The 72089-nt window shown below is 40.3% G+C and overlaps 3 pseudogenes; all 3 read left to right on the plus strand.

Annotated features, from left to right (window-relative positions):
* Positions 1 to 6106: 6106 nt before the first annotated feature.
* LOC101028971 (beclin-1 pseudogene) lies at positions 6107 to 8505 on the plus strand (annotated as a pseudogene).
* A 13448-nt stretch (positions 8506 to 21953) lies between these two features.
* Positions 21954 to 32498, plus strand: LOC101040398 (E3 ubiquitin-protein ligase UHRF2 pseudogene; annotated as a pseudogene).
* A 23262-nt stretch (positions 32499 to 55760) lies between these two features.
* On the plus strand, positions 55761 to 57474 carry LOC104652758 (ATP-dependent RNA helicase DDX3X-like; annotated as a pseudogene).
* The last annotated feature ends 14615 nt before the right edge of the window (positions 57475 to 72089 follow it).

Below are 72089 nucleotides of genomic sequence, written 5' to 3' on the forward strand. Positions count from 1 at the left end.
AGATTGGGTCAGAGGATTCCTTCTTGTTCTTAACCGTGGGTGATGAGAAAGGTGCTGGGCTCTTTTTACTGGCAGGGCTACCTGAGACGATGGAGATCCTGGAGCCCAGGATGGATAAGGTCCTAGAAGGCAAAGGAGCAGGGTAGAAGGGCTGCTTTCAGGGCAAGGTCACCAAGATAAGCCAGCGGGTAGAGGTGCCAGTGCTTCTCCAGAACTACATCAGCACAAAGAGTGCTAAGGAGTGAGGGCTCAGGGTACTTACCTCCTGTTACCACAGAAGGAGTATTTTGGAAAATTAAATAGCTTGACTCAAAAAAAAAAAAAAATAAATAAATGCTACTGATTTTTCATGTTGATTTTCTGTCCTGTAATTTTACCGAATTTGTTTATCAGTTCTAATAGTTTTTAGTGAAGTCTTCAGGTTTTCCAACTACAAGATCATATCATCTGCAAACAAGGGTAATTTGACTCCTTCCTTTGCAATTTGGAAGCCATTTACATCTTTGTCTTGACTGACTGCTCTAACTAGGACTTCTGGTAGTATGTTGAATAACAGTGGTGACAGTGGGTATCCTGGTTGTGTTCCAGATCTTAGAGGAAAGGCTTTCAGTACTTTCTTATTCAGTATGATACAAGCTGTGGGTCTGTTGCATATGTCTTTTATTATGCTGAGGTATCTTCCTCCTATCCCTAGTTTTTTGAGGGTTTTTAAACATGAAATTGTGTTGAATTTTACCAAATGCTTTTTCAGCATCCATTGAAATGATCATAAAGTTTTCATCCTTCATTGTGTGATACTGATGTATTGCATTGATTGATTTGTGTATGTTGAACCACTTTGCATCTCAGGAATAAATCTTACTTGGTCATGATGAATGACCTTTCTAATGTATTGTTGAATTCAGTTTGCTAGTATTTTGTTGAGGATTTTTTTATTAATGTTCATCAGAGACATTGACCTGTATTTTTCTTGCTTGCCTTTTTAAATTTTTTAATGTGTCTTTGCCTGGTTTTGGTATCAGGTAATTCTGGCCTCATAGAGTAGATTTTGAAGTATTCCCTCCTTTATTTTCCAGAATAGTTTGAGTAGGATTGGTATTAGTTCTCTAAACATTTGGTGGAATTCAGAAATGAAGCCATAGGGTCCCAGGCTTTTTATTTTCTTTCTTTCTTTTTTTTTTTTTTTACTGAAAAACGTTTTATTATGACTTCAATCTTGTTACTTGTTATTGGTCTGTTGAGGTTTTGGATTTCTTCCTGGTTCAATCTTGGTAGGTTGTATGTGTCTAGGAATTTGTTCATTTCTTCCAGATTTTCCAAATTATTGGTATATAGTTGTTCTCCTTGTATTTGATATGAAAATAAATTCTAGGCCTGATATCAGCAATTTGATTAACAGGCCCTCATTCCTTTGGGGAGAAGAGATACTTAGGGATCCCAATCTGGGTCTCTAAGGGTGCTCATTCTTACTGGATTGATAATTATTTCAAGAAATTCTTTAGGGAATATATTTTTTATTTTACTTTAAGCTCTGGGATACATGTGCTGAACATGCAGGTTTGTTACATTGGCATATACATGCCATGGTGGTTTTCTGCACCTATCAACCCATCATCTAGGTTTTAAGCCCCACATGCATTAGGTAGTTGTCCTAATGGTCTCCCTTCCCTTTTCCCCCACCCACCAACAGGCCCTGATGTGTGATGTTCCCCTCCCTGTGTCCATGTGGTCTCACTGTTCAACTCCCACTTTTGAATGAAAATATGTGGTGTTTGGTTTTCTGTTCCTGTGTTGGTCTGCTGAGAATGATGGTTTCCAAATTCATCCATGTCCCAAGAAAGGACATAAAATTATCCATTTTTATGACTGCATAGCATTCCATGGTGTATATTACCATATTTCCTTATCCAGTCTATCACTGATGGGCATGTGCATTGGTTCCAAGTCTTTGCTATTGTAAATAGTACTGCAATAAACTTACGTGTGCATGTGTCTTTATAGTGGAATGATTTGTAATCCTTTGGGTATATATCCAGCAAAGGGATTGCTGGGTCAAATGGTATTTCTGGTTCTAGGTCCTTGAGGAATAGCCACACTGTCTTCCACAATGGTTGATTAATTTACAATCCCACCAGCAGTGTAAAAGCAGTCCTATTTCTCTGCATCCCTGCCAGCATCTGTTGTTCCTAACTTTTTAATGACCTCATTTCTAATGGGCATGAGATGGTATCACATTGTAGTTTTGATTTCCATTTCTCTAATAACCAGTGATGATGAGCTTTTTTTACCCCATATGTTTGTTGGTCACATAAATGTCTTCTGAGAAGTGTCTGTTCATATCCTTCACCCACTATTTCATGGGGCTGTTTTTTTTTTTTTTTTTTCTGTAAATTTGTTTGTTTTTTGTAGATTCTGGATATTAGACTTTTTTAGATGAATAGATTTCAAAAATTTCCTCCCATTCTATATATTGCCTATTCATGCTGATATTTTCTTTTGCTGTGCAGAAGCTCTTTAATTAGATCCCATTTGTCAATTTTGGCTTTTATTGCAATTGCTTTTGGTGTTTTAGTCATGAAGTCTTTGTTCATCCCTATGTCCTACTAGGTTTTCTTCTAAGGTTTTTATAGTTTTAGGTCTTACATTTAAGTGTTTAATACATCTTGAGTTAATTTTTGTATAAGGTGTAAGGCAGGAGTACAGTTTCTGTTTTCTGCATATGGCTAGCCAGTTTTCCCAGCACAAGTTATTAAATAGGGAATCCTTTTCCCATTGCTTGTTTTTGTCAGGTTTGTCAAAGATCAGATGGTTGTAGATGTGTGGCATTATTTCTGAGGACTCTGTTCTGTTCCATTAGTCTATATGTCTGTTTTGGTATTAGTACCATGCTGTTTTGGTTACTGTAGCCTTGTAGTGTAGTTTGAAGTCAGGTTGTATGATGTCTCCAACTTTGTTCTTCTTGCTTAGGATTATCTTGGCTCTGCAGGTTCTTTTTTGGTTCCATATGAAATTTAAAGTAGTTTTTTCTAGTTCTGTGAAGAAAGTCAGTGTTATCTTGATGGGAAGAGTATTACATCAATAAATTACTTTTGGGCAGTATGGCCATTTTCATGATATTGATTCTTCCTATCCATGACCACGGAATTTTTAAATTTGTGTCTTCTCTTATTTCCTTAATAGTTTGTAGTTTTCCTTGAGGAGGTCCTTCATGTTCCTTGTAAGTTGTATTCCTAAGTATTTTGTTTTCTTTGTAGCAATTGTGAATGAGAGTTCACTCATGATTTGACTCTCTGCTGGTCTATTATTGGTGTATAGGAATGTTTGTGATTTTTTGCACATTGATTTTGTATCCTGAGAGTTTGCTGAAGTTGCTTATCAGCTTAAGGAGATTTTGGGCTGAGCTGATGAAGTTTTCTAAATGTACAATCATGTTGTCTGCAAACACAGACAGTTTGACTTCTTCTCTTCCTATCTGAACACTCTTTATTTCTTTGTCTTGTCTGATTGCCCTGGCCAGAACTCCCAACACTGTGTTGAATAGGAGTGATGAGAGAGGGCATCCTTGTCTTGTGCTGGTTTTCAAAGGGAATGCTTCCAGCTTTTGCCCATTCATTATGATATTGGCTATGGGTTTGTCATAAATAGCTCTTATTATTTTGAATTATGCTCCATCAATACCTAGTTTATTGAGAGTTTTTAACATGAAGGAGTGATGAAGGCCTTTTCTTCATCTATTGAGATAATCATGTGGTTTTTGTCTTTGGTTCTACTTATGTGATGAATTACATTTATTGATTTGTGTATGTTGAACCAGTCTTGCATCTTATGGATGAAGCTGACTTGATTGTGGTGGATAAGCATTTTGATGTGCTGCTGGATTTGGTTTGCCTGTATTTTCAGGATTTTTGGATCGATGTTCATCAGTGATGTTGGCCTGAAACTTTGTTTTCGTTGCGTCTCTGCCAGGTTTTGGTATCAGGATGATGCTGGCCTTATAAAATGAGTTAAAAAGGAGTCTCTCTTTTTCTATTGTTTGGAATAGTTTCAGAGATAATGGAACCAGCTCCTCTTTGTACCTCAGGTAGAATTCGGCTGTAAATACACCCGGCCCTGGGCTTTTTTTGGTTTGTAGGCTATCAATCACTGCCGCAATTTCAGAGATAGTTACTGGTCTATTCAGGGATTTGACTTCTTTCTGATTTAGTCTTGGGAGGGTGTTTGTGTCCAGGAATTTATTCATTCCTTCCAGATTTTCTAGTTTATTTGCATAGAGATGTTTCTAATATTATCTGATAATAGTTTGTATTTCTGTGGGATCGTGGTGATATCCCTTTTACCATTTTTTATTGTGTTTATTTGATTCTTCTCTCTTTCTTCCTTATTAGTCTAGCTAATGGCCTATCTATTTTGTTAATCTTTTCAAAAATCCACCTCCTGGATTCATTGATTTTTTGAAGAGTTGCTTTTCATGTCTCTATCTTCATCATTTCTGCTTTAATCTTAGTTATTTCTTGTTTTCTGTCAGCTTTTGAATTTGCTCTTGCTTTTCTAGTTATTTTATTTGTGATGTTAGGGTGTCAATTTTAGATCTTTCTGGTTTTCTGATGTGGGCATTTAGTGCTGTAAATTTCCCTCTACATACTGCTTTAGCTGTGTCCCAGAGATTCTGGTATGTTTTCCCTTTGTTCTCACTGGTTTTGAAGAACTTTATTATTTCTGCCTTAATTTTGTTATTTACCCAGTAGTCATTCAGAAATAGGTTGCTCAGTTTCCATGTAGTTGTGCAGTTTTGAGTGAGTTTCTTAATCCTGAGTTCTAATTTGATTGCACTGTGGTCTGAGAGACTGTTATGATTTCCATTCTTTTGCATTTGCTGAGGAGTGTTTTATTTCCAATTATGTGGTTGATTTTGGAACAAGTACTATGTGTTGCTGAGAAGAATGCATATTCTGTTGATTTGGGGTGGAGAGTTCGGTAGATATCTATTAGGTCCATTTGGTCCAGAGCTGAGTTCAAGTCCTTAATATCCTTGTTAACTTTCGGTCTTGTCGATCTTTCTAATATTGACAGTGGGGTGCTAAAGTCTCCCACTATTATTGTATAGGAGTCTAAGTCTCTTTGTAGGTCTCTAAGAGCTTGTTTTATGAATCTGGGTGCTCCTGTATTGGGTGTCTATGTAGCTAGGATAGTTAACTTCCTGTTGCATTGATCCCTTTACCATTATGTAATGTTCTTTGTCATTTTTGATTTTGTTGGTTGAAAGTCCTTTTTATCAGAGAGTAGGATTGCAACATCTGCTTTTTTTTTTTTCTTTCAATTTGCCAGGTATATATTCCTCTATCCCTTTATTTTGAGCCTATGTGTGTCTTTGCATGTGAGATGGGTGTTCTGAATACAGCACACAAATTGACTCTTTATCCAACTTGCTAGTCAGTGTCTTTAATTGGGGCATTTAACTCATTTACATTCAAGGTTAATATTGTTATGTGTGAATTTGATCATGTCACCCTGATGCTAGCTGATTATTTTGCAGATTAGTTGATGCAGTTTCTTCATAATGTCATTGGCATTTATATCTTGGTGTGTTTTTGCAGTGGCTGGTACCAGTTTTTCCTTTCCATATTTAGTGCTTACTTCAGAAGCTTTTGTAAGGCAGGCCTAGTGGTGACAAAATCCCTCAGCATTTGCTTGTCTGGAAAGGATTTTATTTCTCCTTCACTTATGAAACTTAGTTTGGCTGGATATGAAATTCTGGGGTGAAAATATTTTTCTTTAAGAATGTTGAATATTGGCACCCATTCTCTTCTGGCTTGTAGGGTTTCTGCAAGCCAGAAAGGCTCAGAGAAGAACCTAGGGTGACACTGTTTTGAATATTAATAATCTCAGGTAATTGGGAGGAAAGAGCACACATGCAGAAGGCCAGACAGAATTCATACCCACAAAAGACCAGGGAAGCCCTTAAGCCTTGACTCCTGACTCATCTCAAAGCTCAACAACCCCCTAGTTAGTAAAGGCCATCATGGCAGTCTTCAAAGACTGGGAGAGATGTTTTTTTTCTTTTTTTTTTTTTTCTTTTTTTTTTTTTAAGAGACCCTCAAAGCTACTGCAAATCAAAATGCTATTTTTAACGTTCAGTTTTCAATAAAAGATCACAAAGAATATAAAGAAATAAGGGAAGGTGGCTATTCAAATGAATCAATTAAATTTCTACACAGTCGCTGATGCAACACATTCACCAGACTTATTAGACAGAAACTTTAAAACATCTATCTTACATATGTTCAAAAAGCCAAAGGAAAATGGAAACAAAAAACTAAAGGAAGCCTGGAAAACATTTTATGAACAAAATGAGAATATAAACAAAAAGGTAGAAACAAGGGGAAGTAGCTGAAGATAGAGCCATGGCAGTTCTGGGGCCCTCCCTCTGGGGCTGACCCGAGGCCACAGTGCCACCGCGGTAGACTAAACTTCAGTGACGGTCTCTGGGTTCCCAAAGGATGGAAGGGTCTAAGACGTCCAACAACAGCACCATGCAGGTGAGCTTCGTGTGCCAGTGCTGCAGTCAGCCCCTGAAACTGGACACGAGTTTCAAGATCCTGGATCGTGTCACCATCCAGGAACTCACAGCTCCATTACTTACTACAGCCCAGATGAAACCAGGAGAGACCCAGGAGGAAGAGACTAACTCAGGAGAGGAGCCATTTATTGAAACTCCTCGCCAGGATGATGTCTATTACTGATTCATCCCCCCAGCAAGGATGATGTCCACAGAAAGCACCAACAGCTTCACTCTAATTGGGGAAGCATCTGATGGCAGCACCATGGAGAACCTCAGCCGAAGACTGAAGGTCACTGGGGACCTTTTTGACATCATGTCAGGCCAGACAGATGTGGATCACCCACTGTGTGAGGCATGCACAGATACTATTTTAGACCAGCTGAACACTCAGCTCAATGTCACTGAAAATGAATGTCAGAACTACAAACGCTGTTTGGAGATCTTAGAGCAAATGAATGAAGATGACAGTGAACAGCTATAGATGGAGCTAAAAGAGCTGGCATTAGAGGAGCAGAAGCTGATCCAGGAGCTGGAAGATGTGGAAAAGAACCGCAAGATGGTGGCAGAAAATCTCGAGAAGGTCCAGGCTGAGGCTGAGAGACTTGATCAGGAGGAAGTTCAGTATCAGAGAGAATACAGTGAATTTAAACGACAACAACTGGAGCTGGATGATGAGCTGAAGAGTGTTGAAAACCAGATGCATTATGCCCAGATGCAGCTGGACAAGCTGAAGAAAACCAACGTCTTTAATGCAACCTTCCACATCTGGCACAGTGGACTGTTTGGCACAATCAAAAACTTCAGGCTGGGTCGCCTGCCCAGTGTTCCCGTGGAATGGAATGAGATTAATGCTGCTTGGGGCCAAACTGTGTTGCTGCTCCATGCTCTGGCCAATAAGATGGGTCTGAAATTTCAGAGGTATCAACTTGTTCCTTATGGAAACCATTCATATCTGGAGTCTCTGACAGACAAATCTAAGGAGCTGCCGTTATACTGTTCTGGAGGGTTGTGGTTTTTCTGGGACAACAAGTTTGATCATGCAATGGTGGCTTTCCTGGACTGTGTGCAACAGTTCAAAGAAGAGGTTGAGAAAGGCGAGACACATTTTTGTCTTCCCTACAGGATGGATGTGGAGAAAGGCAAGATTGAAGACACAGGAGGCAGCCGCAGCTCCTATTCCATCAAAACCCAGTTTAACTCTGAGGAGCAGTGGACAAAAGCTCTCAAGTTCATGCTGATGAATCTTAGGTGGGGTCTTGCTTGGGTATCCTCACAATTTTATAACAAATGACTTTTTTCCTTAGGGAGAGGTTTGCCTTAAAGGCTTTAAATTTTGTTTGCAAACGTGTTTTAAATTAAATTTGGGTAGTATTAAACAGCATGTGTTTACAATACTTAAAAAGAAAAAATCCACAAAAGCCACTTTATTTTAAAATATCATGTGACAGATAGTTTCCAGACCTACAACATGCCATGTATAGCTGTCAGCCCTTTCATAGTTTTGACTCTTAACGCCATGGACTCCTTTCCTGTTCTTCCCTGAAAACAACTAATTTAAATTTGCTTTTTTAAAAAAAACAGAGTTGAGTTGAGATTGATGTGTTTTCACTGGATTTTATTTCTCTCAGCTTCCTGCACTTAACAATATGAAACAGAAACTTTTGTCTCTACTGAAATGAGGATATGTTTGAGATGCACAGTTGGATAATGTGGGAAAATGACATCCAAGCTTTAGCTGGTCACCATGTGATGTGATCAGACGCTTGAAATTTAACACTTCTCACTCAGTTCTCATACTGAATGCCAACTCTGCTCTGTATTAGAGATATGAAATAGTGTTTGGTACTGTTTGAGACATTATGGAGAGATTTAATTATCTGTAATAAAAGATTTGCTACAGTCTGAAAACTGCCAAAAAAAAAAAAAAAAAAAAAAAGAGATAGAAACTGAATTTAAAAATTCTGGAGCTGAAAAATACAATAAAATTGAAAAATTCACTAGAGGTATTTATCAGCAGACTTAAACAGGTAGAAGAAAGAACCAGGGAGTTTCAACATAGGTCATTTATAGTCTCTGAGTCAGAAAAAGAAAAAAGAAAAAAAATGGAGAAAAGTGAACAGTGCCTAAAGGGATTCACAGGACATAATTGAGTGGACTAATATACACATTGTATGAGTTCCAGGAGAAGAGAGACAGTAAGGAGAAAGAAAATTATTTGAAGAAATAATGGCTGAAAGTTTACCAAATCTGAGGAAAGATATGAATGTACAAATTCAAGAAGCTCAATGAACTCCAAGTAGGATAAAACCAGAAATACACCTAGACACTTTATAGTCAAGCTGTTAAAAGCAAAAGACAATGAGAGAATCCTGAAAGCACCAAGAGAAATGTGACTCATCACATTCAAGGGACTCTCCAATATCAGCACAGATTACTCAGCAGAAACCTTACAGTCCAGAAGACAGTGGGATGACATTCTTACAGTATCAAAAGAAAAAAATCTGTCTAGTGAGAATTCTACAACCATCAATACTATAATTTAAAAATGAAAATGAAGTAGAAATTAAGATATTCCCAGAAAAATAAAAGCTGAGGGAATTCACTATCATTAGACCTGTTCTATAAGAAATGCAAATGGAAGTCCTTCAAGTTACAATAAAAGGATACTTCACAGTACACAAAGCTATATGAGAGTAAAAAGTTCTCTAGTAAAAATGTCCATATAGATATAAAAACAAATATTATTGTAATACTGTAATTTGTAATTTTGTAATTAATATTGTAATTTTGGTTTTTAACTCCACTTTTAATTTTTGCAGGATTTACAAGATGTTTGAAGTTTTTCCTCTTTGTTGATGTAGGCACTTAAGGTATAAACTTCCTTCTTAGTACTGTTTTTGCTGTATCCCATGGGTTTTGGTACATTGGGTTTTCATTATTGTTTATTTCAAGAAATTTTTCAATTTCCTTCTTAATTTCTTCCTTGACCTGCTGGTCATTTGGGAGCATATTTTTAAATTTCTATGTATTTGTATAGTCTCTAAAATCTCTCATTACAGATTTTCAGTTTTATTTCCTTTCTACTCTAACAGTATAGTACTGAGTTCAATGCCTCACAACTGTGTTCTCCCTCCCCCAGTGTCCAGAGATGCACTCTATACAATGCCTCACTGCCTCAGGGTGAGCAAGGGGTGGAGTTGGTGACTCCACTCAGGTCTGTTTTTTTTTGTTTTTCATCTTTTCAGTGCCTCTTTCAGCAATATGAAATTAAAAACATGAAGGGTTTTTTTTCTTATGTAGATAGTTGTTAAATTAGTGTCCTTGTAGGTGAAATGATCAGTGGAGCCTTTATTCTGCCATCTTGCTCCACCTTACAAAAAATAAAAATAAAAATAAAATTTTTAAAGAAGGAAAATCTACAATCAATAGTCTAATCTTTCAAGAATATGAAAACAGGCCGGGTGCAGTGGCTTATGCCTGCAATACTAGCAATTTGGAAGGATGAGGTGGGTGGATCACCTGAGGTCAAGAATTCGAGACCAGCCTGGTCAACATAGTGTTTACTAAAAACACAAAAATTAGCCAGGCATGGTGGTGTATGCCTGTAATCCCAGCTACCTGGGAGGCTGAGGCAGGAGAATTGCTGGAAACTGGGAGGCAGAGGCTGCAGTGAGCCAAGATTGCACCACTGCACTCTAGCCTAGGCAACAGTGAGACTCATTGTCCAAAAAAAAAAGAATATAAAATCATTGGATCACACCAACCACAATATAAGTAGGAGGAAGAAAATAATAAAGAACACAAAAGAAATGAGTAAAATTGAAAACAGAAATATGTAGAAAAAATACTTAAACTAATCTTGATTATTGGAGATCAACAAAATTGATAAAAGTTTATGATTAATAAGAAAAAAGAAACAAATTATCAAAATCAGGAATGAAAATGGGAACAATATCACAGAATCCATAGATACTAGAAGATTTATAAAAGAATATTATGAAAATTTTTATACAAACAAATAATAAAAGTCAGATAAAATGTGCAAATTCTAACAAAGACATAAATTACCAATTGCTTCTAAAAAAAAATAGACAATATAAATAGGCCCCAGTAAAACAAAAAATTGAATTCAGAACTTGAAAGCTTCTCACAATGAAATTCCAGGCCTAGGTGGCATCTCTGGTAGAGTCTATTATTTAAAAGAAATATAGTGTACTCATCACCCAAATAGGGTACACTGTACCCAGTAGGTAGTATTTCATCCCTCACCTCACTCCCAACCCTCTCACCTTTTGTACTCTCCAATGTCTGTTATTCCACTCTGTATGTCCATATGTACACATTGTCTAGCTCCCACTTTTAAGTGAGGACATGTGAATTTTGACTTGCTGTTTTTGAGTCATTTCACTTAGGATAATGCCTCAAGTTCTACCTGTGTTGCTGTAAAACACATGATTTTATTCTTTTTATATGGCTGAGTAGTAGTCCATGAGGTGTGTGTGTGTGTGTGTAATATATATTGCATTTTAAATCCAATCATCCAGTCAGACTGGCCATTATTTGAAAGTCAAAAAACAACAGATATTATTGATGCTCAAATTGTACCATATTTGTCTAATGGAAGCCTCTTGAAGTTGGCTCTTGAGTGCCCTTGAAACCCAGACTTTATCACCACATAATACATACATGTAACACAACTGCCCTTGTACCCCTAAATCTGGAAAAATAAAATAAATAATGAAGGCAACAGATAAAAACATAGTAACTATGTTTGAATCTATGAGTTCATAATAACATTTTTTAAACAAATAATCCCATTTAAAAGTGAGCAAAGACATGAGGAGACGTTTCTCAAAAGAAGATATACAGATGGCCAAAAAACATATGAAAAAATGCTCAACATCACTAATCATTGAAAAAATTCAAATTAAAACCACAATAAGATACCACCTTACTCCTACAAGAATGACCATTATGAATAAGTAAAAAAACTATAGCTGTCAACATGAATGTGGGGAAAAGAGAACACTTATATACTGCTGGTGGGAATGTAAATTAGTACAACTTTTATGGAAAACAGTATGGAGATTCTTTAAAGAGCTAAAAGTAGATCTACCATCTATTCAGTCATTCCACTACTGAGTATCTACCCAAATGAAAATAAGTCATTATATGAAAAAGACACTTGTGTATGTATGTTTATAGCAGCACAATTTACAACTGCAAAGATGTGGATCCAACCTAACTGCCCATTGACTAATGAGTGGATCAAGAAAGTAAGATATACATACACCATGAAATACTACTCATCCATGAAAATGAACAAAATAATGTCTTTTGCAGCAACTTGGATGGAGCTGGAGGGCCCTATCTGAGTAAAGTAACACAGAAGTAGAAAACAAAAAATTTTATGTTGTCACTTATAAGTGGGAGCTAGCTATGAGTATGCAAAGGCATACAGAGTAATATAATGGACTTCAGAGGTTCAGAAGGGGGAGGTTGGGAGGGACACTAGAGATAAAAACTACACATTAAGTACAATGTACACTACTCACACAGGTGTACTACGATCTCAGAATTCACCCCTATGTAATTGATCCATGTAACAAAAACCACTTGAACCCCACAAGGTGTTGAAATAAATAATAAATAACATTTTTTAAAACTCAAAAAAAGAAATATAGTAATAATCTTATTGAAATCATAAAATAAGAAATATTTGACACCTCATTTTATTTATTTTTTATTTTATAATTTCAATTCTTATTTTAGATTTAAGGGGTACGTGTACAGATTTGTTACATGTGTATATTATGTGATGCTGAGATTTGGAGTGTAAATGATCCCATCACCCATGTAGTGAACATAGTATCCAGTAGGTTGTTTTTTAGCCTTTGTCCTTCTCATTTTCTTCCACCAAGTAGTCCCCAGTGTCTATTGCTCCTATCTTTATGTTTATGTGTACCTAATGCTTAGCTGTCACATATAAGTAAGAACACATGGTATTTGGTTTTCTTGTCCTGAATTAATTGGCTTAGGATAATGGCCTCTAGCTGCATTCATTTTCCTGCAAAGGACATGATTTCATTCATTTTATGACTGCATAGTATTCTGGTTTATATGTACCACATTTTCTTTATCCAATCCACTACTGATGGGCACCTGTATTGATTCCATGTCTGCTATTGGGAATAGTGCTGCAATGAGTATTCAAGTACATGTGCCTTTCTGGTACAATAATTTATTTTTCTTTCTGTATGTACCCTGTAATGGGATTGCTGGGTTAAATTGTGGTTCAAATTTAAGTTCTTTGTGTCATCTCATTTTATAAGCTGTATATTACTCTGTTAATACTATCAGACAGAGATATAACAAAAAGATAAAACTATGAAACAATGTTTCTAATACATTTTAATTTAAGAAATCTTAATATCAGCAAATAAAATTTAGAAGTGTATAAAATATTTCTATATTATAAAAAAGGGGTCTTTTTCAGGAATGCAAAGTTGATTTAACAAACAAAAACTCATATAATGTACTACAATAGGAAACAATGGAAAACCACATGAACTTCTTTATAGATGAAGAAAAATTATTTGACAAAAATCTAATTCTAAGTCATGATGAAAATTCTCAAAAACACGGAATAGAAAAAAAGCATTCTTATACAGATAAAAACATCTATTAAACACACACCACTGAAATTATACTTAGTGGTGGAAGTCTAAGAAATTTCTCCATAAGATTAGTAAAAGAAAAGATGTTCATTCTTGCCATTTATGGTCAACTGGAAGTTTCAGCTAAGACAGTCATGCCAAAAAAGGGAAATTAAAGGCATACACACTGGGGGAAAAAAAGTAAAATTGTATTTATTCTCATGTGGCAGAATCTCATGTTTAAAAATAATCCCAAGATTCTGTTTGACAAGTGGTTGTTGAAGAAAATAACCCAAGGAATTTATCTCAAAACTACTAGAACTACCAAAACTAATAAGGAAGTTTAACAAGGTCACAGAAAACTGTGATTAACAAATAAAAATAGATTGTATCATTATATAATAGCAATGAACAAGTCAAAAAATATTAAGAAAAAATTCCATTCACAATAACATCAGAAGAATATAATTTTTAGAAATAAATTAAACCAAAAGTTCAACACCTGAACACTAAAACTGACAAACATTGACGAGATAAATTATATATATAATGCACATGGATTGGAAGGCTCAATAATAAGAAAATAACTTTTTCTAAAATTGATATGTAAATTTAATGTAGTGTATATCATAATCTCAGTAGATATTTCTGGGTTTATAAAGACATGGGTAAATGCATAGTGACCTACCTCCCAAAATTTCTTCTCCAAGGTATATGAAATAACACAGGGAAAAGTTAAATCCTAAGCCAAAACATGGTCCAACGTAACTTGAAGACAAAGAATGCCAAAACTGCAAATAATTGTGAATAATGATAAGTAAATTACTAAATCAAAGTATATGATCTTGATCACCCTCAGCCCATTCCTGTCTTCATGAAGAATTTGTGGCAAGCAAAGGAAAACCATGAAAAACTGTAAAGGACACAGAAGAGGGAGGCTAGTAAGGGGGCTATAAGTGATCTGGATTAACTGCCAAAAAGATTGTCCAACACAATTCTGAAAATAGTGGAAGACTATCTGGGAATATCAGAAGATTGACTACAGGGATGGTATTTTAAAGGATGTATGCCTTGAAAAGATTATCTAAAGAAGTTAAAGTACATTAAAAGGCACAATAAGCCAGCATTCTTCAAAATGTATAGGTTCTGGATAATAACAAAAAATGCCAAAGGAATGCAGAAGAATCCTACAGCAACTGGGTAGTAAAAAGCAGAAAAAGGAAAAGGAGGGAAATAAGGCTTCTGTGGGAAAAAAAAAAAATAAAACCATAAAATTGGAGGATCTATAAACTCCCCCCTTCCTCCCACCAAATTTAGGATCCTGCAAGAAAAAACAGAACTATAAAACTGGAGAATTTATAACACCTTATACTATTATAGCAAACAAAGAAACAAAACCCTGAACATGTATCTGGACTGTGCTGTACTGACAGATAATTTCATGCTTCAACTCCAAATCCCCTAAAAAATGACAATACCACAAAAATAAACAAAAGGAAGTTCAGCAAGTCCATATAAAACTATTGCAAAGATCAAGAAGCAGCTTATGTGCTCCTTCTGGAATATCTGCCTGGTTCAGCCCTCCTGCCTCCATTCCTGCCACTACGATGTCCATCAGGTTGACCCAGAAGTCCTACAGGGTGTCCACCTCTGGCCAGCGGGCCTTCAGTAGTCACTCTCACACAAGTGGGCCCGGTGCCGACATCAGCTCCTCAAGCTTCTCCCAAGTGGGCAGCAGCAGCTTCCAGGGTAGCTGGGGCAGAGGCTATGGTGGGGCCAGTGGCATAGGAGGCATCATGACCATCATGGTCAACCAGAGACTCCTGAGCCCCCTTAACCTGGAGGTGGACCCCCAACATCCGGGCCGCATGCACCCAGGAGAAGCACAGTTTACCTCCTTCATAGACAAGGTACAGTTCCTGGAGCAGCAAAACAAGATGCTGAAGACCAAGTGGAGCCTCCTGCAGCAGCAGAATATGGCTCAGAGCAACATGCACATGGTTGTTGAGCAACATCAACAACCTTAGGTGGAAGCTGGAGGGTCTGGGCCAGGAGAAGTTGGAGGTGGAGATTGGCAACATGCAGGGGCTGGTGGAGGACTTCAAGAATAAGTATGATATCTGTGTTTGCATACTTCTGTTATCTGTTGCTCAGTCAGAGACTACCAGTCAGCCTCAGCAAAACTCCAGTGAGTAATGTCAGTACAAGTAACAAATGAAAATACCAAGGTTTGGTTCAAGACAGCCAATAGATACAGCTAAAATATGCCTCCTCAGAGAAGAACCAAAACAGAAAGTAGGTATTCACACTTCGAATAGATAATCTAAGAGAGAACATTGAGATTCAAGGTATAAATGACAGGAAACACTGAAAGCAAAGGAGAGGGAATCTAGGCAGCCTGCTCAGCCAGGATGGGCTGGGACCTGGGATAGGCATGAAGACATGAGGAAGGGGTTAAGTGGGAGTCCCCCAGGGCTCCACCTAGTACAGACTATCACAATCCTAGCTATGGGAGAACTCCTTGACCCATGCAGATCTTGAGACTGACAAAAGGAGTTGCCTAGAGATTGTGCAAAGGCACTTCTCCAGAGAGATAACACTAAGTCCCAAAAGCTTCTGAGACCCAAGCAACTACAGCTTGGTGCCATTCTGAGAGCTAAGCCCACAAGAGACTGTGTGCTATCCTGGGGTTGTTGCCACTGTGGCTGTCCCAGGCCAAGGAGGGAAAGGAGAGGGCAAGCATTTTTAAACATCGCAAATACAAATTTCACCACCACTGCTACAAGCTGCTATGGGACCAAAGCACAAGCAGACCACACTCCCCACTGTTGTCCACCAAGAAGGGCCTTGCCCTCCCTGATCACAGGCCCATAGCTAGCACCATCATGAGAGCCTAGACTCAAAAGGGCTGCATCTTGCCCTGGGTCCAGGGCTGCTGCTGCTGCTGCTGCTGCTTCCACTGATGGGTCAAGGAGGAAAATGAGGGGCAAGCACTTTCACACAATGCAAGGACAAATTCTGCCATCACTGCTGTGAGATCAAAGCACAAGCAAACAACACTCCCCACAGCTATCTGCCCACAGTGCTCCAGCTGGAAAGGGCTATGCCCTTCCTTACTGCAGCCCAAAGCCAGCGCCATTCTGAGGGCCTATACTCCAAAAGGCTGTGTTCTGCTCGAGGGCTAGGGCTGACAATGCCACTGCAGCTACCAGGCCAAACTGGGAGAGGGGAGACTGGGCACTTTCACATCCTATAAGAGTAAGTTTCATGAATGCTACTGTGGGATAATGTGGGATCAAAGTGCAAGGAAACCATGCATCCCACAGCTACCTGCCTACATCGATCTCACTAAGAATAGCCTCAGCATCCCCAGTGAAAGGTCCACAATGCAGCCACTGTTGCCTTCACCTGAGTATCCTTCTGGCAGCTGGGGGACCACCCTGTTCCTACCAGTCACAGCCAGCATTTGAATGGACTACCAGAGAGCCTGAGAAGTCCACTCATCCAGTCCTAACTTAGCAGTATTCAAACATGCCATCAGGGGCATGGAAACCACCCAGCCAAGTCCACCAACACTGGCACTTGAACACTCCTCCTGGTGTATAAAGTTGGGCCAACAAAACCTACCAATACCACCACAGCTGACATCCATCCACATGAACCACCAACGGGCCAGGTGACTAATCCACCCAACTTGTCACAGCCACTGCCAACACCATCATAAACTACTTGGATTCCAATAGGTTGCTCCACCATCACTACTGCCATTGTACACATCATACCCACTGCCTAGAGATTTAAGAAGCCAACAACATGCCCAGTTTATCACTGCTACTACCAGCATATAAGCAAGCCACTTAAAGGACCAGGAATCAGCCCACCTGAACCCACATACACAGATGCCAGTGTATGACACCCTGAGGCCCAAAGACAGGCATGTTCAACCCACCACTGAAACTACTAGCAACTCAAGACTGGTCCATCAGGCATACTAGAACTTCACCACAGCCTCCATTAATAACTTTTCCCTAAGCCACTAAGATAATCACAAATACCACTGACACTGTTTATAGCTGAAAAGAATGGCTATTATTAAAAAGACAAAAATTAACAGATATTGATGGGGACGTGGAGAAAAGGGAATACACTGTTGGTGAGAATGTAAACTATTATAGCCACTATGGAAAACAACATGGAGATTTCTTTAAAAACTAAAAACAGAATTAACATTCAACAATCTCACTACTGGTCATCCAGCCAAAGGAAAAAAAATCAGTATGTCAAATGGATGCCTGTACTCACATTTTTACTGCAGCACTATTCACAATGGCAAAGATATGTTATCAACTGCAGTGTCCATTAATTGTGAATGAATAAAGAAAATATTTTATATATATATCTATATATACTCACACACAAATAAATAATAAAATGCTAATTGGCCATAAAAAAAGAATAAAATCACATTTGCAAAAACATGGATGGAACTAGAGGACCTTATTCTAAGGTAAATAAGCCAGGCACAAAAAGACAAATATCACATGTTCTCACATATTTGGGACCTAATCAGGTCTCCAGATGAATACCCAGCCCTGGGCAACACCTTAATTGCAGCCTATGAGAACTAGTCAGAGGATCCACCTAAGCCAGCCCCACACTTCTGAGTCACAACAGCTGGGAGATAATGAATGTATGTATGTTGTTTAAGCTGCTAAATTTGTGGTACTTTGTTATACAGCAACAGATAACTGATACAAAATGAGTCATAAGATAACTAGGATAATTAACTTAGCAGGGTCAGCTCTGAAACATATTTTAGTAAAAATAATATTATTGGGGGCAGGGCTAATATGGCTAACTAGGAGCAGTAAGTGTGCACCATTTTCATGGAGAGAAGAAAAAGTAGTGGGTAAATGCTAGATCTTCAACTGAAGCATCCAGGAAGACAAGTTAAGATTCATCAAAGAAACAACTCAACCCACAGAGAATGGACAGGAATGAGACAAGATGAATGCCTACTTGGGAACAGCATGGAGCCAGGGGAGGGTTCCCCAGCACAGGAAAATTGTGAGTGAGTGAAAGTCCCTGGAGATTTATACTTTTTCCATAGACCTTTGCAACCTTCATGAGCCTTCATGAGCCCACTCCACTGGGGCCTTTACACTATGCAGAGCTACATGGAGTCTGGGCAGCACCACTCTTCAGGCACACGTGGAGTCCCAGAAGCCTTGGATCCCCAGGCATCCTGATATTGGTGGCTGCATCTCCAGCAATGGAGGCTCCCTCCTGTGCCATCAGGAAATGGGCCAAATACAAGGGGCTGAAAAGTGAGAGACTGCAGGCCATGCCTCCACTGCACCTCAGAGTATAAGGCCCTCTGGTCCAGGACTCCAGTCACCCACTGCTAGAGCTCTCAGGCCAGTAGCAGTTCTGAACTTCTCTGGGATGGAGAGGCAAGCTGCCATTTTCGCTGTCTTGCAACCCTTACCACTGCTACCTTCAGGCTCTGGAGACTGTGGTGGCTAGGGACTGTCATGGATCCTGAGCAAAATGCAGCCACCCCATAGAAAAATAGACAGACTGTTAGTGCACAGATCCCTGATCCTGCTTCTCACTAGGCAGGACCTTCTGACCAGGGACTCCAGCAACCCCGTCAGGGCTCTCAGGCTAGCAGCATCTCTGCACTTCCCTGGGACAGAGCTCCCACAGGGAGAAGCAGGCCACCATTTTTGCTGTCTCACAGTCCTCACCACTCTTCCCTTCAGGCTCCAGGGAGTGAGCAATGACTAGAGACTGGTGCATATCACCGCCTGATGCAGCCACCCCAAAGAAAAAGTGGCCAGACTGTTTTCTACATGGGTCCCCAATCCTGCTTCTCCTTACTATGCAAGGGCTTCCAACCTGGGACTGTAGAACATCTACTCCCTCCCACACCCCCCCTCCACCCAAGAATATTTCAGTTAAAGGCATCTCTTCAGTTCTCTGAGGAGAAAATCCCAGAAACAACCCACAACTCCTCCACCATTGCAGCTGCAGTGGTACCACCCTAACTGCCCTAGGGTGGGAAGGAACAAAGGACCTAGTCACTATGTTGGTACCTCTAGAACATTACAGCCACCATACAGAGAGGAAGCCAGTACCTCTTTCCTGTGAGCTCCTACCCCCTATTCTACCAGGCAGAGCCCCTGGATCAGGACCACAGATCAGCCACCCCACCCATAGCTGAACATACCCACTGGTAGTGGCTTTAAGTTTCCCTGGAGAGGAGTCCCAGAGGCAACCATACTAAGTTTCATGAGTGAAAGAAAAATATAAATGCTAAGGAAATTTGTTACTGACAGATCTGCCTTTCAAGAGGTCCTAAAAGGAGTGTGAAATATGGAAAGGGAAAACCATTAGCAGCCATGCCACAACAAAAACACACTTAAGTACAGAGACCCATGACATTATAAAGCACTGCACAAACAAGTCTGTATAATAACCAGCTAACAGCATAGTAAAAAGACCAAACCTGCACACATTAATACTAACATTAAATGAAAATGGGCTATATGCCCCAATTAAAAGGCACAGAGTGACAAGCTGAATAAAGAAGCAAGACTCAATGGCATGCTGTCACCAACAGACCTATCTCACATGCAATGACAGAAATAGGCACAAAATAAAGGAATGGAGAAAAATCTATCAAGCAAATGGCAAATAGAAAAAAAGTAGAGCCGGGCGCGGTGGCTCAAGCCTGTAATCCCAGCACTTTGGGAGGCCGAGGCGGGCGGATCACGAGGTCAAGAGATCGAGACCAACCTGGTCATCATGGTGAAACCCTGTCTCTCCTAAAAATACAAAAAATTAGCTGGACATGGTGGTATGTGCCTGTAATCCCAGCTACTCAGGAGGCTGAGGCAGGAGAATTGCCTGAACCCAGGAGGCGGAGGTTGTGGTGAGCCGAGATCGCGCCATTGCGCTCCAGCCTGGGTAACAAGAGCGAAACTCCGTCTCAAAAAAAAAAAAAAAAAAGAAAAAGAAAAAAGAAAAGAAAAAAAGTAGAAATTGGCCGGGCACAGTGGCTCACGCCTGTAATCCCAGCACTTTGGGAGGCCGAGACGGGTGGATCACGAGATCAAGAGATCGAGACCATCCTGGTCAACAAGGTGAAACCCCGTCTCTACTAAAAATACAAAAAATTAGCTGGGCATGGTGGCGTGTGCCTGTAATCCCAGCTACTCCAGAGGCTGAGGCAGGAGAATTGTCTGAACCCAGGGGCGGAGGTTGCGGTGAGCCAAGATCGCGCCATTGCACTCCAGCCTGGGTAACAAGAGCAAAACTCCGTCTCAAAAAAAAAAAGAAAAAGAAAGAAAGAAAGTAGAAATTGCAATTATAATTTCAGACAAAACGGACTTTACACCAATAAAGATCGAAAAAGAAAAAGAAGAGCATTATATACTGGTAAATGATTCAATTAAACAAGAAACCTAACTATCCTAAACATATATGCACCCAACAGAGGAACACCCAGATTTCATAAAGCAAGTTCTTAGAGACCTACAAAGAGACTTAGATAACTACACAATAATACTAGAAAACTTCAACACCCCACTGACAGTATTAGACAGATCATCAAGGCAAAAAATTAATAAAGATATTCAGGACCTGAACTCACTCAATATTTGACCAAATGGACCTAATAGACATCTACAGAAATTTCTACCCCAAAACAGCAGAATATACATTTTTCTCATTGCTACAGGGCACAAACTCTAAAATTGACAGAACAATCAAACATAAAACAATGTACAGCAAATTTAAAAAAAACACACATCAAAAAACATACCACTGGATGGTTCAAGGCAGTGGTGCCTTGGGCCTGGTCAATAAAACTATTTAGTCCTCCTAGGCCTCTGAGCCCAGAATGGGAGGGACTGCATTCATGATCTCTGAAATGCCTTTGAAGTCTTTCTTCTATTATCTTGGCTATCAGCACCTGGATTCCTTTTGGTCATGCAAATCTCTCTAGCAAGTGATTGCTTTGCAGCCTGCTTGGATATCTCTCCCCCAAAATCATTTTCTTTATTTGACACATGGCTATGCTGCAAATTTTCCAATCTTTAACACTCTGCTTCATCTTTAAATATAAATTCCAACTTAAGTCATTTATTTGCTCTTGCATCTCAGTATAGGCTGTTAGGAGTAGCCATGCCACCTATTGAACACTTTGCTGCTTAGAAATTTCCTGTCAGATATCCTAGGTTGTCACTCTTAAGTTTAAACTTCCACAGATCTCCAGGGCATGGACACAATATAGCCACGTTCTTTACTAAGGTACAACAAGGGTGACTTTTGCTCCAGCTCCCAATAAATTTCTTATTTCCATATAAGACCTCATCAGCCTAGATTTCACTGTCTATATCACTATAAGCATTTTGGTCACAACCATTTAACCAGTCTCTAAGAAGTTTCAAACTTGCCCTCATCTTCCTATCTTCTTCTGAGGCCTCCAAACTCCTCAAATCTCTGCCTGTTGCCCAGTTCCAAAGCCTATTCCACATTTTTACAGTAATGTCCCATTCCTCAAAACCAATTTTCTGTGTTAGGTTGTTCTTGCATTGTTATAAAGAAACACCTGAGACTGGGTAATATATAAAGAAAAGAGGTTCAATTGACTCACAGTTCTGCAGGCTGTACATGAGTCATGATGCCAGCATCTGCTTGGCTTCTTGTGAGGCCTTGGAATTCTTACAAACATGGCAAAAAGCAAAGCAGGGGTAAGCACATCACATGGTGAAAGCAGGAGCAAAGGGTGGGGAAGGTACCACACACTTTCAAATATATCTTATGAAGAGTCACTCATTAATCATGAGGACAGCACCAAGCCAATGGTGCTAAACCATTTATGAGAAGTCCATTCCCATGATCCATTCACTTGGGTATTACATTTCAACATGATTTGGTGGGGACAAATATCCAAACTATATCACTTGCAAGTATAGTCATGCAACACATAACGATGTTTTGGTCAACAATGAACTGAATATATAACAGCAGTCACATAAAATTGTACTGCAGCCATAAAATTCCTATCACCTTTTGATGTAGCTATTATAATGACACAGATTAACACATTACCTTTTCTATGTTTAGAATCACAATACCATTGTTACAATTGCCTACAGTATTCAGTATAGTAACATGCTGTACGGGTTTATAGCCTAGGAGTGATAGGCTATACAATATAGCCTAAAAGTACAGTAAGCTATACCACCTAGGTTTGCATAAGAACACTCTATGATGTTTGCACAATGATGAGATCACCTAATAACATATTTCTCAGAATATACTCCCATCAAAAATGGGCAAATGCTTATAGGTGAAAATTCAATATCACACTTTTGAACAAACAACAGGTCAAGGAAATAATTTTAAGAAAAATTTAAAACATCTTGAGACAAAGGAAAATGAAAATACAAAATACAAAACTTATGTGAATAGCAAAAGCAGTTCTAAGATGGAAGTTTATAGCAGTAAACCCAAAAAAGAAGATTACAAATAAACAACCTAATGTTCCACCTCAAGGAATTCGAAAAGAAGAACCTGGACCGGGCGCGGTGGCTCAAGCCTGTAATCCCAGCACTTTGGGAGGCCGAGGCGGGTGGATCACGAGGTCAAGAGATCAGGACCATCCTGGTCAACATGGTGAAACCCCGTCTCTACTAAAAATACAAAAAATTAGCTGGGCATGGTGGCACGTGCCCGTAATCCCAGCTACTCAGGAGGCTGAGGCAGGAGAATTGCCTGAACCCAGGAGGCGGAGGTTGCGGTGAGCCGAGATCGCCCCATTGCACTCCAGCCTGGGTAACAAGAGCGAAACTCCGTCTCAAAAAAAAAAAAAAAAAAAAAGAAAAGAAAAGAAAAGAAAAGAAGAACCTAAATCCAAAGCTAGTAGAAGGGAATAACAAAGAACAGAGCAGAAATAAATGAAACAGAGTAGAATAAAATAGAAACAATGAATGAACCGAAAACTAGTTTTTTTAAATAATAAATCTTTAGCAAGACTAGCCATGAAAAAATGAGAGCAGACACAAATAAATAAAATTATAAATTAAAAGCCAGGTGCAGTGGCTCACACCTGTAATCCCAGCACTTGGAAAGCTGAGGCAGCAGGATAACAAAGTCAGGAGTTCAAGACCAGCCTGGCTAACATGGTGAAATCGTGTCTCTACTAAAAACACAAAAAAATTTGCTGGGCATGGTGGCACATACCTGCAATCCCAGCTACTTGGGAGGCTGAGGCAGGAGAATTGCTTGAACCAAGGAGGCAGAGGCTGCAGTGAGCTGAGATTGTACCACTTCACTCCAGTCTGGATGACACAGCAAGATTCTGTCTCAAAAAATATATATAAATTAAAAAGAAGGCATGACAACTATTGCCACAGAAATACAAAGGATCATAAGACAATGCTGTGAAAAATTATATTCCTACAATTGGATAAGCCAGAAGAAATGGATACATTCCCAGAAACATACAACCTACCAAGACTGAATCATGAAAAAATAGCAAATATGAACCAAAAAATAACGAGCAAGGAAATTAAATTAGTAATAAAACCTCCCAACAATAAAAACACCAGAATAAGTTGGCTTCAATGGTGAATTCTATCAAATATTTGGAGAATAATTAACACCAATACTTCTCAAACTCTTCCAAAAAACTGAAGAAGAGAGAACAGCTCCAAACTCATTTTATGGGGCCAGCAGTACTCTAATACCAAAGACAGATATGGACACCATAAGAAAAGAAAGTTACACACATATATCGCTAATAAACATAGATGTAAAAATCTTCAACCAAATACTAGCAAGCTAAATTCAACAACATATTTAAAAGATCATATAACACAATTAACTGGGATTTATCTTTGAGATGCAGTGATGGTTTAACATGTACAAATCAATAAATGCAATACACCAAATTAACAGAATAAAGTATAAAATTACATCTTCTCAATAGATACAGAGAAAGCATTTGACAAAATCCAACTACTTTCATAGTTCAAATCCGACAAATTTGGTATGAAAGCACTGTGCCTCATCATAATAAAGGTCATCTATGACAAGCCCACAGCTGGCAATATAATGGTAAAAAGTTGAGTGCTTTTTCTCTAAGACCAGAAGAAAGACAAAGATACTCATTCTTGCCACCTCTGTTCATCATAGTACTGAAAACTCTAGCCAGAGCAATTCAACATAGAAAAGAAATGGAAGAGATAGAAGGAGTGATATTACCAAAATGGCAGTATAGAAGCAATCTGTCGTCACTCACTTCCAAAAAACAGTATCTAGCATCAAGATTTCAACCAGAAATATTTAGAACTGAAATATCTAAAATCTGATGCTGGGATTTCCTGAGAGCCTCAAAGAAGTAAAAAAACTTCAAGTGGACAGTAAGAGGAATGGACCCTCCCCAAATCTGCTGAGCACTGTGCATGGACCATTTCCCCTGGATTCACAGATTCTACACTAGAGAAAGTTAGATTGAGTCAGACAGTCAGCTTCCACACTATCTTGGGCTCTCACAGGAAAAGTGCTTCTGCTTCAACCCACAGAAAGTATTGTAAGTGCCTATAGGGAGGAAAAACGTTGACAGAAGGTAGAGACAAAGAAGGGAGGTGTGACTAGCAACCACAGCCTAGAAAATTTTTTTCTTTATCTGAACCAAAAGGGATGCCAAATTATAGTGGCTTTTAGCAGCACCATACTGGAGGAGGCATACATCATGGGTACTCTGAGCAAGAATTTCTAGCCAGCCCTCCCATACACTGTGGAAACCTTCTTATCTCGGATGGGCAGTGCTCCAAATATGACCAAAAAATGAGCAAAATCTGGGCTTAAGGTGCTATCTAGTGCCAAAAAGGAGGCAATGATCTAGGATTAAGGGTGCTCAAAAGGCAAACTTCAAAGAACTTCTAAACGAACATATCATAGAAAGACCAAAGCAAGCCAGCCAGCAAAGACTGGAATAAATCACTAATCTTTCATAGATATAAGTCTAGAAAAAATAAAATCAAACAGAAAATCATAGCTTCCCAAAACGGACAAAGCAAAGAACCAGTGATTGACCCTAGTGAGGTGGCAATGTGTGAGTTTTAGATGAACAATTCAAAATAGCACATCTAAGAAAACTCAACAAACTCCAAGATAAAACAGTAAGCAATTCAGAAGATTTTCAGATAAATTAAAGAAAAAGATTGAAATTTTAAAAATCAAACCGAAATGCTGTGTCTTAGAAATACATTTGCAAAACTGGAAAAAAAAGCATATGAGTCTCTCAATAGCACAGTAAATAAAGCAAAAATAAAAATTATTGCACTTAAAGACAGGATACTTGAAAACAGAGAAGAAAAAAGAACAAAAAGAAATGAAGAATGCTTACAAGATATGCAGATTAACCTCAAAAAAGAAAATTTAACAGATATTGACATTCAAGAGGGAATTGAGAAAGACGAATAAATATAAAGCTTATTCAAAGGAATAATAACATAAAACATTCCAAATCTAGAAAAACATATAAATATCCAGGCACAGAAAGTTCAGAGACATCTAAACAGATTCAAGAAAAACAAGACTATACTTAAAAAAAAAAAAAAAAATTAGTCAGACTCTCAAAGATCAAGGACAGAGAGGATCCTAAAAACATCAAGAGAAAAGAAGCAAATAATATATAATGAAGCTTTAATTTGCCTGGAAACAGCCTTCTTAGTGTAAACCTTGCAGGGCAGGAGGGACCAGGATGACATAATTGAAATGCTGAAGAAAATAAAACTGACACTAAGCATATATTGCACCCAGCAAAACTTCCCTTCAAGCATGAAAAACAGATAAGATTTGTCCCAGACAAACAAAACTGAGAAAATTCACTAGAACTTTGCACAACTAGACAGGTTCTACAAAGAGTATTAAAGGAAGTTCTTCAAGTAAAAAGAAAAACATGCAAAGATGGCCAAATAGGAACAGCTCTGCTCTGCAGCTCCCAGCAAGATCAACACAGAAGGTGAGTGATTTCTGCATTCCCAACTGTGGTACCCAGTTCATCTCATAGGGACTGGTTAGACAGTGGAAGCAGCCCACAGAGGGCAAGCTGAAGCAGGGTGGGGCATCACCTCACCTGGGAAGTGCAAGGGATCAGGGAACTCCCTCTCCTAGCCAAGGAAAGCCATGAGGGACTGTGCCCTGAGGAATGGTGTACTCCAGCCCAGATACTACGCTTTTCTCAGTCTTCACAACAGGCATACCGGCATACCAAGAGATTCCCTCAGGTGCCTATGCCACCAGGAGCCAGGGTTTAAAACACGAAACTGGGCTGCCGTTTGGGCAGACACCAAGCTAGCTGCAGGAATTTTTTCTTTTTTTTTTCTTTTTTTTTTTTTTTTTCCCATACCCCAATGGTGCCTGGAATCCCAGAGAGAGAGAACTGTTCACTCCCCTGGAAAGGGAGCTGAAGCCAGGGAGCCAAGTGGTCTAGCTCAGCAGATCCCACCCCTACAGAGCCCAGGAAGCTACGATCCAATAGCTTGAAATTCTTGCTGCCAGCACAGCAGTCTGAAGTCGACCTGGGACGCTTGAGCTTGGTTGAGGGAAGGGCGCCTGCTATTACTGAGGCTTGAATAAGTGGTTTTCCCCTCACAGTGTAAACAAAGCCACCTGGAAGTATGAACAGGGCAGAGCCCACCACAGTTCAGCAAAGCCACTGTAGCCAGACTGCCTCTCTAGATTCCTTCCCTTTTGGCAAGCCATCTCTGAAAGAAAGGCAGCAGCCCCAGTCATGGCTTATACATAAAAATTCCATTTCCAGGGACAGAGCACCTGGAGGAAGGGGCAGCTGTGGGTGCCACTTCAGCATACTTAAATGTTTCTCCTTGACAGCTCTGAGGGGAGCAGTGGATCTCCCAGCACAGCACTCGAGCTCTGATAAGGGACAAACTGCCTCCTCTAGTAGATCCCTGACCCCTGTGGCTCCTGACTGGGAGACACCACCCTGCAGAGGTTGACAGACACCTCATACAGAAGAGCTCCAGCTGGCATCTGGCAGGTGCCCCACTGGGACAAAGTTTCCAGAAGAATAAATAGGAAGCGATATTTCCTCTTTTGCAGCCTGGGCTGGTGATACTCAGGCAAACAGGGTCTGGAGCAGGCCTCCAGCAAACTGCAGCAGACCTGCAGCTGAGGGGCCTGACTGTTAGAAAGAAAACTAACAAACAGAAAAAAAGTAGCATCAACATCAACAAAAAGGATGTCCAAATACAAACCCCATCGGAAGGTCACCAACATCAAAGACCAAATGTAGATAAATCCAAAAGATGAAGGAAAAACCAGCGCAAAAAGGCTAAAAATTCCAAAAACCAGAATGTCTCTTCTCCTCCAAAGGATCACAACTCTTCGCCAGCAAGGGAACAAAACTGGACAGAGAATCAGTTTGACAAATTGACAGAAGTAGGCCTCAGAGGGTGGTTAATGACAAACTCTTCTGAGCTAAAGGAGCATGTTCTATCCCAATGCAAGGAAGCTAGGAACCTTGAAAATAGGTTATAGGAATTGCTAACCAGAATAACCAGTTTAGAGAAGAATATAAATGACTTGATAGAGTTGAAAAACACAGCACGAGAACTTTGTGAAGCATACACAAGTATCAATAGCCGAATTGATCAAGCAGAAGAAAGGATACCAGAGATTGAAGATCAACTTAATAAAATAAAGCGTGAAGACATGATTAGAGAAAAAAAGAATGAAAAGGAACAAAGAAAGCCTCCAAGAAATATGAGACTATATGAAAAAACCGAACCTATGTTTGATTGGTGTATCTGAAAGAGACAAGGAGAATGAAACCAAGTTGGAAAACACTCTTCAGAATACTATCCAAGAGAACTTCCCCAACATAGCAAGACAGGGCAACATTCAAAATTCAGGAAATACAGAGAACATCATAAAGATACTCCTCGAGAAGAGCAACCCCAAGACACATAATCATCAGACTCACCAAGGTTTAAATGATGGAAAAAATGTTAAGGGCAGCCAGAGACAAAGGCCAGGTTACCCACAAAATGAAGCCCATAAAACTAACAGCAGATAGAGCTCTCTGCAGAAACCCTACAATTCAGAAAAGAATGGGGCCAATATTTGACATTCTTAAAGAATTTTCAACCCAGAATTTCATACCCAGCCAAACTAAGCTTCATAAGTGAAGAAGAAATAAAATCCTTTACAAAAAAGCAAATACTGAGAGATTTTGTCATATGATTTCAATAGATGCAGAAAAGGCCTTCAGCAAAATTCAACACCACTTCATGCTAAAAGCTCTCAATAAACTAAATATTCATGGAATGTATCTCAAAATAATAGCTATTTATGAAAAACACACAGCCAATACCACACTGAATGGGAAAAAACTGGAAGCATTTATTTTGAAAACTGGCATGAGGCAAGGATGCCCTCTCTCACCACTCCTATTCAGCACAATATTGGAAGTTCTGGACAGGGCAATCAGGCAAGAGAAAGAAATAAAGGGTATTCAAATAAGAAGAAAGGAAGTCAAATTGTCTCTGTTTCCAGATGACATGATTGTATATTTAGAAAATCACATTGTCTCAGCCTCAAAAACCTTTTGTTGAAGTTGTTAAGCAACTTCAACAAAGTCTTTACATATAAAATCCATGTGCAAAAATCCCAAGCATTCCTATGCACCAATAATAGACAAAGACCCAAATCATGAATGAACTCCCATTCCCAGTTGCTACAAAGAGAATAAAATACCTAGGAATACAACTTATAAGGGATGTGAAGGACCTGTTCAAGGAGAACTACAAACCACTGCTCAAGGAAATAAGAGAAGACACAAGCAAACAAAAATAAAATATTCCATGGTTATGGATAGGAAGGATCAATATTGTGAAAATGGTCATACTGCCCAAAAGTAATTTATAGATTCAATGCAATCCCCATTAAGCTACCATTGTCTTTCTTCACAGAATTAGAAAAAAAAAAAAAACTTTAAATTTTGTATGGAACCAAGTAACAGCCCATATAGCCAAGACAATCCTAGGCAAAAAGAACAAAGCTAGAGGCATCATGCTACCTGACTTCAAAGTATACTACAAGGCTACAGTAACCAAAACAGCATGGTACTGGTACCAAAACAGATATACAGACTAATGAAACAGAACAAATGCCTCAGAAATAATGTCACACATCTACAGCCATCTGATCTTTAATAAACCTGACAAAAACAAGCAATGAGGAAAGAATTCCCTATTTTATACATCGTGTTGGGAAAGCTGGCTAGCCATATGCAAAAAAGTGAAACTGAAACTTGTGGCTCCTGCCTGTAGTCCCAGCTACTTGGGAGGCTGAGGCAAGAGAATTGCTTGAACCCAGGAGGCAGAGGTTGCAGTGAGCTGACATTGCACCACTGCACTCCAGCTTGGTGACAGAGCAAGACTCTGTCAAAAAAAAAAAAAAAATTAGAGGTGTAAGCATCTCTGGGTGAGAAGGAACCAGTGTAAAAATGCTGGGACCAGAGATTTGGCTTGGCGCCCTGTCCTCCATGTGGGAGCTCCAGCTCTATAATTAAACACACTGCCTGGAGCAGACATGGCCTTTTCCTATTTTTGAGGTGGTGGCTGTGGCAGCGCCTCAGGGTGGTTCCAATTGCCTCTCAGCTTGGGGTCCTCGCTCACAGGCAGAGACACTGAGGCCTGTCAGGCTGGCACTGGTCTGGTTGATCCAGTGTGTGGCTTTTCCGCCTGCCAGGGAGGGCTGGAGCCACAAGGGAAGGGGCACGGACCGGGCAGGGCCCGGCGCCCCTGAGAGCAGGGAGAGAGCAGCTTCTCTCCCGACACAAAGCGGACCAGCTTCTCTCCCGACGCAAAGATAAAGATCCAGGTTCTCACCGATGATTGTTCCAAGACTTGCACCATTGAGGACGTTTCTTGCAAAGCCAAGATTGAAGAGCTGCGAAAGCAGATGTGGGGGATGTTCGATGTGCGGCCCAAGTGTCAGCGCCTCTTCTAAGGGACAAGCAATTGGAAAATGGATATACCTTATTTGATTATGATGTTAGACTGAATGATATAATTCAGCTGCTAGTTTGCCCAAACCCTAATCATCTTCCTGGCACATCTACACAGATTGAGGCTAAAGCCTGTTCTAATAGTCCACCGAAAGCAAAGAAAGCTCCAAGGGTGGACCTTCCAATCAGCCATCTACATTAGCTTGTGTCCCTTTCATTGATTCTGGCTTTGAACTATATACGGTAAATGAATTGGTGGATGCCAGAGATGTCAACCTTGGTGCTTCGTTTGAAGCACACATATATAGTGTCCTTGGAGCTTCTGATGGACAGTCATGTGGCAAAACTCCACTGAAGAATGGCAGTTCTTGTAAAAGGACTAATGGAAATATAAATCAGAAATCCAAAGGGAACACAAATAAATTGGACAATGTACCCTCTACATCTAATTCAGATTCTGTCACTGCTGATGAAGATGTTATTTACCATACCCAGTTCAACGAATATCCAGAAAGTGGTACTCCAGAAATGAATGTCAAGGACCTTAGACCATGAGCTAGAACCATTTTGAAATGAAATGAACTAAATGCTGGTGATGTGGTAATGGTTAATTATAATATAGGAAATCCTAGACAAAGAGGATTCTGGTTTGATGCAGAAATTACCTCACTGAAGACAATCTCCTGAACCAAAAAAGAACTTCATGTGAAAATTTTACTGGGAGCTTCTGAAGCAACATTAAATGACTGCAAGATAATATCTGTAGGTGAAATCTTCAAGACTGAGAAACCTGGAGCCCATCATCTTTTGTTTGCAGATGAAAAGGTTTTAAGGAAAAATAACCCTGAACGTGACCTGTGTGGTAGAGACCCAGATAAGAAATGCCATTCTTGCTCCTGTTGTGTATGGGGTGGGAAAGATGAACCCAACATGCAGCTTCTACGTGCTGAATGTAATATAGCTTATCATATTTACTGCCTAAATCTACCTTTAGATAAGGTTCCCAGAAGAGGAATACTGACATTGTCCTTCCTGTAAAACTGATTCCAGTTAAGTTGTAAAGACTGGTGAAAGACTCAAGAAGAGTAAAAAGAAAGCAAAGATGCCATCTGCTAGTACTGAAAGCCACAAAGATTGGGGCAGGGGATGGCTTGGGTTGGTTGTACAAGAGAATGTACTATTGTCCTTTCTAATCATTATGGACCTATTCCTGGTATTTCTGTTGGATGAACTTGGAGATTTAGAGTTCAGGTGAGCAAAGCAGGTGTTCACAGACCCCATGTTGGTGGAATTAATCTTCGAAGTAATGATGTGGCTTATTCTCTTGCCCTGATTGGTGGATTTGCAGATAAAGTCAACCGAGGTGATGAGTTCTCATACACTGGAAGTGGTAGTAAAAAGCTTGCTGGTAGTAAAAGAATTGGCATACATTCAGCTGATCAAACATTAACAAACATGAACAGGGCATTGGCACTAAACTATGATGCTCCATTTGTTGATAAAATTGGAGCAGAGTCTCAGAATTGGAAAGCTGGTAAGCCAGTCAGAGTAATACACAGTTTTAAAGGAAGATCAGCAAATAGATAAGATGGCACTTATAAGGTGGTGAAATACTGGCCAGAGATTTCATCAAGCCTTGCATTATTGGTTTGGTGCTATCTTTTAAGAAGAGATGATGCTGAACCTGCTCCTTGGACCTCTGAAGAAATAGAACAGTCAAAAAGATTATGTCTATGTTTACAGTATCCAGCAGGTTACCTTCAGATAAAGAAGGGAAAAAGACTAAAGGACAGTCAAAGAAGCAGGACAGGACAACCACAAAAAGGCTGATTTCAGATGTCCAAGTGCCTCCGAAGTATACAAAGCATTAAATTCAGCAGAAGCAACTGAGGCTTTTCAACTCAACAGCAACATCTCATCAGAGAATACTGTCAAAACCAGAAGCTGTGTGATGAAGTGCTTGCATATCTTGTGGAAGGAACAAATCTTCTGAAAAAAATTGAAACAATCTTTTATGTGTGTTTGCTACCAGGAGGTAGTATACCAGCCTGTGACAACCAAGTGCTTCCTCAAGGTCTGTAAAGATTGCCTACAGCACTCCGTTAAGGCACAGGTTTTCCCCTGCCCTGCTTGCCAGTATGATCTTGGCCAGAATTACATCATGATTGCCATTGAGAATCTGCAGACCCTATTTGACCTTTTATTCCTTGGCTACAGCAAAGAACGATGATCTGTCTGCTTTCACTGTGTTGTTCATAGTGGGTGTTTGGACAATAAAGAATGTAAAATGAGTGGGAGGGTAGAAGAAATGGTGGACTGTATTTCTCACATCCTGAACCAGCCAATCCTCTTTCCCACAATAGCCATCATCTTGTGTGTGTAGCAAGAGGCTCATTTTTCAACTGCCTTTTAAATATCTAAAGGGAGTTTCTGCAACAACTAGTTTTAATGAGTAAAAAGTCAAAGCCCCAGCTCTAGTTGATAGCCAAGTTATGATTTATTTTGCAACTGTATCAGGACAGAAAAGATCTACGGGGATTTAAAAAATCATTGAATAGCCAGGTGCAGTGGCTCATGCCTGTAATCCTAGTGCTTTGGGATGTCGAGGTGGGTGGATCATGAGGTCAGGAGATTGAGACCATCCTGGATAACATGGTGAAGTGCTGTCTTTACTAATAATACAAAAAATTAGCTGGGCGTGGTGGCACATGCCTGTAATCCCAGCTACTCAGGAGGCTGAGGGAGGAGAATCGCTTGAACCCGGAAGGCAGAGGTTGCAGTGAGCCAAGATCATGCCACTGCTCTCCAGCCTGGGCGACAGAGAAATACTTCATCTCAAAAAAAAAAAAAAAAAAAAAAATTCACTGAATAACCAGTTAAATGCAATTTCAGCTACACACTGCCTCCCAAATATTAGTTGTATCTGGTTCTTATAATTTGATTTTAAATAAAAGAAAATGACATTTGAGATCCTTGGAATGAACACAGCTTCTATAGTGTGCATATGCTTTTATAACTACTCTTTCATAACAATGTGTGTTTTGTAAGGATAGGTTCATTTTTTAGCCCACTTCATGAACTCCATTGTCCTTTTATCTGGTGTTATGCAAGTTGACTACTAATGACTAATGAGAACAATAATGAATGCATTGTTGCTGCATTAGTGTAATGTGGTGTGGTTTTGCACTTGAAAGAGGTATTCATATGCTCTAGTTGTAAATGTTCATGAAAATCCACATCTGCACTCGTCGAACTGCTTTTAGTATCTCACCAGTGAGACTCTGCAGAATTCTGAGGGTGTGTTGACCTTTGAGAGGACTGGAAATTTCTTCATATTGTGATCCTAAATTTTATATTTATTATATTCTCTAAAGTATACCTTAATAAATAATTTATGATCAGAAAAAAAAAATGCTGGCACCATGAAAAATCTGAATGTAGTGATGCAACCAAAGAATTTCACTAGCTCTTCAGCAATGGTCCCTACCAAAGTGGACACTCAGAAATGACAGATAAAAAATTCGAAGTATGGATTGCAAAGAAGCTCAGTGACATCCAAGACAAAGTTGAAAATCAATACAAACTTCTAAAGCAGTTCAGAAAATGAAGGAAAAGATAAATCTCTCATAAAAAAATAAATCTGATGCAAAGGCATAACAATGATACAATGAGGCTGGGCGCGGTGGCTCAAGCCTGTAATCCCAGCACTTTGGGAGGCCGAGGCGGGTGGATCACGAGGTCAAGAGATCGAGACCATCCTGGTCAACATGGTGAAACCCCGTCTCTACTAAAAATACAAAAAATTAGCTGGGCATGGTGGTGCGTGCCTGTAATCCCAGCTACTCAGGAGGCTGAGGCAGGAGAATTGCCTGAACCCAGGAGGCGGAGGCTGCGGTGAGCCGAGATCGAGCCATTGCACTCCAGCCTGGGTAACAAGAGCGAAACTCCGTCTCAAAAAAAAAAAAAAAAACAATGATACAATGAACTTTGGGGACTTGGGGGAAGAGTGGGAGAGGGGTGAGGGATAAAAGACTACAAATAGAGTGCATTGTATACTGTTTGGGAGATGGGTCCACCAAAATCTCACAAAGCACCACAAAAGAACTTACTCATGTAACCAAATACCATCTGTACCCCAATAACCTATGGAGAAACTAAAAAAAAAAAAAAAAAAAAAAAAATCCAAGCTTCTGGAATTTAAAAACTCAAGGAATTTCAAAAGTACAATAGAAAACTTTATCGGTAGACTGGATAAAGCACAAGAAATAATTTTAGAGCTTAAAGATCAGTCTTTGAAACTAACCTAGTCAGACAAAGAAACAATAATTTTAAGAAATGAATGGTCTTTGAGAGATATGGGATTATGAAAAGTGAGTAAACTGATGAACAACTGGCATCCTGGAGAGAGTAGAAGAAAAAGTAAACAACTTGGAAAAAATGAAAATAGTGACACAACATACCAAAATTTCTAAGATACAGCAAAAGCAGTGTCAAGTGGAAAGTTCATAGTGTTAAATACCTACATCAAGAAATTAGAAAGATATCTGTTGGATGCAGTGGCTCATGCCTGTAATCCCAGCACTTTGGGAGGCTGAGGAGGGGAGATACCTTGAGGCCAGCAGTTTGAGACCAGCCTGGCCAACATGATAAAACACCATTTCTACTAAAAATACATAAATTAGCTGGGCATGGTGGTACATGTCTGTAATCCCAGCTACTTGGGAGGCTGAGGCATGAGAATTGCTTGAACCCAGGAGGCAGAGTTTGCAGTGAGCTGAGATCACACCAGTGCACTCCAGCCCAGGCAACAGAATGAGACTCTGTCTCAAAAAAAAAAAAAAAAAAAAAAAAAGAAGAAAAGAAAAAGAAAAAGAAAGCAAAGAAATTTTAAAAATCTCAAATCAATTATTTAACATCAAAACTTTAAACTGAACCTCTAGTTTTGATAAACTAACCTCTAGTTTCTAAAGGAACTAGAAAAACAAGAACAAACTAACTCCAAACCTAGCAGATGAAAATAAATAACTAAAATCACAGCAGAATTGAAAGAAATTGATATCCAAAAATTCATAAAAAGATCAACAAAACCAAAAGTTTCCTCTTTAAAAGGATAAACACCATTAACTAGGCTAACAAAGGAAAAAGAGAGAAGATTCAAATAAGCACAATCAGAAATGACAAGGCTGGCATTACAACCTACCACACAGTAATACAAAAAATACTCAGAAACTACCTCTATGCACACAATCTAGAAAACCTAGAGGAAATAAATTCCTGGAGACACAAAATCTTCCAAGATTGAATCAAGAAGAAAAAGAAACCCTGAGTAGACCAATATCAATTTCTCAAATTGAATCAGTAATTACAAAAACACTACTAACCAAAAAAGCCTGGAACCAGAACAGCCAAATTCTACCAGACATAAGAAGAAGAGCTGGTACCAACTCTACTAAAATGATTCCAAAACATAGAGTAAGAAGGACTCTTCCCTAACTAATTCTCTGAAGGCAGCATAACCTTGATACCAAAACCTGGAAAAGGCACAATGATAAAAGAAAACTACAGGCCAATATCCCTGGATGAATATAAGCCCAGAAATCCTTAGCAAAATAGTTGCAAACCAAATCCAACAGCATGGCAAAAAGCTAATTCATTATGATCAAATAGGATTCATTCATTGGATGAAAGATTTGGTTCAAGATATGCAAATCAAAACAATATTCACATCAATAGATTTATGGACAAAACCACATGATCATCTAAATAGAAACAGAAAAAGCATTTGATAATATTCTGCATCCCTTCATGATAAAAACATGCAGCAAACTAGGCATAGAAGAAACATACTTTACATAATAAAGGCATATATGACAAGTCCACAGCTATCTTTGTACCAAATGGGGAAAAGCTGAAAGCCTTATTTTTAAAAACTGGAATAAGATAAGGATACCCACTTTCACCACTCCTATTCAACATAGTCCTTGAAGTCCTACCCAGAGCAATCAGGCAAGAGAAAGAAATAAAAGTCATACAAATTGCAAAAGAGGAAGTCAAGTTGTCCATCTTTGCAGATTACATGACCTTATATTTATACAAATTTAAAGACTCCACCAAAATCTCTTAGATCTGATAACAAGCATAGTAACATTTCTAGATACAAAATCAACCTACATAAGTCAGTAGCATTTTAACACACCAGTAATAATCGAGTTGAAAAAAAAAATCAAGAAAGTGACTCTACTTGCAATAGATGAAAAAATAAATAAATAAATTTAACCAAGAAGATGAATGACCTCTACAAGATAAACTAAAAAACACTGATAAAAGAAATTAAACAGGATACAAATGAAGGTATCCTATGCTCATGAATCAAAAAGTAATTATAGATTCAATGCAATCCCTATCAAAATACCAATGACATTTTTTCACAGAAATAGAGAAAAAGAATTCTAAAATGTGTATAAAACCAAAAAAGATCCAAAATGGCCAAAGCAATCCTGAATTAAAGAACAAAGCTGGAGGTATCATGCTACCTGACTTCAAACTATACTGCAAGCCTATATCAACCAAAACAGCATGGTATTGGTATAAAAACAAACACATCTACCACTGAAACAAAAAAGAGAACCTAAAAAGCCAACTGATTTTTAATAAACGTGTCAAGAACATACCTTAGGTAAATAACACTGTCTTCAACAAATAATGCTGAAGAAACTAAATATTCATAGCAAAAGAATGAAACTAAAATCCTATCTCTCATCATATGCAAAAATCCACTCAAAATGGATTAAAGACTTAAATGTAAGACCCCAAATTATAAAAATACCAGAAGAAAACCTAGAAGAAACACTTCAGATATTGGTCTAGGGAAAGATTTTATTACTAAGACCTCAGAAGCGCAGGCAACAGAAATTAAAATAGACAAATGGGATTATATTAAACTAAAAACTTCTGCACAGCCAAAGAAACAATCAATAGAGTGAATAGACAGTCTGATAAATGGAAGAATATATTTGCAAACTATTCATCTGACAAGGGAGTAACATTCAAAATATACAAGGAACCTAAATAACTCAACAAACAAAACAAAACAAAAACAACTAATCTCATTAAGAAGGCAAAGCATTTTACATTTCTTGAAAGAAGACATACAAATGGCCAACAGGTATATGAAAAAAAATGCTTAACATCAATAAGCATCAGTAAAATGCAAATCAAAACCATAATGAGACATCATCTCACCTTGATTAGAATAACTATTATCAGAAATACAAAAATTAGCAATATTGGCAAGGATGATGAGTAAAGGAAACTCATATACACTGTTGGCAAGAATGTAAAGTAGTACAGCCATTATGGAAAACGATATGGAGATTTCTCAAAAAACTAAAAGTAAAACTACCTTATGATACAGCAACCCAAGTATTGGCTATTTACCCAAAGGAAAGGAAATCAGTATATCAAAGAAATATTTGTACTTCCATGCTTATTGTGGCATGATTCACAATAGCCAATGTATGGAATCATCAGTGAATGAATGGATAGAGAAAATGTGGTACATATACACAGTGAAATATTATGGATCCCTCTAAAACGATAGAATTATTATTTTCGGCAACATGGAATAAGAGGTCACTATACTAAGTGAAATAAGCTAGGCACAGAAAGACAAATAGCATATGAACTCACTCATATGTAGGAGCTAAAAAAAAAAAAAAATGAATCTCATGGAGGTAGAGAGTTGATTAATGGCTTCCAGAGTCAGGCAAGCATAGGGAGAGGGGGCAATGAAGAAAGATTGGTTAATAAGTATAAAAATACAATTAAATAGAAGAAATAAGATACAGTATTCAATAGTACATTAGGGTGACTCTAGTTAACAATAATTTATTATATAGTTCAAAATAGCTAGAAAAAAAGAATTAGAAATTTCTCAGCCTTAAAAAAAGATAAATATTTGAGTCAATGAATATACATGTCATGCTGATTTAATCATTACACAGATTTGCATGTATCAAAATATCACATGTACCTCCTCCAAAATATTACAACTATTATGTATCAATTAGAAAAATGATAGCCAAATAGGAAAGTAAAATTGCTCTGTTTGAAGATGTCAAGTCTTATATATGAAAACATTAAAGACTTCACCAAAAACTTTTAGAATTAACAACAAATTTAACATAGTTACATGATACAAAATCAACACTCAAAAATTAGAATTGCCTATACACTAACAACAAACTGTCAGAAAAATAAATACAATCCCACTTAAAATAGCGTCAAAAACAATAATAAAAGTCTAGGAATCAATTTAACCAAGAAGACAAACACTTTGTATAATGAAAAGCATAAAACATTCATTAATGAAAAAAATTGAAGAAGTCACAAATAAATGGAAGCATATCCCATGATCATGGATCAGAAAAATTAATATTGTTAAAATGTTCATACTATCCAAAGCAATCTACAGATTAAATGCAGTCTGCATCAAAATCTGAGTGACATTTTTACAGAAATAGGAAAACAGTACTAAAATTTGTATGAAATTATAAAGATCCTAAATAGATAATGCATATTAAGAAAGAACAGCAAAGGTGGAGGAATCCCACTTACTGATTTTAAACTATTTTACAAAGCTATAAAAATCCAAACAATGTAGCACAGGCATAAAAACAGATACCTACACCAATGCAATGGAATTTAAAGCCCAGAAATAAACTAACCATATAAAATCAACTAATATCTGAGTTAAGTTTAAGTTTCCAAGAATACACAATAATAAAAGGGTAGTCTCTTCAATAAATGGTTTAAAGACAGCTTGATATACACATGCAAAAATAAAATGAAACAGGATCCCTATTTTACACCCTTCACAAAAAATATCTTGGAATGGATTAAAGACTTAAACATAAGACTTAAAATTTGGAATCAAACATGGGGGAAACCTTCATTATATTGGATTTTGAAATAATCACAATAGCCAAGGCATGGAAACGACCTATGTCTGTTGACAGTAATTGTTACAATTACTTACCCATTCATCTGTCAACTGACATTTAGATTGTTCCCATGTCTTGGCTATAGATATAATAGGATATTAATCAGCCATAAACAAGAATGAAATTCTACCATTTGTGACAACATGGATGAGTCTTGAGGGCATTATGCTAGGTGAAATATGTCAGACACTGAAAGACAAATATGGTATGGTCTCACTTCTGTGTGGAATCTAAAATAATGGAACACCAAGAAACAGAGTGTAGAATGGTGATTATTAGGGGCGGTGTGAGGGGAAAATTGGGAGATGTCAGTCAAAGGGTACACACTTATAGTTATAAGATTAATTCTGGAGATCAAATGTACAGCATGGTGACTATACTTAACCATATTGTACTGTACTCTTGAAATGTGCTAAGAAAGTAGTCCTTAAATGCTCATACCACAGATGCAAAAATATGTTAACTGAATGAGGTGATAGAATAGTAACTAATTTGGGTGCAGAAATCACCCAGGAGCAGTGGCTCATGCCTGTAATCCCAGCACTTTGGGAGGCCGAGGCGGTGGATCACCTGAGGTTGGGAGTTCAAGACCATCCTGGCTAACATGGTGAAACCCCATTTCTACTAAAGAATACAAAAAGCCAGGCATGGTGGCCTGTGCCTGTAATCCCAGCTACTCAGGAGGCTGAGGCAGGAGAATCACTTGAACCCGGACATGGAGGTTGCAGTGAGCTGAGATCACACCATTGCACTCCAGCTTGGGCGACAGGAGCAAAACTCCGTCTCAAGGAAAAAAAGAAAAGAAAAGAAAAAAGAAAAGAAAAGAAAAGAAAGAAAGAAAGAAAGAAAGAAAGAAAGAAAATCATCTTACAATATATACATATATCTAATCATCAGAGTGAAACCTTAAATTTACACAATTTCATTTGTCAATTATATCTCAATAAAGTTTAAAAAATATTTTATATACTATGGAGACTATTTCACTATTTTGCCAAAGTATTTTAATTTTTGTGTAAATATATGCCATTGAAATACTGAATATCTCATTTAAACACCACATTTATTATGTCAAATAAAAACATTTTTAATAAAATAACTAAAAAACCTCAATAAAAGAATGCATAATTTTATGTACAACCAGAACGTTATTCAAATACCAAGGTTATAGAAAAGCAGTTTTCATGAGATAAGAAATTAGGAGGCCGGGCGCGGTGGCTCAAGCCTGTAATCCCAGCACTTTGGGAGGCTGAGGCGGGTGGATCACGAGGTCAAGAGATCGAGACCATCCTGGTCAACATGGTGAAACCCCGTCTCTACTAAAAAGACAAAAAAGTAGCTGGGCATGGTGGCACGTGCCTGTAATCCCAGCTACTCAAGAGACTGAGGCAGGAGAATTGCCTGAACCCAGGAGGCGGAGGTTGCGGTGAGCTGAGATGGCGCCATTGCACTCCAGCCTGGGTAACAAGAGCGAAACTCCGTCTCAAAAAAAAAAAAAAAAAAAAAAAGAAATTAGGAAATTTTATATCCATCTGCCTTCTGTGAGAAATTCCTTAAAAGGTACATTTCATCTGACCAAAGGATATTGGGAAAATTTTCTCAAAAAGACTGATGGAGAGGGTTTCAAAATATATGTATATACACATATTATAATTTATACACACACACATATATATGTAAGAATGAAACCAAGGCATAAACAAAGTGATAAAACTAATGTACAGATCTTATATACTGTGGCAAAGTGGAAATAATGCACTAAAGTGGGAAGAAGGGGAAAGTAGAAAAAACTCTTTGTATTAAAGGTAGAAAACAGAGTAGTAAGGTATTAAGTAAGGCATAAATTTAAAATTAATCAGTAGGATAAAAAGAGAAACCTACCAAATGTGAAAATATATATATTAAAAAACACGGCCGGGTGCGGTGGCTCAAGCCTGTAATCCCAGCACTTTGGGAGGCAGAGGCAGGTGGATCACGAGGTCGAGAGTTCGAGACCATCCTGGTCGACATGGTGAAACCCCGTCTCTACTAAAAATACAAAAAATTAGTTGGGCATGGTGGCGCGTGCCTGTAATCCCAGCTACTCGGGAGGCTGAGGCAGGAGAATTGCCTGAACCCAGGAGGCGGAGGTTGCGGTGAGCCGAGATCACGCCATTGCACTCCAGCCTGGGTAACAGGAGCGAAACTCCGTCTCAAAAAAAAAAAAAAAAAAAACACGGGATACAGTTTTCATAGAGACAAGCGTAGCAAATACACCAAATTAGTTACTGTATAAAATAACAGATTTATATCTAAATCTACAAGTCAAAGTCATATCAATAAATGTAAATAGGCTTATCTTCCTAAAATACAAAGCTCTATAACTTGAATTAAAAATAAGATTCAATCATGTATTATATGCAAGAAACATACCTGAAAGGAGTATTTAAGAAAGTCTAAAAATAAAGTAATGAACAAGAAAACAGTAGACAAATTGAAGCAAAATGGAAGTAGTGATAGTTACCTAACATCAGACAAAGTAGAATTCAAGCCCAAAGGCATCAAACATATCAAACATGACAAATGTCAATCTTAAATGCTACAAGACACAATTAACAAAGTATATAACTTATGAATGTTTATGCATAAAAAACAGCAACTACCTTTATAAAGTAAAACCTAATGAGACTCAATAATATAGATAGAAAATGTTAATAATTGAAGACTTTAATACATCACTCTCAGTCCATGACAGATCAATTAGGAGAAAAAAAAACTAAGGAGAGAAAAGAGACAACATAATCCTTATAGTAAATTTTAGGGATACATGTTAAACTATACATCTTCCTGATACAGAACATTTGCTTGAGTATTAGAGTAGCATATGAGCCCATGATCCACTTAAAAAAATTGATCAGTTGATTACCAAAATAATCTTCAATTTTATAAAATAGAAATGTTATAAACAATACAGGTGATAATGCAATAAAAAAGATATTACTAACAAAACAAAACAAAAACACCCAGAAAGTCTCTTCTACCTGGAAATTTAAAACTTGTTTAAAACAAGTCTATTGTGTGCAAGGAGAAATGCAAACTACAATTGCAAAAGTTAGGAAATTATAATGACCAAAAAAACACCACATATTGGCATCTATGGGGTGTATATAAATTAGTGTTCAGAGGAAAATTCATTGAACTAAAAACTTTCATCAATAAAAAAGCAAAGATTGAAAATACATGAATTAAATTTCAAGCATCAAAAACTGGATAAAAGGACAATAAAGTAAATAAAAAATAAGCAAAAGGAAATAATGATAAAAGCAGAAATTGATAAAGTAGGAAACTTTAAAATTAATAAATTAATTATATTAATGAACAAAATTTCTAGTTTGTTGAGAAAATTAAGAAAATAGACAAATCACTAGATAATCAGCTCAGGAGAAGTAGGAGAATGCACTAACTAAGAAATATTCAGAAGGAAATAACTATTGAAACACAAAAATAAAATTACGATATTTTTAGACCTCTATGCAAATGAATTTGCAAATAAATAAAGCCTGGAAAAAATGACTAATCTTTCAGCAAACTATGGACTGTCAAAATTGAATCCATTAGAATTAAAATGTTTAAACAGAACAATTTCATAGAAGCAATAGTTATTAAGAAACTGCTTTACAAAAAAAGCAGCAGGTGCAGTTGTTTCACAGGAGACTTCTACCAAAACTTCAAACTTCTTCTTGAAAAGGAAGAAAAATATTGTAACTCCTTTCATCTACCAAGTATAACACATACTTAAACTAGATAAGGATAGTATTTAAAAAATTATAGACCAATGTCAGTCAGAAAAGTCAATGCAAAAAAACTAATAAGATACTTGTAAACAGAATCTAACAAGATGTGAAGAAAATAATACATCATTAGCAAATTGGATTTATAACAAAATTTCAAAGTAGGTTTAATATTAGGAAATCCATTTATATCATAAACAATATTAATAGATCTAAGAGGAAAAGCATTATTATCTCCACAGACACTGCAAAAGCCATTGGAGAAAATACCCACTCATGTTAAAAGTAAAATGACATCCAAGATAATAAGAAATAAGGGATATTTTTAACATAAAATACTCATACCTTAGTCCTAAATCCAGTATCTAATTGAATGGAGAAATACTAAAGATCAAGAACAAAACAAAAATGTCCACTATTTCTGCTCTAATTTAACATTATATTAGAGATATTACTCAAATGTAATCAGAGAAGAGAGAAAAAATACAGATATAAATCTGGTTAATAATAATAGTATATCTGGAAAATTTCAAAGAATCGATGATAAAAACGAATTCAAATAATAAAACAATTCAGTGAATAAGTAGAACAAAATATTAAATTTAAAATTTGTGCCTTCATATTTGTTTAACAAAAATGTGAATATACTTAACAGTTCTGAACTGTACACTTAAAAATGGATAGGATAGTAAATTTTATATTATGAACTTTTTACCACAATAAAAAAAATCTATGTTTTCATATTCAAAAATAATAAAAGTGTGATCTAATTGTAGAGAATAAAGATGGCTGACTAGAAGCAGATAGTGCACTTGGCTCTCATGAAAAGCCAACTTGTTTCAAAGAAGTTTTTTTTTTTTGTTTTTTTTTTTTTGAGACGGAGTTTCACTCTTGTTACCCAGGCTGGAGTGCAATGGCGCGATCTCGGCTCACCGCAACCTCCGCCTCCTGGGTTCAGGCAATTCTCCTGCCTCAGCCTCCTGAGTAGCTGGGATTACAGGCATGTGCCACCATGCCCAGCTACTTTTTTGTCTTTTTAGTAGAGACGGGGTTTCACCATGTTGACCAGGATGGTCTCGATCTCTTGACCTCGTGATCCACCCACCTCCGCCTCCCAAAGTGCTGGGATTACAGGCTTGAGCCACCACACCCGGCCTTCAAAGAAGTTTTAAATTTCCAGGTAGAAGAGACTTTCTGGGCGTTTCTGTTTTGTTTTAGCTAGTAATACCTATTTTTATTGCATTATCACCTGTATTGTTTATAACATTTCTATTTTATAAAATTGCACATTATTTTCATGATCAGTTGATCAATTTTCTAAATGGATGAAACAGAATGGCTAGTGAACACTAGCTCTTCAAATGGATCATCCAGGAGAACACATTGAGACTCATAACGGAAGTAACGGGACACACAGGGAACAGAGAGGATTGAAGCAGGGCAGCCACCCACCTGGAATTGGCACAGAGGCAGGGGAAGCTCACTGCCACAGGGAAAGGGTGAGTGAAGGAGAGCCCCAGGGACCTACAATTCCTCCACTGACCTTTGCAATCCTAGGAACGGGAGATCCTCCCAACCCCCCAGGTTTCCAAACTGACACAGAGACACCTGGAATCTGGACAGAGCCATCACTCAAGGTCATGTGAAGCCCCAAGGACCTTGGATCACTGAGCACCCAGGCACCAGCTTGCATAGGCCTGCCAACAAGAAGGGACAGGCTCTTTCACATGCCCCTAGGATAGAGACTGAATCCACAGTGATGAGCAGATGGACTGCAGGCCTCTCCTCTGCTGCTCCTTACCTGACACGGCCTCGCAAATGGGTTCTACAGCACAGCCATTCACCATCGCCTGAGCACTCCAGCCAGTGTTGGCTCAGCATTTCTCTGGGGTAGAGCTCCCGAAGAAATTCACAGGCCCTCTTCCATTGCTGTGGCCATGGTACCTGCCCTTTGCTGCCCACAGGCTAGAGAGGGAACAAAGAGCCTGATTGCTTTCACTGGTACCTTCAGCACAGAGCACTTACACATCTGCCCTATGTAGAAAGATGACAGGCTTTAACAAGAACCATCTCTCACCCCGCTCTTCAGCAGCCAGGCTTCCCTTTCCCCTAACTGTTTGGCCACCCACTGCTCCGTCCTGTAGGGTAACTGCCCAGCCCCCACATGATCACTCTGATAAACTGAAGCTCTGCATTTTTTGGGGTGGAGCTCCCTGAGGCAACTGATAGGCCCTTTGCCACAATCCGCACCCTTACTGCCCCCAGGCTGGGGAGGAAACAAAGAGCCTGAGCCCTTGCACAAGCCTCCAGCATACCAGCAGCAGCCCTGCAGAGAGGCAGCCTGAATGCTTTCTGCATGACTCACCACCCCCAAAACCCCTCCCAAATAAGGTTTGCTGCCTTGTGGCTTCAAATGTAGCTACTCAACCCCTACATGACTATTTTTTTTGTGGCCCAGAGCCCTGCTAAAATCCTTACCCCCACAAGTCTGTGATCTTTCCTTAGGCTCTCACTGCCTAAGTGCTCTGCCTAACCCTACCTAAGAGTTTAGCCAGTAACCCTGGGACCAGCCTCCCCCTTACCATCACAACCAGCACCTGAGGAACCCCACCACCCTCCAATCTAGCTTCACCAGGACTCATACAGGATGTCCAGCCAGCAATCTAGGGGCTAGGGAGTTAGAGAACTACCTACCCTATCCAAAATCTGCTGACATCTGACCACTTCCCCCAGTGCCTGAGGTCCAACTAACCCAATCAGCTGATATCACCATGACCAACACACAGGCCCAAAGTCAGACTCACCACTCTTTTACTCAAAGAAGTAATGATATCACATTGGAGAACAGGGAAGCTATGAAGCTACCTGTATTAATTAGCTGAGTGATGATGTCCTGCCCCAAAACCACTCCCATAGAGAGTCACAAATTAAGCAGTCTCCAAGGCTCTCAACCACATGTGACCCAGAGTTAGACTACAGTGTGTGACTCATCTAGGAGTCATGAGCTCTGGAACAGGGTTGTGATAAGGCAACAGTTCATATTCTTGTCTATCTAGGCCAAGGGGCTGGTGCAGCCCCCACCACAATCCCACACAAATAATTCAGCATATTTCATTAGGAGCTTCTACTACTCCTAGCCACCTTCATCAGGGCTGTTGCCTGCACTTGACATAGGAGTATTTGAGGGTAAGCCAGAAGTTCCAGCTCTGCCCAGCTGTGTCCCCCTACCCCCACAGAACTGGAAGCACATGTTATAGAGCACTTCAAGCCTATTAGCTGAAACAACAGAGAGCAACTCAGAGTAAACAAAGATCAGTTACATATCCATCTGTTGTGCAACCACTAGCTCTGAACCATAAAATCATTGATCAAAGAAAAACTTCAGGCAAATTCAATTTAAAGGAGTTTAACTGAGCAATGAAAAATTCGTGAATTGTGCAGCCCCCAGAATCACAGCAGATTCACATAGACTCCAGTGCAACCACATGGTGGAAGAAGATTTATAGACAAAAAAAAAAAAAATGGAAATGACGTACAGAAATTGGAAGTGAGGTACAGAACAGCTGGATTGGTTGCAGCTCAGTGTATGTCTTCTTTGAACATAGTTTGAACACTTAACAGGAGAAACGTGTTAGGGACAAGCTGCCTCAAAAAAAAAAAAAAAAAAAAAAAACCCTTCACACAAGCTGACCCCTTCCCCCAACTCTAATTGCTCTACAGCTGCATTTCTGAACTTCTACCTAGGCACCACATCAAGGCTGCCAGACATGCTACAATTAAGCAAAGCCTGATTACGGCCATCTGGGCAGCTCCCGGGAGAACAGGGAAAACATGTTTGTTATCCATACTTGTAAATTCCTGCTTTACACATCCCTATAAAATCCTGTTGTTTTAAAACTGCTGCCACAGAAGTCACAGGATAATGTAGTGTGAGTCTGTCTCAAGTTGACAAACTATCTCTGTGCCTGTTACAAGCTGATAAGATTCCCTCGGTCCTCAAACTCCCTTATGCCCGTCTCACCCCATATAAACTCCTCATTTTGTAAGCTTGGGGACTGCCTCATCTGATTGTTATGGGGCAGCCTGGCAGGTTAATAAAACTTGCTTGCCTGACTTTGGGTCTATTCTCCTTTTTCTCAGCTAACCTTACATTATTGGTGCCAAAACCTGGGAGGGGTAGGCTCTGGCAGGGCATCCTTAAGGGACTCTCTCTCTTTCTCTCTCTCTCTCTCTCTCTCTCTCTTTATCTCTCTCCCCCTCCCTCCCTCTTTTATCACTTCTCTCCTGGCCACCCTCCCCTTCCCAAACTTGCCAAAGACTTGGAGGATCTCCCAGACTCTCCCATTGCTGGTGACCTCATCCACCATCAGGGCCTCCGCCAGGGTAAGAGAGACTGTTGCCATTTACCTGGAACCCTTGACCATCTCTGCCTTCCCGAAAGACCCAGCGCTGGGCCAAGGGCTTCCTCTGACCCCCAGGCCTCCGGTTCCTCCATTTCTGGGACACCTGACTCAGTGGCTACCTTCTCTCTTCCAGACAAGGCTCACAGGGCAAGGGACCACCTCTCCCATCTTCCTTCTCAATCAGCAGTCTCCTCTCCCTCCCTACCCCATTTGCTATAGGAGCCTGTCAGCCCTTCCATACCACTCCCTTGAGTGTCTCCTGTGTAATCTCAATACTCTTGGCCTCCATTCAGAAGTCTGTCCTAAGAGGCTTATCTTTTACTTGTGGCCTCAATACAAATTAGACAATGGCTCCCAGTGGCCCAAAAATGGCACTTTTGATTTCAATATACTCAGAAACTTAGACAACTTTTGTCATCGCAATGGGAAATAGTCTGAGATGTCTTATGTTCAGGCTTTCTTCACCCTCCATAGCCATCCTTACCTCTGGCAGTCCTGTTCTACTTTCCAAATCCTCCTGACTCCAACTCCAAACCTGACTCTCCTCCTGTCACTCTCCCCACAGCCCCAGCTGACAACTCATCTCCTGCCACACTCCCCACAGCCCTAGCCAACAACTCCTCTTCCTTTGACCTTGCTGATTTTCCTCCTCCTCGACCACGTCATAATCCCCTACCAGAGCATCATGATCTTCCACCATATGCCCCCGCTCCAGCCCTTTCTCCAACCTTTCCCCCTCTTTCTCCAACTTTTCCCCCCCTTTTACCAACCACCCCATTTCAAACTCTGAGTCCTCCCCATCTCCACCCCTTACCCATTCTTGATCCCAACATGCCCAGCAGCCAGCTCCCTTGCTTCCCCTTTGGGAGGTAGCAGAAACTGAGGGAATCATCTGTGTCCACATCCCCTCCTCCCAATCCAATCTCTCCCAGATGGAAAACGTCTAGGGTCCTTCTCCTCTGATCCTGATACTTATATCAAAGAAATTAAATATTTCAACCAGTCTAATGAACTTACTTGGCATGATCTCTATACTGTCTTCTCTTCTACCATCCTTCTGGAAGAGAAGGAAAGAGTGTGGCTTGCAGCCCAGGCACATGCCAATGATCTTCATTGGCAAGATTCTACTAAGCCTACACATGGGAAGAGCCTTCCTGGGAGTACCAACCCACAGACCCTGGCCAGGGATCCTGTATCCGTATGATTACTTGCCTTATTGCAGGCTTTAACAAAGATGCCCATAAGGCCATAAATTTTGAAAAACTCAAAGAAATTTCCCAAAAAGCAGATGAAAATCCTGCCCAATTCCTTTCCCACCTTATGGCTCTCCAAAAATATACTCAACTCGACCCTGCCTCCAGAGAAGGAATTATTGTTCTTAATACACATTTTATCTCCCAGTCTGCCCCCAACATCTGGCACAAACTTAAAAAGGCATAAACTGGCCCTCAAACCCCACAACAAGACTTCCTTAATGTGGCTTTCAAAGTCTTCAATAACAGGCATGAGCAGAATAAATTAGATAAAGCCCAAAGAGATCCTGCTAAATATTAGCTTCTAACTGTGGCTATCCATCAGCCTAGCCATAGTACCCAAGAGCACAAAAGACTCAATAGCAGTGGCCCTCATGGGCCTTGTTTTAAATATGTCAAAGAAGGCCACTGGGCATGGGCATGTCCTAACCCACAAGTACAGAAAAGCCCTTACCCAGTCTGCCAGCAGACAGGCCACTGGAAGTCTGACTACCCTCTCAACAGATGGACAAAAAAGCCTGAACCTCAGAGCCACCACCCACTCAACAAAACAAAAAGTGAACAATCACTTGCCCTCCCGCAATTCCTTGGCCTAGCTGCTGAAGACTGATGAAGCTGAGGGCCCCCAGCCCCATCTGCCATCAGTGCATTGGAGCCCAGGGTAATGCTACTAGTAGCAGGTAAGCCCATCTCTTTTTTAATTGATACTGGGGCAACATAATCAGCTTTGCCTGAATTCTCAGGACCCACTCATCCCTCTCAGGTCTCAGTTGTGAGAGTTGATGGACTTATCTTGCACCCACGTGCCACCAGACCTCTTACTTGTTCCCTATTTGATACTGTTTTCTCACACTTTTTCCTTATCATGCCTCACTGTCCTATCCCCATCCTAGGCAGAGACCTCCTAACCAAATTCAAAGCTTCCACCACCTTTTTCTGTTCCCCACAACCAGATTCTCTCCTACTTCTCTCTGTCACCAGACCAGCCCTTGACTCCTCCCCCCAGTATCCACTCCCTGCTTCTCTTGTTAATCCAATAGTGTGGGATACCACTACCCCTCTCTATCAGCTCACTATGATCCCATCAAAATCCAGCTAAAAGAGCCCTCCAGATTTCCTAGTGTCTCTCAGTATCCCATTTCATTAAGGCACCTAAAAGGCTTACAACCCACTGTAAACAGACTCCTCTCAGCAAGGCCACCTTAGGTCAATTCCTTCTCCATACAATACTCCCATACTCCCTGTCATTAAGGCCAATGGCTCATTTTGGCTAGTCCAACATCTCCAGGCTATCAATCAGGCAGTCCTTCCCATCCATCCAGTAGTTCCCAAGCCCTATACACTCCTTTCCCTTATTCCTCCAGATACAACCCATTACACTGTAATAGAACTAAAAGATGCCTTTCTTACCATTCCTCTTCACCCTGACTCCCAAGATCTCTTTGCTTTCACTTGGACTGACCCTCAAACCCTCCAGTCAAAATAACTTACTTGGACAATCCTCCCTCAAGGCTGTAGAGATAGCCCCCATTTCTTTGGGCAAGCTCTAGCTCTAGACCTCACCTCCCTAGACCTCTCCCCTAACTGGCTCCTCCAGTATGTCGATGACCTCCTCCTCTGTAGCCCCTCCCTAGAGGACTCTCAGACTCACACTATTACCCTTCTAAACGTTCTTGCTAATCAAGCATATAGGGGTTCCTCCTTCAAAGCACAACTCTCCATTCCAACAGTGATGTACTTGGAGTCCAACTCTACCCGGTGACCCAAGCCATGACCCCAGTGTGGGCAGCACTGATAGACAACCTGTCCCCACCCACCTCTAAAGGTGAAATCCTTTCTTTCCTAGGACTAGCAGGCTTCTTCAGAATATGGATTCCCAAATTTACCCTCCTAGCCCACCCCTCTATGGAGCACCTAAAGGCCCTCTCAATGAGCCCCTAAATCCTTCACACAACATAATCCCTAGTTTCCACAAACTTAAAGCTGCCCTCACAACCTGCTCTATTTTTGCCTGACATTTCTCAGCACTTCATTCTCTACACAGCCAAAAACCAAGGGATAACCCTTGGCATCCTTGGCCAACAAATAGGAAGTCCTCTTTCCTTCACTCCCATAGCTTACCTATCTAAACAACTAGACAACCCCACCTGAGGGTGGCCGACCTGCCTCAGAACCCTAGCAGCAGCTACCAGCCTAGCCTTAGAAAGCAAGAAACTAACATTTGGTCAAGACACCACAGCCCACAGCCCACATAATCTACAAGATCTCCTCTCCTCCCAAGCACTGAGCACACTTTCTCCTTCTCATATCTGACTACTCCATGCTCTCTTTCTTGAAAATCTTGAGTTCTGCCGCTTCAAAAGTGCTCCCCTCAATCCTGCATCTCTGCTTCCAGTATCTCCCTCCTCTCCCACCCACTCCTGTACTAAAATCCTTGATCACCTACAGCCTCATTTCCCTAATATCTCCCCTAAACCTCTCTCCAATTCTGGCCACCAGTTATTTATAGAAGGCTCCTCTTTCAAGTCAGTTGACTCCCATAAAGTCACCGGGTATGCAATCATCTCCCTTGACTGAGCAATTGAAGCTGAACCCCTACACCCAGGGACCTCCTCCCAAAAGGCAGAACTTATAGCTCTCACAGGGCCCTAACCCTGTCCAAAGGCAAATGAGTCAACATTTATACCAACTCCAAGTATGCCTATCACATTCCCCATTCTTATGCCACCATCTGGAAAGAGAGGATTTCTTACTGCCAAAGGATCATCACTAATGGCCCCCTTATTTACCAACTCCTCCAAGCCGCACACCTCCCAGCTAAAGCAGGAGTTATACGCTGTTGAGGAAACCAAACAGGGTCAGATGAGATCTCAAGAGGAAACAGAAAGGCCAACAAGGCAGCAAAAGGAGCCTCCCTTTCTTCTGCCCCCTACCCTTCTCCTCCTTATTACCCCCATCATCCAAGCCCAATATTCCCCTGCTGAAAAAGCTTCACCACTACAGCAAGGGACCTCCTTCCAAGGGAACTAGATAGTCAAAGATCAAAAACTCATCCTCCCCCAAGCACAAACCAAAGAAATTCTATCATCTCTTCACCAGTCCTTCTATATTTCTGCACGCCCTCGTACCTACTCCTTTGCCCTTATTTATCTTCCCCCACCTATTTACCTCACTGAAATACATAACCTCAAACTGTCATATATGCTCTGTCACTTCCTCCCAAGGGGCCCTCTGCTCTCCTCCTATTCCTACACATCAGCTAAGAGGAACACGCCAAGTAGAAGACTGACAAATAGACTTTACCCACACGCCTCCTGTTAAGAAGACTAAGTTTCGCCGGGCGCGGTGGCTCAAGCCTGTAATCCCAGCACTTTGGGAGGCTGAGGCGGGTGGATCACGAGGTCAAGAGATCGAGACCATCCTGGTCAACATGGTGAAACCCCGTCTCTACTAAAGATACAAAAAAAAAATTAGCTGGGCATGGTGGCACGTGCCTGTAATCCCAGCTACTCAGGAGGCTGAGGCAGGAGAATTGCCTGAACCCAGGAGGCGGAGGTTGCGGTGAGCCGAGATCGCGCCATTGCACTCCAGCCTGGGTAACAAGAGCGAAACTCTGTCTCAAAAAAAAAAAAAAAAAAAAAAAAAAAAGAAGACTAAGTTTCTTCTTACTCTTACAGACACCTTCTCTAGGTGGGTAGAAGTGTCTCACACCTCCTCAGAAACAGCTTCAATAGTCTCACAAATTATTTTAACAGAAATCATTCCTAGATTTGGTCTCCCGTGTTCCATACAATCAGACAACAGCCGTAGCTTCCTTTTCCAACAAGTTTCTCAGTCCCTTGGCATCCAATGGTGCCTCCATATCCTATACTGACCCCAGTCATCAGGAAAAGTTGAAAGGGCAAATGGGATCCTTAAACTCAGTTAACCAAACTCAATTTTGAAGTCCAAAAGCCCTGGACTTCCCTTCTGCCCATAGCCCTAGCTCGCATCAGATCCAGCCCAAAAGCACCCTCCTTCCTCAGCCCATTTGAGTTATGTATGGATGCCCTTTCCTCTTACAAAACAGTCTCACTTCTAACTCTCAGCTCAGAGAATACCTCCCAACACTTTCCCTCATCACCATCTCCTCCATGAACAAGCAGACAAGGCCCTCCCAAAGCCCCATGAAGGCCCCACCAACCAGACCCTCTTACTAGGAGAACATGTCTTTCTAAAAACTCTTAACCCAGCAAGCCTTAAACCAAAGTGGGAAGGTCCCTTTCAAGTTCTTCTCATGATCCCCACCACAGCTAAACTCTCAGGACATATCTGTTTGTACCAGCTTTCCAGATTAAAAAGAGCTCCTGAAGTGCCCACTGACCCACCAACTGCCATCCTCTGCCGGTTCTCCAGCACCCTCCTTAATCCAACCAAACTCCACCTTACGTCTATCTCTGAGGAAGAGGAAGACCCATAAGCAGTAACTCCTTCATATATCACTTCTGCCCCTATGCCAGGTGCCAAAGTCCTTGTGACGAGGAACAACCTACCCCCTTCCATAGCACACCAAATGTTAGAAGTCTTCTCCTCTCTCTCCGTTCCCCTGAATAGAAAGATCTTAACTCACCTATTCATTGCTCATTGGCAAGGAAAATTTGACTACCCATGGGCGGTATGAACCATCTCATAGACCCTCTAGAAGAGACCACCTCCCCATACAGCGCCTACCAACTCCTTCCCCCAGATACAGACTCTGATTCTTCCTCAAGCTCCTAATCCTTTTAATAGTCAGTCTCACTGCCTCTGCTCCCTCCGAGTCCTTTCTCACTTCTACAAGGCTTGAACAATCTCTCAATCTCACTCACTCCTTGTTATTGCACTCCAACTCTACACTTGCTTCCCATTGCTGGACCTGTTTCTCCCTTTCCTCTACTGCCTACTCAGCCATCCCAATTTCTCAGTCCTGGGACCATATTCCCATTCGTCTTTCATACACCATCCAAAAGGGCTCTGCCTTTGTAGACACAGCCCTCACCCTCACTGGGAACTATCCCACTACCTTAATTAACAGAGCTACCAAACTTCTCCCCACATATACTGCCAATTACAACTGACCAAAACTCCCTCACCCTGCCATCCAAGGTCCCATAACCCTCCACACCACAAAACTTGGCCAAGCCCCATTATATGTTACCTCTTCCAACAGACATATACATGTAGGTACCATCTCTCCCTCTGCCTGTGGCTCTACTCAAACGATCTCTCATCCCTCTTTCCATACCTCACTCCGACTAGATTATTCAGTTTCCTCTGAAGCTAATGGCCTCTCTACTGAGCCCCTCTGCATTACCTCCCCTCTTGCCTCTGAAACATGGAAACCCCTTCTCCAGACAGGAGTCCTCAAGGGGATCTCTCTCTCCTCCTCACTCTGGGTTGCTGAAGCTGAAACAAGTCCCTCCAAACAAGGAACTTACACACTCCAACACCTATTCTCAATCCATTTGTCTGTTTGCATTAACACTGCAGGCATCCTCTTTCTCTGTGGATCCATGATGTACTTCTGTCTCCCTACCAGCTGGACAGGTACTTGCACCCTAGTCTACCGTACTACCAACATTAACCTTGTCTCTCCAAACCAAGAACTCCCTGTCCCTGCTATATTACTCACTCAGAAAGAGCAATACAGTTCATTCCCTTATTAGTAGCCCTTGGAGTCACAACTAGTGTCAGATTAGGAGCAGGAAGCATAGGAACCTCATTATCATATTTCCAGTCACTCTCCCAAGATTTCCAATTGTCCCTAGAAGAAATAGCAGACTGTCACACACCTCCAAAACCGATTGGACCCTTTAGCAGCAGTCACCCTACAAAACCACAGAGGTCTAGACCTCCTCACTGCTGAGAAAGGACGTCTGTGCCTCTTTTTAGATGAACAATGTTCTTTCTACCTCAATGAATCTGGGTTAGTATGAGATGCTGTCAAAAAGCTCAAAGACCAAGTACAAAAATTTAAAGATCGTCAGTTCACTTGGCCCCAATGATTCCATAACTCCTAGGCACCCTGGCTACTGCCCCTCCTGGATCCTGCCATAACCCTTTTCCTCCTTCTAGCATTTGGTCCCTGCCTCTCCTCACCCAGTTTTTATAGAACCGTATTAAAGCTTTCACCAATGAAACAATACAAGATATGATGCTGCTCCAAGAATACTGACAGTTCCAGGAACCACAATCCCTACAGTCTAGCCTCTCCCCACACATTGCCCCATCCAGCAAGAGGCAGCCAAATGACCATGGCGCCCCTCCTCTATTACTTAGTAAGAGGCTGGAATGTTAGGAATAAGCTGCCTCAGAAAACCCCCTCCAAGCATGCTGAGCCCTTCCCCCAACTCTGATTGCTCTGCAGCTGCATTTCTGAACTCCTACCTAGGCACCACATCAAGGCTGCCAGACATGCTACAATTAAGCAAAGCCTAATTACAGCCATCTGGGCAGCTCCAGGGAGGACAGGGAAAACAAATGTTTATTATCCATATTTATAAATTTTACACATACCTGTAAAATCCTGTTTTTTAAAAACTGCCACCACAAAAGTCACAGGATGATGTATTATAAGTCTGTCACAAGTTGCCAAACTATTTCTGTGCCTGTTACAAGCTGATAAGATTACCTCAGTCCTGAAACTCCCTTAGATAAAGACAGTTAAGGTTGGAATTTTAGCAAAGATAAGGATGCATATAGCAGTTTTGAGTCTTGAGATTCAGGAGGAAAGGCTGGTTATTTCAGTGATGGTGGAAGTGGATCAAGGGGAGGATCTGATGGTTGTGGACAGAGTGATTATGATGGTATTGGCAGTTGTGGTGACAGAACTGGCTTTGGCAAATTTGAACAAAGTAGACACAGTCATTGGTGTGACAATTCAGATGAAGATTATTGGTCAAAACCACTTCCACCAACTGAATACTTGGAGCAGGTACTCTTTTCTGGAGGAAACATTGGGATTCACCTTGAGAAATATGATGATATACCAATAGAGACAACCAGCAGCAACTCTTCCACATATTGAAAATTTCAGCAATGTTAACATGGGAGAAATTATCATGGGGAACATTGAGCTTACTCACTATACTCATTCTACTCCACTGCAAAAACATGTCATTCCTATTATTAGGAGGTAAAAAGACTTAATGGCTTGTGCCCAAACAGAGTCTGGGAGAACTGCAGCATTTCTTTTACCCATATTGAGTCAGATATATACAGATGGCCCAGGAGAAGCTTTGAAGGCTGTGAAGGAAAATGGAAGGTATGGGTGCCATGAACAATACCCAATCTCCTAGATTTTAGCCTCAACAAAAGAATTGGCTTACAGTTCTATGAAGAAGCCAGAAAAATTTCATACCAGTCTAGAGTTTATCCTTGTGTAGTTTATGGTGGTGCTGATATTGGTCAGCAAATTCAGGACTTAGAACATGGATGCCTCTTGTTAGTAGCCATGCCAGGACATCTAGTGGATATGATGGAAAGGGGAAAGATTGGATTAGACTTCTGCAAATACTTAGTGTTGAATGAAGCTGATAGGATGTTGGATATGGGATTTTGACCTCGGATACATTGTATACTTGAACAAGATACTATGCTACCAAAGGGCGATCATCACACCATGATGTTTAGTGCTACTTTTCCTAAGAAAATACAGATGCTTGCTCATGACTTTTTTTTTTTTGAGATGGATTTTCACTCTTGCTGCCCAGGCTGAAGTGCAACGGCATGTTCTTGGTTCACCACAACCTCCACCTCCTGGGTTCAAGTGATTCTCCTGCCTCAACCTCCCAAGTAGCTGGGATTACAGGCGTGTGCCACCACATCCAGCTAATTTAGTATTTTTAGTAGAGACGGAATTTCTACATGTTGGTCAGGCTGGTCTCAAACTCCTGACCTCAGGTCATCTGCCTGCCTTGGCCTTCCAAAGTGCTGGGATTATAGGCATGAGCCACCATGCTAGTCTGCTCATGACTTTTTGAAGGAATCTATCTTTTTGGCTGTAGGCAGAGTAGGCTCTACCTGTGAGAATATCACACAGAAAGTAGTTTGGGTAGAAGAGCCAGATAAACGATCATTTCTGCTTGATCTCTTAGATGCACCAGGGAAGGATTCACTGACTTTAGTGTTTGTGGAGACCAAAAAGAGGGGAGTTTCTCTGGAGAATTTGTTATACCAAGAAGGATACGCTTGTACTCGTATTCATGGAGACCAATCACAGAGAGATCAAGAAGGAGGTCGTTCACCAGTTTTGCTAGGGGGAAAAGCCCAATTCTAGTGGCTACAGCTGTGGCAGCACAAGGACTAGACATTTCAAATGTGAAACATGCTTCAATTTTGATTTGCCAAGTGATATTGAAGAATACGTGCCTTGTATTGGCTGTACAGAACATGTATGAAACTGGGGCCTTGCCACCTCATCCTTTAATGAAAGAAATATAAATATTACAAAGGATTTGTTGGATCTTCTTGTAGAACCTAAACACGAAGTGCCTGCTTGATTGGAAAATATAGCTTATAAACACTACAAGGGTGGTAGTAGTGCATGATCTAAAAGATTCAGTGGAGGATTTGGTGTAGAGACTATTGACAAAATAGTGGTTCCAGCAGTTCTGGCTTTAGTAGTAGCCATGAAAGAAGCAGCCACATTGGTGGAGGTGATAATGGCAGCAGCAAAGGATTTGGTGGAGGTGGCTATGGAGGCTTCTACACAGTGATGGATATGGAGGAAATTATAACTTTTGTTATAAGAGTTATTAAGAAATTATTTTGGCCGGGCGCGGTGGCTCACGCCTGTAATCCCAGCACTTTGGGAGGCAGAGGCGGGCGGATCACGAGGTCAGTCAAGAGATCGAGACCATTCTGGTCAACACGGTGAAACCCCGTCTCTACTAAAAACACAAAAAATTAGCTGGGCATGGTGGCGCGTGCCTGTAATCCCAGCTACTCAGGAGGTTGAGGCAGGAGAATTGCCTGAACCCAGGAGGCGGAGGTTGCGGTGAGCCGAGATCGCGCCATTGCACTCCAGCCTGGGTAACAAGAGCAAAACTCCGTCTCAAAAACAAAAAAAGCAAAAAAAAAACCAAATTATTTTAGGCAGATAGGAAAGGGAGTCCTTGGGAAGTTTTTGTTTCTTTTAAATCAGCTCCAGAAATGCTTCTTATCTAGCAGGAAAGCCCTGGTTCTTAGAGCCAGGCCAGCAAGCTTTGATATGCAAATGCAGGCCATTAGAAACTGGGTCCACCCAAACATGGCGATTCACGCCATCTTCTTCTTGCCTTTGCCTCCACATGTGTCTGGCAACATGGCTGCCCCCACATATCCACACATGTGTAGAACATTATGGTGCCCTGCATTCGCATATTAAAAGGCTAGTATGGGAGGGCCAGTTTTTTCAAGGCCTACGTGAATGACATGCCTGGTCCAATTGCATGAGCCCTATGCAAATGAGACACTACCTCCTCCAGCCTCTTCATATAAGCAGCCACTTTTCCACCACATTTGGGGTTTTTCTTTTTGTTTGAATCCTGCCTCCCTCTGTCTCAGTAGAGACACAGAGAAAGAGTTTTTTTCTTCCTTCCTTTCTTATTTATTAAACTCTCCGCTTGTTAAAACCATTCCATGTGTCTGTTGTTTTACCTAAATTGACACAGGACTAAGGACCCTGGTGTTTCTCCAGTCATCGGAGCCATATCATGTTGGTGCATTGATTGGGAAACTGAGGTACAGCCTTCATTGGAGCGGTAAATACGGGAGCAAGCTGAAAATCATTCCAAGGCACTCTTCACCTCTATATTAAAATAAAGTAAAAAAAATCAACCCAAACTACTTTCTGTGTGATATTCTCAGAGGTAGAGCCTACTCCGTCTACAGCCAAAAATATATATTCATCCAAAAAGTCACCAGCAAGCATCTGTAGTTCCGTAGGAACGGGCATCCATCAGCCTAGTACATACACTTAGTGTTGGCTGCCATACTAAAGACTCAAATGTGAGACTTGCTGGTGAGAACATGGAGAACCCCCCAATACCCATGAGTACTGGGAATGTTGGCCATGTTTTGAACTAGCTTCTTTTCATGGGGAGACCTTGCCATCATGTGATGCTGGGAAAAGTTCTGAGGCAACAGAATTTCTGGCCAGGGCACATCCTGGCATGGTTCAAAGGCCTATGGACTAGACCCAGCCTCCAATAGCCTGTTCTGGGTGTTGGCAGAGAATCCTCAATTATTCTGTTGCAAAACTCTTCTTCCTTCTCCATTTGCGGCATCTTACTCTTTCTCTGTGTGAAATGTGCAGGGATTTTTACAGCCTAGGAAAGTAATGCTGTTAGGCAAGATCAGGAAAATGCCTCTAGGAAGTTGTCCCCATTCCCCAGAGGGAATGGGGAAAACTCGCTACCACTTCTTTGGCAAGCACATAGTATTTCTAAGGTAACAGCGCCACCTAGGGTAAATAAAAATCCTCTACATGAGACACTTTTTTTTTTTTTCATTTTTCTTTCATGGTAACACCCCGGCTTCCTTTACACCATTAGAAATCAGGCTCTAGGCTTCTTCTGAGATTGAGAAGTTTCTGCCTTTAGCAGTTAGGAGTAAGATGTCTTCTGCCGCCAGATTTTAGTCCCAATATTGTCCCATCAGTAGGAAAATGGCCATTCGGTTCCTACATTCTTTTAAGGCACCTATTCTGTCTCCGATTAAAATAATACTTAATTAGTAAGGGAATTTTTTAAGTTCAGAAGTTAACTGGAATCATTTTTTTAAGGGTAGGTGCTTTAGCATGGGCTGTAATAGCAGTCAATCCAGCACATTGCCTCCATTAAAGGAGACTTACCCAAAGGGGACACGGTCTCTCCGGTAATCCATTTTTCAGAGAGCCAGGCAAATCACACAGGTTCTAGGAAGTCAAAGGGCAATCACACAAGGTGGATAAGTTAAGGCTGCATGGATAAGGATAGTTAGCCCATCGCTTAGCTCATCCGGTTCCATGGCTTGGAGGACCACACCTACAAACATGGGGGACACACTTAACATGGTGCCAGGATCCAGAAACCAGAGAGGAGAGACATTCGGAGGATGCTTCCTGTCTTCTTCTCTACTCTGAGCCATATGGAAAGGAAGGAGATTAAGAGGATGCTTCTATTCTCACTTCCTTTTCTAAATGGGTAACAAATTATCTTCAGCTGGAACTCTGAAACACTGGAACTTCTTAATCTCAGAACTTTACAGAAAAAGCAACTCATTTTCTTTTGCACAAGGACATCATTTCTACTAAACCTTTTCGAGCGTTGTAAAATCAACCCAGCTCCTTTAGCAATCATATTGGGCAGGCCCAAGGAAAATAATTACCCCAAATTAGAGAAGCAAATTCCAGGGGAAACACCATTCCCAACAGGAAGAGAGGCAATACCTCTTAACCCTAATTAGAACTACTTTCTATGGTGTTTTTCCTTCTTTTGCATTTTAAAATGGCTTCTTTCTCTTTTTAAATGTTCTTCCAACCTGGGGAAAGTTAATTTTCCAAACCTTAAAATGCCTGGCTTAGAGTTGAGCAAGGGGGAAGGGAACCCAGAACACTGACATGCTGGCAAAAGGATGAAAATTTTTTACCAGTCAGGCTTTTAGTTACTCTCTCCCTATGCAAGCTGGTAAAAGGGATAATAAGGATCATTGTTTATATCCTCTGTAAATTTATAATTAATGGAAAAGGATTTGTAACGTTGGTCCTAAGCTGTAGACAATCTTGTGTGCATTGCATATCTTTCTGTATGGTTCTAAAAAAAAAAAAAAAAAAAAGTGGGAGGGTATCTTAGCTTAGGATGCAGGCCCAGAACCCCATAAGCCTGTTGTTTGAGCCAGCTCAACAAAACAGTCAGTAACAAACTTGGTTAGAGGTCTCCATCTTATTTCATGTCCTTAGGAATATGACCTGTAACCATGTGGCAATACTCTGTTTTAGTCTCCGCCATTTTACAATGGTGGCTGTTTTCTTGTGCTAAGTCAGTTCCACAAAATCAGATAAGCCAGTTTGTCAATCTAGGTGGTGCCAGCTGATCCATCAAGGGCAAGGCTTACAAAATATATATATATTTTCAGTTTGAGATGGAATTTCGCTCTTGTTGCCCCGGCTCAAGCAATGAGTGCAATGGCATGATCTCAGCTCACTGCAATCTCCACTTCCCAGGCTCAAGTAATTCTCCTGCCTCAGCCTCCCCAGTAGCTGAGATTACAGGCATCCACCACCACATCCAGCTAATTTTTTTTTTTTTTTTTAGTAGAGACAGGGTTTCACCATATTGATCACGGCTGGTCTTGAACTCCTGACTAGGATTATAGGCATGAGCCACTGCGCCCAGCCTACAAAATATCTTAAGCACTGATCTTGAAAGCAGTTTAGGGTGGGTCAAAATCTTGTAGCCTCCAACTGCATGACTCCTAAGCCATAGTTTCTACTTGTATGTATAGTTTCTTAGTCTGGTCTCCAGGCAAAAGGGAAGTATATCTAAAAGAGGGGCTGTTATTACCTTTGTTTTAGACAATAAACTGTAAACCAGGCTTCTCCCAAAGTTGCTTCAGCCTATGCCCAGGGATGGGCAAGAACAGCTTGTGGGCTGGAAACAAAATGGAGTTGTTTGGGTCAGATCTCTTTCACTGTTTCAGTCACAATTTTGCAATGACAGTTTCAAAAGCTGCCTATCACCCCTTTGAAAATTCCTTGTACACTCAAGTTTAAGTCATAACCTAATTAAAGCTTGTCAGTTTCACCTGTGAGGTTACTTTTAGTAAAGTTCAAAAGCTGAAAATCTTATGGGCTTGGCATGGCTAAGTTGAGTAGGAAGGGATTTGAAAGAATTTTCTTAAAGAGTGCTCACTTTTTTTTTTTTTTTAAATACTTTATTGCCCAGGCTGGAGTGCAATGGCATGATCCCAGATCACTGCAATCTCTGCCTCCTGGGTTCAGCGATTCTCTTGCCTCAGACTCCCAAGTAGCTGCGACTACAGTCATGTGCCACCACACCCAGCCAATTTTTGCATTTTTAGTAGAGACAGGGTTTCACCATGTTGGTCAGGATGGTCTTGATCTCTTGTCCTCACAATTCATCCACTTTGGCCTCCCAAAGTGCCAGGATTACAGGTATGAGCCACCATGCCTAGCCAAAGAGTGCTCAGCTTAATTACAAGTGGATATTCAAGTTATAAGTATATTTAAAAGGCCTTTGTGTTTTTCTCTTACTGGAACTCGTTTTTCTGGGAAAAGGCTCTTTTCTTTTCAGTCAACTGAATTACTTTTCTCCATTTTTTGTCTTACCACTCTTATTGCATGCTACCTGACCCTGTTCCTCCAAGGGCTCCACCCTGAAGCCAGTAATCCAATTAAGAAACTGGCTAATAAATAATCTTACCAGTGCTAAACTTTCTGTCTGTTCATGTTGCTGTACATGTGTTGTGTGTAATGTCTATAAAAAGAGTTCTAAGTAATTGGCTTAAAGAAAAATAAGTGCTTTAAATCAAATATTTTTTAGTTCACATAAATTTAAGAACTACAACGTCTTAAGGATTATTGGTAAAATGCAAGTGTTGTCAAAATGCAAATAGGTGGTCTAAATCATACAACTTAGATGCTAGGTTGGCTAAATGTTCCAAGGTTGTACACTGCCCACTTTACAGATAGATAAGGCCTGGGACACATGGAGCTAGATGCTGAAAAGTCAGACTTCATCTGCACTTCTGTCTGGGTCCTAGGATTGACATCATACCTGGTACATAATTAAAATTGCTTACCAACCAGGTTTTTCACCAGAAAGAAAAGTTGTTAAAAGTTAACTGTGCACCGTGTATTTGAGATCACCAAGCAGTTTTATATGTAAGGCACATAAAACAGTAAAATGTGGGGGTTTCTTAGTAAAAGATTATAAGAAAGCATGGAAATGTAAATTTTGCCCTGGGATGATGGATTACATTAAATTTCATAACATAGAGCTAGAAGTTTAAGAAAGTTATGGAAGATTATAAATATTAATCTTGCAAAATATATAAACATTGACTAAACTCAAAATGATTTTATATGGTCTTTTACAGTTTATAATGAAACTATATTAAGGACTTTAACAGATGTTCTGAAATGCAGGTTTTTAATAGCTTTGAAGATCATAACATTGGAATAGAGAAAGAATGTACAGGACTCATAAAGAACTGACATATTCACAAATATCAAGCAAAACAAGAGTCAATTAAATGGACTGCACCTAGAAAGTTAAGGCAACCTTCTTGACTTTTGTTTGGAATATTGCTGATCCTTGCTTTGTTTTTCAGAGCCAAGGAAATTTATTTTGAACTATTTATAGCCTTTAATAATTGAGTAAGGCATATTCCTGTGCACAAAATATACAGCATGTTTGTTTTTCTCTGGTCTGGTTCCTCTAGAATTTGGAGACTATTTGTGAGTACTCTTAACTTATAGCAATATAGTTGTTTGCATCAGTGAAATAAGTATCCATTTTTCTTTTTCAACAGGACACAATTGGAAAAACTGGTTATTTCATCAAGGCTTTGACTGAAAGGGTGTGTTTCCCTTTAAGGAATCAAGCTCAACATGCAGAGCCAATAAAACCGCCTTGGGGAGAACTGGTCTCATATGCTGTCTACACAGTCCCTGCACAGGGTTTCTAACCTGTGGTCAGTAAAGAATGTCACTTTCTAACAGGTCCAGGAGCTCCAAGTTTATCTTAGGACCTCAAAAGGAGAGGATCACCTAACTCACAGGTATTTGAGGATACAAACCCATGGCTGAGCTTGGCTTTAAAGGTCTTATTTGAGATTCCTTGTGGAACAGAGTTCCATCAAGGCCAATCCAAAAGACCTATGTAGAAATAAACACTCTTGCTGCACTTTATGCAAATGATCAGGCCAAGTATAAGACTAAAGTTTATTCTATGAATAACACACACGATCCTATTGTAATTTGTTTTTTACCAAAAATGAGGACTGGAGAAAGAAATTGTGCTCCAAAGCTTATACATTTGTCATTAAATCCTAGTCTCATTAATAATATTTTTTGAGCTTTTTGTCTACATTTTAGATTAACCCTGCTTATTGCTGTGAATCAAGTGGCAATCTCTTGCAGCTTAGAAGAAACAAAGAGATGGGTAACATAAAAATCTGGATCAATATGCTAGTTCTGGGCAATTATCCTACAAATTCTACCAGGTATTAAAAGTGGGTAGGGTGCCCATAACCCAGAGGTTTTTTTGTTTGGAAAAATAAAACCAAGAAACTTCATAGCCGCCACCCCCCCCACCCCCTGCCGCCACCAAAGGGAAATTCTTCAACTAAGTCTGCTAGGACTTTTTATTGGGTTTAGCGATACATCCCACCCTTAGCTCCTACAATATCAGCCATGGCCCATTTGTAGTAAGACTAATTGCTAGGTCTGTCCTGAGCAGTTTGCTCAGTTCAATTAACACTAAGAAACTCACACTATAGTAGCAGTGGTCTCCAACCTATTATTTTTAAATTCCACTGACATGGCCGCATCATCTGGAGACATCCCTAACCTAGATTCCTTTTTAGAAAGTGCACTATCTCAAACATGCCAAACAAAGAGATCTATCATTTCCATGCCCTTATGGGGAGATTAAACCAAAAGAGAAGATTTGAGAGGGCACACACATAACAATCCCATCTTAGAAAGACCATGAATGGGGAATTCTATAACCAAAGAAAAGCCTCTTCTGGTTTGCTGGTATTCCTCTCCTTGCCATTATGATGCAACAAGGATGGAAGGCAACAGTAGGACTCATAGAAGTACAACAATCCACAGACTAGCCTCAGTAGTAGCACAGAATAGATGGGCCTTAGATGTCCTTACAGCTGAAGTAGGAGGTACCTGTGCACTTTTATTTTATTTATTTTATTTTATTTTATTTTTTTTTTTTTTGAGACGGAGTTTCGCTCTTGTTACCCAGGCTGGAGTGCAATGGCGCCATCTCGGCTCACCGCAACCTCCGCCTCCTGGGTTCAGGCAATTCTCCTGCCTCAGCCTCCTGAGTAGCTGGGATTACAGACACGCGCCACCATGCCCAGCTAACTTTTTGTATTTTTAGTTGAGACGGGGTTTCACCATGTTGACCAGGATGGTCTCGATCTCTTGACCTCGTGATCCACCCGCCTCAGCCTCCCAAAGTGCTGGGATTACAGGCTTGAGCCACCGCGCCCGGCCTGACCTGTGCACTTTTAAATGAAACATGCTGCTTGTGAATTCACACCTCTAGTAAAGTAGAGGAAAATCTACAGGTACTTGAAGATCAAATCAAAATTATTGACAGGCTTAGTGAAAATGCAGGTTTAAGCCCTGGGTGGCTACAATCCCTCTTTAATGAATTCCAGTCTAGTTTATGAAATTGATTAGCCCTTTATTTCATTTATTTTATTTTTATTTTTTTTAAGATGGAGTTTCACCATGATGGCCAGCTGGTCTTGAACTCCTGACCTCAGGTGATCCACCCACCTCAGCCTCCCAAAGTGCTAGGATTACAGGCGTGAGCCATCGTGCCTGGCAATTAGCCCTTTATTAAGGCCTCTCTTGCTTATATGTCTTGTATTAATATTTGGAACCTGTGTACTCAATACTATAGCTCAAATTGTTTTCTCTAGCCTAGAAGCAATCAAACTCCAACTGGTGCTACAAACTGAACCATGCATGGATATGCTATTCTTCTGAGGGCCCTTAGATTGACCCCAGGAGGACCTCTGGCTGCTAATCCCCATTCAATGCCCCTTTTCAGCAGGAAGCAGTCACAAAGAGTCATTGACAAAAACCACCTAACAGCAGTTGGGGTGACATCTCCAGAGGGGAAAATGTTATAGGAGTTATTATAGGTAGATTGAGAGGAAAAGGGGTCCTTGGGAAGTTTTTGTTTCTTTTAAAGATTTTCAAGTGTATTGTGCCTTGATCTAAAACTTGTGAGTAGGTGCACTTGACAGTATTGAGGTAATTTGTTATGGTCCTATTTCATTTAGTACAGGTTTAGTCTCTTGTGCATTTTATCCATAATGTTTTACAAAGTACTTATTTTACTGCACATTTAGAGAATTATATATATATATATATATATATATATATATATATATATGTATGTGTTGTGTGCATGTCCTCAAACTTCCAATCTTATTTTGTCTCTTGGAGATTGTTGAATGCAGCCTGTCAAGAAGTAGATTGTAAAATTTAATTTGGGACCATGGAATAATAGTTGAGAAGAAAACTGCACACAAGATTTTAGATACTTTTTGCTGCTAGTTATGTAATATCTATTAAACATTTTTGACAAATATTTATTTTTGTAAGCATAAAAACGATTTCTTTGAAAGTTTAAAGAAACTTGACCAAAGGACAGTACAAAAAACACTGGCACTTGAATAGTGCATGTCACCATATGTGAAATAATATATTTCAGGGCAGTGTGAGCTTTTAATGTTAAGTCTTATTAAACATGAGTCAAATTAAGCAGATGTGGCATTGGTAATATAGTATAATAATCTGACAAAATTTAAGACAAAATTGTCAACTTGAAATTAAAATATGCCAAGGTTTTGATATACTTGTCATAAGATATTAATTAAACACTTCTAAACACTTATGTGAAGTGTCCACATCCACAAAGGTTCTCTGAGTTTTGTTTGTTTACCTGAATACTGTCAAGTGCACCTAATTACAAGTTTTAGATAAAGGCACAATACACCTGAAAATCTATGTGTTTTGTTTTGATTTGTTCAGTTTTCAGTGATTGTCTGGCATATTTGCAATCCTCACATGTGGTTATTTTTGTGTATTGTCATAATCAGTGATTTTCACATTCGATTTTATTAGCCAGCAATATTTTCAGTAAATAAAGAATAGAACTGCTGAATGTAACCATTGAACCTCTAGTCACTGTAAGTTTAGTAATTGTTTATTGTATTAGTTTTAGATGCTGGCAGTGCATGTGCTGTGTTTATTCTGATTTTACTAAAATAGTTGAACAACAACAACAAAAGGAACAAACTAGGCTCTCTCTGAGGTTGTTTAGGATAAATGGGAGGTTCACTTGACTTACACGAAGGAAAGAAGGGAAGAGGATTAGAGGGAAAAACAGTGCCCCACCAAAGCAGAAGTATTTTAGAAAGGAAAGCAAAGAAAAAAATCACTCTTCTGGGGATTATAAGGTGAGGAAACCAGCCCACTGGAGGCACAAAGATCCCTGCTCTGAGATGGCTGTCTAGATGCAGCCAGAAGGAACATCTCCCACTGACAGACCAGGACGTCAAGAAGACTGGTGCACTTGTAGCAGATCTTCAGAGGGTAAGCATTGAGAGTGTATGGAGGGAAGACAGAGGAAGACAAAAGAGGGAGGAAGCTAGGAACCCTGCACCAAGCTACTGTGCATCAGGACTAATTCCTAGCCCCTAACAACTCCTGCATAGGAGATGAGTTGAATAAGCAGGGAGCAACCTGCTCTCACCACAGGCCTCGGGAATCCCAACAGGACACCTCTTGACCACCAAAGAAACTTGGACTGGAAGGGAAAGCTGCCTAGGGAAGTGGTAGAGGCAGAGCTCCAGCCAGTACAGAGCCTAGAGGGTTTGATGTGAGAGCATCTGTGTGGAGTATGGCCAGGGACACCCATCCACCTAGGCTTGACTTGCTCCCATAGGAGATTTTAACCCTAGGGGAACTGTTGAGCCTTAAGTTTGAAGGGCAGTCTTGCTCGTGAGATGGGGCTGGTCTGACCAGAGCACCCCTTCGACTGTTGGCCTCTCCTAGGGCCCTAGCCTAGCCATACCTGCTTGCAGTGCAGCCCCCAGGTACCTCCTTGGGTGCCACATCATAGCTCCAGCACTGGCAAATCACATCTGACAGCAGAGCGCTCCAGCAAAGCAGCCTCAGTGGACATACCAGCCGACCTCTACCACCCCTCAACTTCAGACTCTCCCACATACCACTTTGCCTGCAAGTACTTACCCACCCCCACCACTCAATCACTTTGCCAGAACATGTATGCATGGGCTGACCTAGTCTTTCCTTTCCTTCTCCACCAGTGCATGGGTGTGCCATGCCACTGTTGCTGATGTGAGTGCACTTCACCTACTCCTACCCCTGCACCGCCACTGTCATAGCATTGGTAGGCATGGAACCCACCAGCCCTACTCTCACCAGTGCCCTGCCCCTGCATTGAAGCTACCAATACAAAACAAGGCACAGAAAACAGCTAACACACCTCCAGCCCTGAGCAGCCACCAGTGCCACCATAAATGCACACAGAAGGTGTGCAGAGTACTACAACCACCAGCACCCCATCCCCATGTTAACATTACTGCTGTCATAATTACTTGCAAGGTCCCCAGCAGGGGCCCCTACCCCACGAACCCTATTGCCACCACTATGGCTGCAAAAGCCCACATGGAGGCCAGTACCCCCATGCCTGCTACCACCCTGCCACTGCCAACAAGCAAGCAACCTACTGTTGCTAACTGCCATGATTGCCAGAATATGCAATCAAGGACAATCCCACTGCCATTACCCTGCAAAATGCTTTGGCTGGTCCCAACCATTGGAGTGTTGTGACCAGAATCTGGGAACACCTCAGCCCCTCTAGCACAGAAGGTTCTTTACCTCAAGGAGCCAGAGATCAAAGCTGGGGCCTGATACCAGTACCCCAGAGATAGAGTGTACAGTCCAGGAGTCCCAAGTTTTCCTTGGCATCCTAAAATCTTCCAGTAATGAAGCCAGTCAACTGAACACACTGCATACTATAATCAAATCCCCAAGGTCATCAAATAGAATAAAAGAAAAAAATCCACATGGCAGCAACCTTAAATATTGAAAGAATATCAGTCTACAAAGTTGAGAAAGAACCACTACAAGAACTCTGAAGACTCAAAAAGTGAAAGCGCCTTTTTTTCTCCAAACGACTACACTAGCTCTGCAGCAAAGAGTTCTTAACCAAGTTGAGATGGCTGAAATGACAAAAGTAGAATTCAGAATATAGATAGGAATGAAGGTCATCAAGATTTAGAACATTGAAACACAATCTAAAGAAGCTAAGAATCACAATAAAATAATACAGGAGCTGACAGACAAAATAGCCAGTAAAGAAAAAGAATATAACCCAACCTAATGTCACTGAAAAACGTACTATGGAAATTTCATAATGCAATTGTAAGTATTAAGAGCAGAGTAGGTTAAGCAGAGGAAAAAAATCTGAGAGCTTAAAGACTGACTTTCTGAAATAAGACAGTCAGACAAGAATTTTTTAAAAAAAGAAGAAAAGGGAATGAACAAAATCTTTGAGAAATATAGGATTATGTAAATGGACCAAATCTAAAACTCATTTGTGTCCCTGAAAGAGATAGGGAGAATGGAATCAACTTGGAAAATGTATTTTAGCATATGATCCATGGAAACTTCCCCAATCTAGCTAGCTAGACATGCCAACACTCAACTTCAAACAATGCAGAGAACCCTCGCAAAATACTTCAACAGATCATCCACAAGACACATATACATCATATTTTCCAAGGTTGAAATGAAAAACAAGTTAAAGACACCTAGAAAGAAAGGACAAGTCATCTACAAAGGGAAGTCCATCAGACTAACAATAGATCTCTCAACTGAAATCCTAAAATTCAGAAGAGATTGTAGGCCTATACTCAACATTCTTTTCTTTTTTTTCTCTCTCTCTTTTTTTTTTTTTTTTTTTTTTTTCTTTTTTTTTTTGAGATAGAATTTTGCACTAGTTGCCCAGGCTGGAGTGCAGTGGCACGATCTTGGCTCACTGCAACCTCTGCCTCCCAGGTTCAAGCAATTCTCCTGCCTCAGCATCCTGAGTAGCTGGGATTACAGGCATGTGCCACCATACCCAGCTAATTTTTTGTATTTTTAGTAAATGGGGTTTCTCCATATTGGGCAGGCTGGTCTTGAACTCCTGACCTCAAGTGATCTGGCTGCCTCAGCCTCCCAAAGTGCTGGGATTACAGGTGTGAGCCACCATTCCTGGTGTCAACATTCTTAAAACCAAGAAATTCCAACCAAGAACTGTATATCAGGCTAAGTAAGCTTCATAAACAAAGGAAAAATAAGATCCTTTTCAGACAAGCAAATGCTGAAGGAATTTGTTACCTCCAGATCTACCTTACAAGAGCTACTAAAAGAAGAAGTACTAAATATGGAAACAAAAGACTATTACCAGCTGTAGCAACCAGCCCCACATCACACCGGTGGGTACCCCAAGTTTGGTGGCAACAAAGGAATGACAAAAAGACAGATTAAGAGAGAAAGTGGGACCTGGGGGCCATCACTCATTACTGGAGGAGACAGTGAAGGCCCCAAGCTCTGATCATCCACACTATTTATTGACTGCAATCACTTTGATCTATATGGTAGGGGTGGAGTGATGGTGGAGTGAATCAGTGATCTGGAAGTAAATCAGTGAGCCAGAACTGGTGTGTCATCCTAAGGACTGATAACAGTGGTGGTTTGGGAGTTTCACAAAATAAGAACATGTGGTCGCCAGGCACGGTGGCTCACGCCTGTAATCCCAGCACTTTGGGAGGCCGAGGCGGGTGGATCACGAGGTCAAGAGATCAAGACCATCCTGGTCAACATGGTGAAACCCCGTCTCTACTAAAAATACAAAAAAAAATTAGCTGGGCATGGTGGTGCGTGCCTGTAATCCCAGCTACTTAGGAGGCTGAGGCAGGAGAATTGCCTGAACCCAGGAGGCGGAGGTTGCGGTGACCCAAGATCGTGCCACTGCACTCTAGCCTGGGTAACAAGAGCGAAACTCCATCTCCAAAAAAACAAAAAACAAAACAAGAACATGTGGTTATCTTTAGCTTATTATATATGTACAGCTGGTGGAACATGGACCTTACAAGAAGCCTGCAAGTCTGGCTATGTCACAGTGCTATGAAGGGGTTTTATGTCCTTGAGCACAATGTTTACGGTAACAGAGTCTAGGTCACTCTGCACTGGAACATGAGACACAGAGAGACCTTTCTCCTCAGAGGCCTCCTGCAGCCTTCCACAGTTTGTTGTTACTTGTTTATATGTTACTCGTAACCAATTTATGTAGGCACTCTGCAAGTCCTTTCTCCTTTGCTGCTTTTCCCAATATATCTCCCTTTGTTTTTATCTAAAATCACCATTGCTATCATTGTTTGTTTGTGGTGTTGGGTCTCTCTCTGATGTTGGCCCCAACATCTGCAGGTGCAATGGTGATAACTGTCACTTATGATAATGCTTTACATGTCTTGATTGTTTCCACATAAGTTGTTGATTTCTACCTGGAGAGATACAAGCAAATCCTCTCCCCCATGTTATTACATTGTCTTTTTTCCAACTTTGTGTTAATGGGTCTTGCCACCATATTAATTGCCTTAAGTTTTTTCCTTTGGATTGTTTATTTAGGTATTGTTTAGCCACTATTCTTTGTTGTTTCCTTGGCAAGCTTTTAAAAAAATTACGTTAATAATGCTAAGTTAAATTGTATTTGTGGGGTTCTATATTCCCTGCCCCTCTCTTTTTTTTGTTTCACAAAGCTAAGTAAGCAAGTACAGCTTTATCTTGGTGAGCTGTTTTTTGGAGGCTTCTGGATCTGTACTTGCAGACTACACAAAGAGAAACAGAACAGATTAACATAATTATAACAGCAATTATAGATCCTCCAAGTGTTTTTATCCAAATTTTAGGCCTGCCGATATATTAGCAGCTTCCTTATGCACCTTTGGAACCTGACGATCTACTCTTACATTTTTTCCTTAAGGAGTTGGGACTCAGAAATCTTTTGGGAAATAGGGCACAGGTTGTTCTTCTACAACTACTTCCTGCTAAAAAGGGGCATCCAGGGCCCTTTAGGTTCCTCCTCCTTGTTTGCTCTCTAAAGGCCTTTCCAGGTGCTGTTTCTTTATGGAAGGGGGAATTTCCATAACAACTTGTAACTGAATAATTTGATTAATTATGTAAATGGATACAATAACCCCATCAGACATTTTTGGAAACTTTTGAAAGAGGTTAACTTTAGTACAGTTCAAACATCACCAAGCAGTTGTTTTACTGGTTTCATTGTACAATTTTTGTTCTAAACAGTCTAGTTTTCCCACTGAGACTGTTAGGCCTTTTCCTGTTCTGGCTAGGCAGTACTGCCCGATAATGGAGGTTTTTAAGACCCTGAAGTTGTTACTCTTGGGTCTTTTTCCAAAAGTTACATTAGGAACTGGGTTGGTGGGCACAAATTTGGTGGTTCCCACAGCCACTGGTCTCCCATAGTGGTCTCTCCACATACATAAAAAGAGTGTACTTTTAAAGCTTTAGTCACATTTTTAGTCAATTGGAAAAACAA

This window comes from Saimiri boliviensis, chromosome X, assembly GCF_048565385.1.
Source record: "Saimiri boliviensis isolate mSaiBol1 chromosome X, mSaiBol1.pri, whole genome shotgun sequence".
Lineage (NCBI taxonomy): Eukaryota > Metazoa > Chordata > Mammalia > Primates > Cebidae > Saimiri > Saimiri boliviensis.